Genomic DNA, 70942 nt, shown 5'->3' on the forward strand with positions numbered 1-70942 from the left:
TTAATCCTAATCCTGCTGGAACATTTGCATTGGATTCAGCAGTTGGTTGGATTCAATGCATGATTGGATTCTTCTATATGAATAGTGCCAGCCATGGATTGAAAGGTTTTCCACGGTTTATGACCAAGTCCATGACGACCACCCAAGGACAAAGACTACTGTGACGCTAATGTTTCTTTCTCGGACAACACATCTCTACGTCTAGTTACTCTTCTAGATCAGAACAAATAAAGACAATAAAAATAAAAATATTTTTAATTAATGAGATACAGAGAGAGATATAAATGTATATATAAAAAATATAGAGTAAATATATTTTTAAAGATAATATATATTATTATCATTATTATTGTTATTAAAATATCATCATAAACAACTTTTAATTTTAAAATTATATAGCAAAGATATGTAAAGATAAAAATAGTTATTATCATAATTTTAAAATCCAACTCAGAGGTCGATCGCGGCAAAGTTTAGGTCACTAATTAAGACCCGGGTCACGGGTCAAGTTGATCCAAATCAGTGTAAAAATAAAAGTGATTATTATCATAATTTTAAATTCTAATTTGAGAGTCAATCCAAGATAAGATCTAAGTCATGAGTGGGGTTGGCAGCTTACCGATGTCAATATAAAAAAAAAAGTTATTATCATAGTTTAAAATCTCAACACAAGTGTCGATCTAGGATAAGGCTCGGGTCACGTGTTAGGAGGGTCAACCTGAAGCTACATAAAATAAAAATAGTTATTATCATAATTTTAAAACTTAACTTAAGGCTCAACTTGGGGCAAGACCCGAATCACAGATTAAAAGGGTCAATGTAAAGATAAAATATTATTATTATTGTATTTCAAAACTTGACTCATGAGTCAACCAGAGCAAGGCCTAATCACAAATTGAGAGGGTCAACTTGGATTGATTTGAGTCATCGTATGAATAAAAATAATTATTATTTTAGTTTTAAAATTCAACTTGAAAGTTAACCTGAGACAATGTTTGGATCACAAGTTGAGAGGGTTAACTTGGTTGATTAAAAAGAAAATTATTTTTAAAAAGTCAACGGATTTTAACCTATCTATGTTTTATCTAGGTTTTTTATTGAGTTAGTTTGAGTCCATTTTTTTATTTATTTATTTTTTAATCTCAGACAAATTTAGACCTCGATTCAACCTATCAAGTTGGTTTTAGTTTTATGATTATTATAATATTATTAATTTAAATTTTTAATATAAAATAAAGTGAAAAAAAATCAAATTATTTGTGTTAAAACAAATAAGTTTAACAACAATACATGTTAAAGTTAGAATAAATCTTTTTATATTTTATTCTGTTTCATATATCATAATTAAACAGAATATAAAAACAATATGATTATTTGATACGTTATTATTAAATATAATTTTATTTCAGCTCTTTTTATCTTGTTTTTTCTTTATTTTTTTTCCTGGAACAGTAATGAAATACTTTCTACGTGTCATCAATGGGCCAGGCACGTCGCTTTCGAAGTGGTGGTAAGTACAGAGCTTGACACGTGTGTTACGGCTTCGTAATTCCCGGATAGATAAGACAAAGAAACGTTGGAAAAGAGAGTTACCTTTTGTGGGCCATCCTAGTACTTTCATCCAAACTTGGAAACCTGTTATTCGTCCACTTGTTAGATGTTAAGATCCGGAGGCTCCATTTGTCAGATTCGTCGACACGTGTCGTTCTGCCTGCTACCCTAATATTTTTTCAAACACTCGCCGTGTATAGCAGGATAAGAGCTTGTTCGAAAGATAGTTGTAATTGTGTTTTAAATAATTTTTTGTATTAAAATATATATTAATAATATATTTTTTATTTTTTTAAAAATTAATTTTTATATTAGTATATTAAAATGATTTAAAAAAATTAAAAATATATTAATTTAAAATTAATAAAAAAATTTAAATTTTTTTTAAAATATTTTTAAAACATTAAAAAAAAAAAAAAAACCATACTATAAAAAAGACAAAACCAAGACAATCACGGCGTATTAAGAATTCTTGTGACTAAAAATAAAATCACTTACTTTTTTATTTTTACTAATCGATGCATCATCATGCTCTTTTTTTCTTTTGATAACATTACCATGCACTTAAATCACAACTACTCGAAATGAATGTAAACACGTGTGATTGGTTTTCTAGTTTGAGAAATTGTTTATGGGATATTTGATTGGTTTTCAAGTTTGAGATATTGTTTATGAGATATGATCCCAATCTTTTTAGTTTGTAACTAGATTATTTACCGTATTATACCACGAGTTTCGTCATTTTTTCTATAATATAAAAGGAATGATTAGATATTGCTATTTTTTTTTTATGATTTTTTTTTTAATTGTATGAGGATTGACTTGTTATGATTGGTTGACTTTATAAATTGAAAAGCAAATCAAACAACTTATAAAATATAGTTTGATAAAAAATAATTCTAGATAATTTTTTTTAATATTAAGATAACAACATATTTGATTATTTTGGATCATCTAGGGTTAATATGTCAAATGCATTACCTAGGTTATGATATTATGATAATTATATGGAAAACAAATTATAAAATTTAACTTTCAATCAACCTAATATTGAATTATAAAATAAAAAAAAATCAATATAAAAGGAACATAAAAAAATGATTTGAGTTAACATATTAAACCTGCAACTCAGGTCATAATAACAAGATAACACCATAAAAAAAAATTAAAAACAAATTACAAGGCTTAATTTCCAATCAGTTCGATATTGAAGGACAAGACTAAAAAAAAAAACATAAAAAATGACTAAGTCGATCCACTAAACTCATGACTCGAGTAATGAAACCAGGATAATTTCTTAAAAAGAAAATATAAAAAATAACTTGATTTAACCCGAATATTTAACTTGTTAAATCCACGACTCTGGTTATGAGAGTGAGATAATAAATTATGAAACTTAATTTTCAATCAATTTTATCGGACCCAATATTGAACGTTGAAATTCATAAAAAATTTTAATCAAAAAAACAACACAAAAAAATGAGTCAAGTCAATGTAGTTTAACCCGTTAAGCATTATTTTCAGTTCATGGGGGTGAGATAACCTTATAAAAATTAAATTAAAATAAATTACGAATTCTAATTTTCAATCAAACACAATATTTAATGATAAAATTAAAAAAAAAAATCAGTTAAAAAAAGTTTTTAAAAATTAAGTCAACTAAATGAATTTGTCAAACCTGCAATTAGGGTGCATAAGACATGAACAACCCAATAAAAAACAAATTTAATGTTAGAAGGATATGAGACCGAGATAACCTCTTAGAAAAAAATAAAAAAATAATTTTGATTTTTTTAGGGTTAAAATATCAAAACTCGTAATCTTAATCAACAGACCACAATATCCTAAAGAAAATAAATCAAAACAGATAATGAAACTTAATTATCAATCAATTTAATATTAAATGACAGAATTAGAAAAAATTCAATTAAAAAAACATATAAAAAGTTACACAAGTTAACTTGAATTAACCCATTAAATACTAATATTTTTCGGATTATGAGACTATAATAATTTAATTAAAATAAAATAAAATAAATTATAAAAATTAATTTTCGGTTAATATTAAATGATGAGATTAAAAAAAAAGTAAAAAATAAAATAAAAATCATAGACAACCAGACTAAGCTACATTTTGACTTCACACTCAGATTTCATAAACTCCATCTTTATCAACAGTAAACGAGTTGCGAGAAAGAGAATTGAAAGGGCATGAATTGTGTCATGTATGATTATTGAAATATCTTCATTATTTAATAATATCAATGTATTTTTTAGAGAAAATATAACCAATATGTTTGACTACATATTAATTTTCATTTAAAATAAACATTTTTCATGCAAAAAAAAAAAACATTAAATAAAAACTGTTTTTTTTTTTTTTTTTTTAAAAAAAAAAATCTTACAGATGTGAACTTATGCTACTTGCATTCTTAAAAAAACGTTGATTTCTAAAATATTTTGTAAGAACACTAGTTTGATTATCTGTCCTATGCTTTCTCAACGCAAAAATTGGTGTTGGTAAACTTCTTTTACCATCATTTTTTTTTATTATTCAAATTGAAAAGTTTATACGTTTCTTTGCTAAAATAAATAATAAATTATTATTATTAATAAATGATAATAAATATAATAATTATAACAAAGATTAAGTTAGGAAAATAAGATAAATATGTTATTTATTAAAAAAATTTAATATTTGTTTCAGATTAAAATTGAGTCCAAAAGTTTTAATTAATTTGAATCAATAAATCTAAATTTTAACTTTTAAAATTAAGTATTAATTATGTATCAAAACTTATTAATATTGTGAGAATTTTATAAAACCAACCAAAATAAAATATCAAATTTAATCTTAAGTTGATTTAATGTTAAAGAATTAATTAAGAATAAAAAAAGTCTAAGTTATAAAAAATTGAAAAAGATATTACAGTAATTATTATAACCCATAATAGATTGTATCTTTTTACTCTATTGTATTTTTTTTTAATATTATTTTTATCTTGTATTATCTGGCATGTTTAAGATTTCAAATATTATATTACATTTATAAAATGAAGAGTAAAAGGATCTAATAAAAAATAAAAGTTCGAGATTTGTTAAATGGAAAGCAAAATCATACAATTAAAAAAAATTGAATGAAAAAAAACCAATAAAAAAGACTTGGATGAAAAAAAAATGCGCGAATAGTGTTTTGTGCTTCAAATTTTTTTAATTATATTGATAAAAATTTGAATCATATTTCGATTTTAGAAATTAAAAATTATTTTTCATAAATTAGACTTGGACAACTTATTTTTTTAAAAATAGGAGTGATAAATTAACTTATTACGTGATATTTATGATGAATTGCGGGGTATTTTGAACGGTCAAATGGTTTCACAAAGAAATTATACTATCCATACGGCGCTTGTGAAAAAAAGGGAAAGAATCAGAAAGATGGAGCGTCTGGGTGGACACGTGTGTAGAACGACTGCTAATAAGAAGAGGCAATTTCGAGCTGGCTAGCCTTTCATGCTTTTGCTTACACCAGAAAAACAGAAAACACTACACGTTTTGCCTTTTCTTTCTTCTAATTAGAAAAATAAAATCTCCGTTAAATCTCTCTGTCTCTCACTTTCTTTCTCTCTCTGCTTGTCAATGTCAAACGGAGATGACTGTTAACCGTAACGGAATGCAATGACAGAAGTTTGCCGAAGAATGTCCAACGAAAATGAAGACGATTCGGCGGCGAAATGCAGGGAGCGCCGAAGAAGGAGAATCGAGATGAGGCGTCTCGCCGCTATCTCAACCACTCGTGGTTCTCCTCAGCCGACTTACACAAAAGGTTCAAAAGAGAAGAGCCAGGCGACGGGGGATGGGAGCTCGAGTTCAACCGCTGAGGGAAAGCGGGTTGTTGAGACTGTGAGTGAAATTCAGACGGTGGAGCCGGTGTTTGGGAGCATGTCAGTGTCAGGGAGGTCACGTGAGATGGAAGATGCGATTTCTGTTCGTACTAGCTTTTGCCTGCCGGGGATTAACCGCCGAAGGCCGTTGCATTTGTTTGGTGTTTATGACGGTCATGGCGGTTATCACGTAATTACTGAAAACGCTATTCAATTCTATTCTGGGAAGGGTAATCTCGTCACTTAACAGTATCTATTTTTAAATTGTTTTCATTATTTTTTCTTTTTTCGCAGGTGGCAGCGTTATGCAGGGAAAAGATGCACGTGTTAATAGAGGAAGAATTGGAACGCGTGGAATCAACGTGCGGGAGTGGTGAGATTGGGGAATTTGGGGCGGAATGGGAGGAAATGTGGAGGGGAGTGATGAAGAGAAGCTACGAGAGAATGGACGAGGTAGCAATGAGCACGTGCGCATGTGGGAGTGAGGGTTTCCAATGTGAGTGCCACCCTACCCAGATGATACTTGGTGGCTCCACAGCGGTGGTGGCTGTGCTAACCCCGGAGCATATAATTGTTGCTAATTGCGGTGACTCACGCGCCGTGCTTTCACGAGGTGGAAGGGCCATTCCCCTTAGTGTTGATCATAAGGTTAGTTTTTTCAGTCGGAAAACATCACGGAAATCTCAATGTATGTATGAACTAATCCAGGCCGTCCATTACTGGTCATGATCACATGGTGACTGTTGACTGTTGGAAATTTGTCTTCATTGCAAATGGGGATTGCGTGTTTCTGATGATACGAAACACATGGATTCGCCAACTTGTCAAATGTTTACCTATTGTAGATACCAGGTGGCATCTTGTTGCGCAGGGTGGGGAGTAGGGACATTTCTTGGATGATGGTCTCTAGACCAGGTGTCTATATTTGCTTGTGGAAAAGTCGTGCAGTTGACATTTGGCGAGCATGAAGGAACTAGTTATGATGTTCCATTTTTGTTAAAAGAATCCTTTTGACTAGAACTTTAGAACTGTTTGCATGATTTTAGCAATATCATGGTTTGTAATTTTGTATTGTTTGGACCTACATGCAAGTATGAGACAGAATTCCAATGCTTGGCAAGGCAACTCGACGTTTGCAACATACTGTTCCTGAGTGCTTTTACCTCTTCTTCTGTTTTTTAATGCAGGGTTTAGCCCCTGTTTGGTAAGAACAAGATTGTCAATGAAATGAAAATAAGACTCCAATCTAATTTCATATGGGATTTATATCTTAATTTTATCTGAAGTAGAATTTATTTGCTATCCACCCCTATTTAGTTATTCCACTTAAAAATAAGATATTCTATTTTTTGTTAATTATAATCTTGTTATCGGAAAATTAAATCATATTAAACAAAAAATGAGAAGGAATTTCATTCCATCAATAATTCCACTGCCTAGTTTGTTTGCACATGTTATCCATTTTTCCAATAGATGGAAAAAATTCGTGTTACTTCCTGAGATGTAAAAACATTTTAAATCTCTCTCTCTCTCCCCCCTTTGGTTTAATTTGACTTGCTCTCTCTTTTATCTTTTTGGTACTCTTTAATTTGATTAATGAATAATTTTTTTTTTCTCAACATTTGTTGCAGCCGGATAGGCAAGATGAACTCGCAAGAATTGAAGCTGCTGGAGGTCGAGTGATCTACCTGGATGGAGCTCGAGTTGAAGGCATTCTCGCTATGTCTCGAGCAATAGGTAATTTATTCTAGGTTTAACTGTATCATTATCCTTGTTTTCCAGAGTCACGACATGTCATCCTCATGGAATGTATAAACCTCAAGAGCTGAATTGTTTTTATTATTTCCACACACTCGTATAAAAAACTCGTTATTGGGACAAATGTTAATTTTATCTCATGAAAATGAATGCAGAAAAAACATCTGTCACATTAGTAGATTAGTTTTCATTTTTACACAAAACTACTCCTAGTCCTATTGTTTGCAGAGTTGGATGTGCATCGATGTGGAATATGTCTCCCTTTATGATGTTAAATAGCCTTGTATTAATATTTTTTTTTTCAATTTCACCAATCAAATAAAGTTCAATTTCTAACTTATGCATTTTGAAAACTCGGTGCATTTCTCTGAGCAAATGAATGTTTTTTAGTGCTCTAATGTTGACTAGTTTTCCATTTATAAGTTTGCTCAGGTATAAGTACGCAATGTTCTGCTTTAACCATTGGAGGGTTTGATACCCTGAAGAGTAGAAAAGAAAGAAACATGATTGCATCTCTGTGGAGGTTTTGGAATTCGTAGTTTTTTTAAATTTGCTGACCTTATATTCTGTATGTTTACATTATTATATTTGCCAGCCTATGAATTTTTGCTGAATTCATTTGGCAAAATGGTTAGTCTATGCTTCTTATATCAATGTTTGTGGGCTCTAGGTTTCTTTTTCCTTTTTTTAGCTGAATGGGTTAATTACCCATAAGAGAGTGAAACTATGAAGTTAATTCATCCATTGGCTCTTATTGTGTCAAAAACATTTGTTTTGAAAAAACAAGCAAAAGTTTGTTGAGTTCTTGTTTTTTTTCTTAAATTGATTTCTGGATAGGTTCATTCATATAATTAACAAAGGAAGCACAGGGGACTTTCATTCTTTCAATAGTTGTTGTTGGACATCTACAATAAATTAATATCCATGAATGGCCGTGCACTTGTTCCATATTGGAGGCTTGAGTACCAATAGACAGATAGTGGTGTGTAACAATCTGAAAGGGAAAAAAATCTATAAACGTCCCATGGTGCAAAATATTGGTTCATCCACAAGAGTAAAAGAATGGACATGATTATGCTGCCTGAATAAAAGAATTATATTTACAAAAGAAAATATATTTACGATTGATCAATTATATTTGAAGTGGCAATGATCTAGCAAATTTGGCATATTCCTTTCAGATATGGATTGGTTGCCAATCTGAGGTTTAACTTAAGTATGTAATAATGTTGCAAGGTCTAGAACGGGAAACTGAATGGGATATAATTTTATGATTCCCTTCTCTCAACTGAAATGGATACCAATAAGCCACTATAAATGCTAGGCTATTCTGCTTTCTCTTTGATAAAATTTATCTTTTTTATAGAGAGAGAAGGAAATGTAAAATGACTAGGAAGAGGGCTTTGCTTTAGTATAGTTAGGTAGCATAAGCTAGTGCTCACTTAACCTGCAATCAATAGTCGAGGTGCTTCGTCGAAGCATATGAGAAAACTTAAGGGTGCTGATGGATGCACCAAAATTATTGGTTCATATTAGCAAATAATTTTGTTATCTACTGTGTTAGGCAGTGCATCTGATGGGTCACGCATGCCAATAATGTGCGATTCTATAGCTCCACTCTCACTGGTGAGCCTTTTCTATAGAAGGGGAGGTAAGAAGGAACAGAGGGAAACTTTGATCTTTTTCCTTCCATGGTTCGTAGTAGTAGTGTTGAAGGAGGAACTGAAGGTGGACCATTATGATTTCGGTCTTTTTCCTTCTTGATTCATTCTACATGCCTCTCCATGTTATTCGTGTTTTGGTCTATGATTCATTATGGTTGGCATATCTTTATGCATCAGATGCAGTTTGCTGTATTCAAGGATGTCAATGAAGAGCAATTAGGGATCTGGGAAAGTTTGGGAAGTATGATTATTTGAGGTCACACTACATCTGGCAATTACACTTTAATGTTCTTTTCCTTTTCTTTATTTTTGTTGGGGTGTTGGTAGTCATAGCATGCTGGTCATAAGATTTTTGGTGGCAGTCATAGCATGTTGTTCGGAAGATTGTATTTCCTCATGCTCTTGGAAAGGATGGATAATGGAAGGTACAAGGCATCCAAAATAAGAAAAGAAGTGACTGGCAAGCTATAGGCTGGGGGATATAATGCTAAAATGGAATTCCTTGTTGTCTTAACCCAAGAAATGACAAGGAGTTTGGAAACAGATATTTATATTTAGTAAAAAGTTGGACGATAAACATAAAACCGAATTTGTATATGAATATATTTAGTCTGGTGATCAGTGTAAAACTTGGTTTGGTTTTTTGTTAATGGGGTGAATTTAAGTTCGTTGTCCATATTAGGCATGAAGAAAGATACCGAACAACCTGAGTAACTATGTATATTCATGAATGTGAGGAAAAAGTAGCAAGCTAAAGGCACCAGTTAAGACTGAGGATTATGTGGTGAGTCTAGCGAAATCCAAATTAATACTCATTATTGTTTGGCTATTATGGAAGCAATAGAAAGAAAATGGCATCTCAACTTTAAATTGATTTAAGAGTTGGTTAAATGACCATAAAGATTGTCTGATACATACCTGGTAAAAAAAGTTCTCTTATGAGCTGAATACTCAACTAAAAGTTGGAAAATGTAATAGAGAAATCATAGGGTTTATATGAGTAATTAGGATAAGAAGGATTACCACAGCATATGTGGGTTGTCTTTCTGTTTCATTTCCTAATCTAGGAATGAGCGAGAAACAATGAGAGTTAGGTGATTATACATATATTTGTGTGATGTTTTTCTGTTTGGTGCCTCATCTCTGTAGTGATTCTGAAATTAGTTCCATAATTTTTACATAACACTAACTAGAGTACCATACTGAATCTAAGTTCATTGTAGTTTGTTGTATTTTACATGCTGTTGAGAGACCAACCCTTGGCTGTCATATCTATGGTATGTAAACAAATGCCACAATACCTATAAGGCAAAAGACCGCAAGTAGAAGAATGTACTACTGTTTCTATGTTCTTCAATTTGCAAATGTCAGCATACATAAAGCAGCTCAAAAATCTAGATAATATATATCCTGGTTACTTGTCATCTGAATGCTTGTGTATTGCATTGGATATTTGTATTTCCTTTACCTTTCCCTGTTAGATACTATGCTATAATTCATTCAGTTCATTTACTTTTTCCTTGTTGATGTTAGATTCTGTCGCTATGCGTGGCTCCACTGCATCCTTTATCATGTTCCGTATTACGTGTGATTTAGCAACTGCTGCTGACCTAATGATGATGGATATTGCTACTTAATGACATGCTATATATGTTGTTCTCACAGTTGGCAATCTGTTACTTCTACAATACACGTTAAAGTTTCAATGATAATCCCTCTTGCGTACTCAAACCTCTAATTATGAGACATTCAACATGAAAACGGGTTGTGTGTAAGTTTTCATTACGAATTTGGCTGTTTCTGTATCAATCAGGACAAACCATGGTGCTGCCAAGTTGAGTGCTAACGTCCGACGAGATGCACAGTTACAAAGAAGTTGGTAGTTTGACTTTGATTGTCCTGCTATGATTTCCACAAATTTACAGTAAGAAGTTTTCCCATGGGCATTGATGGCACAAAGAAGGATCTGATTTTGATTGTTGGTTCTTAAACATTAGAATGTGTGTTCTAACCTTTACGATAAAGTTGGGTATTATTTTGGTTGTCACCCTTCTAAAGGTTCTGGAATTCTCCATAATGCATCTCGGGCAAGAAAACATGGCTTGCCAAAAATCATAACCGATGCCTGCATGGCTTCCACATGGCAAGATTGAGATTAGATCTTGACGTCAACCAAAACACGCTTTTGGTTGCGAATGCACGTGCACCTACAATAGCACATCTGACTTCATTAGTGAAAACATAATAAGATTTCTGTTTAGGGAAGCTATAGATGGAAAATAAATCTTCTCATCTGTTTGGCAAAGCAGATGACAACTTGACATGATTACATGCTACGCTTAACATTCAGCATTGCACTCATTTATTTTTCTCAATATTCAACTGAAATAAAACCTGTTTTTTTTGGCCAGGAAAGAAAAGGAAAATCTTTTTCCAGTCCTTTGTTGGAAATTTGTTACAAAGTGATGTGTTTGTTGCTTTCCAGTAGCAGCATGCTAAACTTTTGTGTTCAAATATCTACGAAGCATTTATGTTCCATCACCTGACTGTTTGTATAATGCTTTTGCTTAGTTTTTTTAACTTGTTTAATAGCATTATAATTTTTATCTAGAGTTTTGATATGCTATGCTTTCTGTGGAAAATGCATGTTTGCTATTTGTGTTAATTGCCTGGCCATGGTTTTCCTTGATCCTTATTGGTTAGTTTGCAACTTGATCTGGTTGTGATGGTATTATATTTCTACCCAGTGTCGGACAGATGAACAATTACTTAGCTTTCTAAAACAAGAGTGCTTAAAATACTTGCTCAGTTGTTTTTCTTTTGTGATTTTTTTTCCCGCCAGGGGACGAGTATTTAAAGCCATTTGTGATACCAGAGCCTGAGATTACTTTTACAAAAAGAGAATCAGAAGATGACTGCTTGCTCCTTGCAAGTGATGGCTTATGGGATGTTTTGTCTGGTGACTTGGCTTGTAAGGTAGCTCGGCAGTGCCTCCGAGAAGAAAATCGTCCTGTCAATGCTGGCCCTCAGATCAAAGATGAAGGAGCTGGAGCTCTATATCCATCTCGAAGCATGTTGGCCGCTGCACTTCTTACTCGCCTTGCTTTAGGACGGAGAAGCTGCGATAACATCAGTGTTATTGTTGTTGATCTCAAAAGTAGCTGAGGTTCAGGTAGGGGGGTCATTAAATCTTGAACTGAACTCGGTGCATCTCCTAGAAATCAACAACATGCACAGATAGGGTTTTTTTTATTGTAGAATAACATCTTTATATAAAAGCAAAGCATTAGATAGACTCTGCTATCTTTGTTATGGTAAGGTTTCTTCGTGGAATGAGATCAACCGCTGCTTAAGACATTATTTTGCTGCTGTGTTCATCCACTGAGAGCGCCTAATGAAGCAGGGTGCTCTGAGGCCTTTACTCTTATGATTCAGTTTGTCAGGATGGCCCTAGGAGGGGATCCATCATCGTTTTAGCAGTGTTGTTCCAGTTTTGGTTGCATCAGTTTTACTCAAGCTGGCCAGCTAATTCGTAGCTCGCAAACTATCTTTATTAATTCCTAGTTGGTACCTAGCCAAGATGAGCTGAGGTACGTGACAGCTCGCAGCTGCACCAACAAATTAGGCAAAAAAATAAAAGTGAATTAACACCGCAGCACACTTTTACTTGTTGTGCTTTTGAATTTTGATAATTAATTAATGTAGCTGTTTCTAATCGCAACATTAATTAATTGTTAACCTCGACAATTAAATTCTTGACAAAGCTCTGGCATTTTCCATCCAGCTTTCTCTGTGAAGCTCAACATCTTTTGATTCTGTTCTTCTGCGGGGGCCTCAAGGCTGTCTTCTTCTCTCCTGGTATGAACTCACACATGACACCCATTTTTGCTGTTGCCATTTCCACCTGCATAACTACCATTTCTTGAGATTTACATGTCCTTTTGGAGGCTAGAGTCCTTCATCTTTTATTTATTTTGTTGGTGCTCCTTCCAACTAACGCCATTCAATGGAAAGTGGGACTTTAACAGTTAGTCGTATAATTATTGTTTTTGAAAATATTTTTTTTATTATATTTTAAAAAATTAATTTTGATATTAGAGTATTAAAATGATTTAAAATTATGAAAAAAATATTAATTTAATTTTTTTAAAAATATTTTAAAAATATAAAAAATAAACAGGACACATTGTTGACCTGAGAGAAAAGGAGGACATCTGTGATTAAATTCAGACATGCCACGCTTTCTAAGAAAAACATGTTAAGTAGCCGTGTTTTTAAAACACCACATTTATTAAATGTTATTTTTATAAAATGATAAGCTGGAAATCTGCTATTTCATATTTAAAAAATAATTAATTATATTACTCTATCAATATATATTTTTTTAAATCAGCAACTAAGTCCACCTACTTATTACAGAAATAAAACTCATGGCCCGACCTAACAGCTCGTTGTCTAAGAAATTCTGGAAATCCTCTTTGACCACAAATAAAACAAATTCCAAGCTCATGGGTGTGTGTACATCTAAAGTAGAATTTATTATACCATTTGTCTGTACACTTTCAGAGTTGGGAACTCTGTATACTACTTTTCTTTCTCTCCTGTGAACTACAGCTGTACGATGGACCAGATTTTTGCTTTACTGAAGAAACTAATTAAATTCCTGGCTTTGAAGATCACGTGAGCAGGAAAATGCTGGTTCTGCAGCTTGACTAAAGCAATGTGTTCTTTTAGGTATGACGATGATGATACTTTTTTCATCTGACTGACTAAAATGTGTGAGGTTAAGGGACTCAATAGCTACAAAATGAATGGTTGCATTTTGTAGAAACACATTGTAGTCCTTATTTTATGTTTATATGGAAGCAACTTTACTGATTTCACCTTTTAAATCTATTTATTTTTTTATTTTAAAAATATTTTAAAAAAAATTATTTTTTTTTATTTTTTTTTCTTCACTTTAAATTTTTTTTTTAATATTTTCATATTTTTTTAATATGTAATATCAAAAATAATTTTTAAAAATAAAAAAAAATTATTTTAATATATTTTTAAATGAAATACACTTAAAAAATAACTATTACTAAACTTTTAAATATCTCTATAAACATTGTTGTCGGTTGAGGGGCTAACTAGAGCATCAACTACTGTATCGTTTAATTATTTTGTTTTAAAAAAATTATTGATGTTGACTAAGTCATGCTTGACGGGATAAAAATACTTTAAATATCTCTAATAAAACAATAAAACCATATTAAGTTTTAGGTCATATATTTATTGGAACAACTAATCAGGTTAGATCCAGTTTAACAACTATAATATTGAACCTATATTGAGACTCTTTTATATATATATATATATATATATATATATATATATATATATTTTAAGTAAGTGAAGTTTTTTAGATGATTTAATTATGAATAGTGAAATTATTTTAAATGTTATGACTATTTATTTTTTAATAAGAAGGTGTTTGAAAATTTGAATAATTTATTTTCAAAGTGTTTTTTTTTTAGAAATATATCAAAATAATATTTTTTTTAATTTTTAAAATTATTTTTAATATCAATAAATTAGTAAATTAAAACAATTTAAAAATATTAATTAAAAAAAAAATCTTAAATTTTCATGAAACTTCATTTCAAATAGAATTCCTAACAGCTCCTCAATGATGTGAAGAATCAAAATTGTTTTTCTTTTGGAGTTGCCCACGGGGAGAAGGAACACAAGGCGGTTTAGCACGTGAGCACTGAGCAGAGTATTTTGCAACGTACAATCCCACCGGTCTCCACGTGATTTACAACTTTAATTCGATTGATTCGTCAACCTCTTCTTTTTGTCCTTTTTCTTTTTTGGGTTAAGTATATAATTGCCACTATAGATTTACTAATGTTCCATTCTATACTTATTGTTTACGATTTTTCAATTTTACTCCTATTATTTCCAAAAAAGTTCAATATCATCCGTAAGTTTTAAGGGAATCGTGCTTTCATCCCCTTTTCTTGCTTTTTTTTTTTTACATGTTATTCTTTTTGAATTCTCATACAGATGAAAATAATCAAAATCCTAAGAGATTATAAAATAAAATATATATATATAAAAAAAAACAAAAATTGGGATCATTACTAGATTTTATATATTAGCTGGTAAATAGCTGGGGTAACATTCAAACTTTTGGAAAGTATAGGGTGACATTAAGAAAGTTTAAGCTATAGGACCAAAGTGAATTTGTTTTGAATTTACAAGGATAAAAGTATAGCTATTTTTCCTTCTTTTCTTTTTTATCTTTCCATGGGTAGACTTGCTTGTGCTTGGAGAAGTAACATTTTATTAATTATTTTTTTAGATAATTTTAAAGAAAATAGAGATATATAGGAGAAAAAAATAATTAAATAGAGATATTTTTATCATTTTTAAAGAGCTATAGATATTATTTTTAATCTTCTCCTTTTGTTTATTTGTTTCTTCAAAGATAAACTCAGAAAATAATTAATAAAATATTCAAACATACGTGTAGTCTTTTTCTTGTAGTCTCCAATCTCTCGAAACAATTTAAATCAATGGCTACTATTAATTTAAGAGTCATTTGCTTTTCTTTGAATTGAAATTTATTCTCTATCACTTTTTCTCTGATTCCAAAATGGATTATGACCCATGGCTGCCCTCCTTTTTCCTGGTATCATTGCAATTGGCCAATTCTTTTTCAGGTTCAGTGTTTTTTTTTTTTTTTCCTTCTTCTTCATGTAAAGTAAGAATAACTTCAATTTTTACACTTGAGGGTCTAGCTCAGTGGTCAACTGCAAGGCTTGCCTTGTGACTATTCCGAGTTCGATCTTCAAGAGTACCAGTCTATCACCCCCGCGGTGCCTTACCTGCCTATTGGGCTTGCAGGATGTTCAGTAAGCCCAGAGATTAGTCGTGGTGCGCGTAAACTGGCCCGGACACCCCGGGTTAAAAAAAAAGAAGAATAACTTCAATTTTGAAAAAGCAAACTCAAAATTAGTCAACACAATTCAGTATCCATCTTTTCCTCTTCAAATTTGCAGGCCATTTTTATACTGTAATCACCTGAATTAAACGAATTTAAAATAATGTTCAACTTCAATATTATACTGCCTGCCTTTAAGAATCTGACCCTTAAATATTAATGTTGACATTTATCAATATATATATTTATTGAAGATCAGAGGCATGACCTAACCCTATAGATCGTGGAGAAAAATAATATTGTCTACCTTTGGAAAAATCATATAGATTGAAGCAATAATAATAAAAAATTTAATAGTTAAAGATTTCAAGATGAGAAAGTCGGGTTCCAATATTTTAAACAGAGTTGTGAGCCAGCTTAGATACCTGGAGTGAAAAACAATAACTCCAATAAAATATTAAACAGTGGTTTCATGATTTTATTTTATAATAAAATTAGATTAATTAATTTTTTAGAGGTATAGTTTAATTAGTTAGACTCTAAATTTACTTCCCAGAAATTACCAGTTCAAGTATTATAAATCTTAAGGTCATAAAAGACTTAATCAAGAGACATGTAAGTTGTTCAATCTCAACTATTAAAAAAAAGAAAGAATTCATTTAAAAACTAGCTCTTAATTAGGAGGCTCCTGCCCATGCTTTTTCTTGCTGAGTTCTAACTTAAGATCGTCTCTATCAGGGGACAAAAGATGCTGTAAGCGAGAAAAGAAAATGTCAAACCTAGCAGAAGAAACAAATAGGGTTTGTTTCTTGGTATCCTACTTTAGTGTGGGGCAGTGCCGTGTGAGAGAAGCCTACCTGCTCCACTTTCATGCCCTTTAATTTATCAAATGGATGACCTAAACCTGGCTTTTTGCTCCAAAATTACCTCTGATTTGTTAGATTTCATCCTCCCTTGGTGATCGGTATTGCGATGGTTTTTGTAGTTGGGCTTGAAAAGAAAAAACAGCAGGTTTGAATAAAAACTATAAATTGTAGTTTTGTTTTTTAAAATTCATGTTTTTATTATAACTTAAGATGAAAAAACAATGAAAATCAAACAATTCTTAAAGTTTTTGTAAACGCAAGAGCATCATATATCCTATCATTATTCTCCCCGTTCAGCTTGGTGAGAGATGATGGTTACAATATTCTTGTTATTTTTTTTTTGATTTATGTAGGTGTCCGGGCCAACTTGCACGCACCACAATTAATCTCACGGATCACTGAACATCCTACAAATCCAGTAAGCATGTAAAGCACTGCGAGAGTGACAGGCGTGCACGATGAGGTTTGAACTCAGAATACAGAAAAAGGAAACAAATTCCTTCAACCGCTGGGTCAAGATCTCAAGTACTACAATATTCTTGTTATTGATTGACTTGTTAATTGCTTAAATCATGCCTCAGTCAGACGACTTTTGCATAGGTTGATGCATGTTACGATGGATTGCACTAGAACTAACTTTGACATAATCACACTAGATAGGACTCAGTCTTGCTTCTTGCTTAAATCACAAGTCCTTTTCTTTTATTTTCAATCCTTAGTTGTTGGGTATCGAGATTGACAAGTTACCTACTTAATCAATCTAGATTTTAAAACATAAAAATAAATTTTAAATAAAAAAATTAAAATTTAAAAAAAAAACACGGTGCAAACACTCAAGAAAATATTCATTGCATTATATTATGTATGCCTTTCGTTTGTAGACAAAACTATACAAAATTTGACATTAGTTTCCTTTATGTTTCACGTGAAGCCATCGTTTAAACTTTAGGTTTGGATTTTAATAGAAATTAAATCTATATTTTTATTTGATAAAAACAATCATTTATGTTAAAATTAAAAAATTTATAGAAGTTTACTAAACTTCTTGTAGTCTCATATGATATATATAGTTTCACATGAGATTTAAATCTTATTGACTAAAAAAAAACTTACTTTCCATAATAATAATATCTTGTTAAAATCAACCTTGTATACCAAAATTTTAAAATTCAATATTGAAAAAGACATGAATTACAAGTTTAATATTTTGATTTTTTTAAAAAATCAATGATTATTTTTATCAAGTTTTATTCATGTTGATCGAATCAAGTGAACCAAGATTTTTAACCAGACTATTTTTTTTTTTTAAATTTAGATAGATTTAAGCACCGAATCAACTTGTTTAATCAATTCAGTGTCAAGTTGATATACGGGTCCATCCGAGTTTTATTGCGCTTTCATATACTATTATGATGAACAAAATTATCCATTTCCATATGTATACAGCTAGAACCACACATCAAATATTTTTTCTTATTCGATACAGCCGGGATTAATTTTTTTTTTAATGAGATTAAAAACATATTTTTTATATCAACATGATACATTTATTTTTATTGATTAAAAACAAATTTTCCTTAAAATTAACACGCATTAAATACTAATACAAGTGAAATAAATAATTCATGTATCACCATGTAGCAAAACCTAGTTTTTTTTTTTAAGGTTTGGAGTTTGGACAGCCTCGACCCAATTTTCTTACAGTAAAATTTGAACTCCCTCTCTAAAGTAGAGTGTTTGAGCATCCAAACTCCAAAGTGAACAAAGAAGATAAAAAGTAGAGAAAATCTAAGGAAACAGAAAAAACAAACAGAAAACAAAAGACAAAAAAGAAATGGAAAAAAAGAAAAGAAGTCCACATCACCTTCGATTGACAAAACCTTTCCTCTTTTCCATTACCAAATCCTTCTTTCTAGTCGTTTTCTAACCACCACCGCCACCACCATGCCATCGCGCCCAATCCCTCCTTTACTCCCACCCCAACCTCCCCCTCTCCTCCCCCCCCACCACCACCCTTCCCGCCTCATAGCTCCCCTCGCCGCAGCCACCGCAGCCGCCTTCTCTGTCCTCGTCCTCTTCGTCATCTGCTTTCGCAAAATCACTCGTAAACGCACTGTCCCTACCGACTTCTCCAAACCCCCGCACCGATTCTCCTACACCACTCTCCGCCGCGCCACGAATAACTTCTCCCCTTCTCTTCGCTTAGGCCAAGGTGGGTTTGGCTCAGTTTATCATGGAACTCTTCCTAATGACTTCCACGTTGCTGTTAAAGTTATGGACTTGGGGTCTCTCCAAGGGGAAAGAGAGTTCCAAAACGAGTTGCTTTTTGCTTCAAAGCTTGATTCTTCTTATATTGTTGCAGCTATTGGTTTTTCCTATGATAGGAAGCATCGTAGTTTGTTGTTAGTGTATGATCTTATGCAAAATGGGAACTTGCAGGATGCTTTACTTCATAGGAAATGCGTTGAGTTGGTTGATTGGAATAAAAGATTTAGCATTGCTGTTGATATTGCTAAAGGGATTGAGTATCTTCATGGTTTGGACCCACCTGTTATTCATGGAGATATTAAGCCTAGTAATATCTTACTTGATCAGTGTTTTGATGCAAAGGTTGCTGATTTTGGATTAGCTTGGTTGAAGATAGATCAGAGTAATCAGAATGATCAGAAGCAGTGTGAGGTTAAGGGGGAAGAGAGTGATAAAATAAATGGTGGGTTGGAGTTGAAAAGGGCTGAATTAGAGAGTAATAACGGGGGTGAAGATTATGGATCTGTTGTGGAGGATACTGAGAGTGTGACTACTGGGTTTGATGAGTTTCATTTTGGGGTGGATCAGTCGCCGGTTTGTATGACTTCACCAGAGACTTTGGAGGCTGTGAGTGCTTCTCCGGAGGCTGGTGGTGTGGGGGTTTTTCCGGAGGGGAATTTGGATGGGGGTAGTATTGAGGGTGGGAAAGAATTGGTTAATGGGGAGAAAGGGAGTGGGAAAGGGACAAAGAGTGTGTCTCGAAAGGATTGGTGGTGGAAGCAAGAAAATGATGGCGCGACCGCGGAGAACAGGGGAGTGAAGGATTATGTGATGGAATGGATTGGAACGGAGATAAAGAAGGAGAGACCAAATAGTGGCTGGATTGGAGCTTCATCGTCATCAAATAGTCAGCCTGTTGGGAAAATAGATAAGAAGAAGAATCGAAAGAGATTGGATTGGTGGGTTTCATTAGATGATGATAACGATGAGAAGGTTTCGAAGAAGGAGAAGAGAAGGCTGCCGAGGGAATGGTGGAAGGAGGAGTATTGTGAAGAGTTAGAAAAAAAGAACAAGAAGAAGAAAAAGAAGAGGAGAGAAATGGGGATGACTAGTGATGGCAATAATGAAACAGAAGATTGGTGGCCAAGAGATGTGGAAATGTACGGTGAGAGAAAGAAGAAGAGGAGTAAGAGTAGAGGTAGCAGGGGCAGTATTGAATGGTTTAGCGGTGAGCTATTTAGAGGTAACCGGAATAGCCATGATTCTTTGAGCGGAGAGATACCAAAGAGTAGTGGAATCAGTAGTACACCAAGCATGAGAGGAACTGTTTGTTATGTTGCCCCTGAGTATGGTGGTGGGGGGAATTTATCAGAGAAGTCTGATGTGTATAGCTTTGGAGTTTTATTGTTAGTTCTTATTGCTGGGAGGCGTCCACTCCAGGTTACTACCTCACCAATGTCTGAATTTCAGCGTGCGAATCTAATGCATTGGGCTCGTAATCTTGCCCGTGCTGGAAAACTTCTTGATTTGGTTGATAAGTCTGTAGAGTCTTTGGATCGGGACCAAGCTACATTATGCATCACTGTTGCTCTTATTTGTTTGCAAAAGTCTCCTGCTCAACGTCCCTCAATGAAGGAGGTTGTGGGGATGCTCACTGGAGAGTCACAGCCGCCTCAATTACCAACTGAATTTTCTCCTTCACCTCCCACACGGGTCCCTTTCAAGCCCAAACCACATAAGAAGGTTCGGTAAGCTTTAATGTCCAAAATTGATCTCCACGAGCAGCAGTATATTGCTTATAGATGATACCATTATAGGTGTAAAGCAAAATGTCATCTTTAAATGAAATGAATTGAACTTTGTTTTACTTGCTCCTGTGTATGCTGGTATGGCCTACCAATCCATTGCTAGTATCATAATGTTCTCTAGTCATTATAGATTTGCAACAGCAAGATAAGGACCCCACTTAATTTTTTCTTCAACGATGAGTTTCAGAAATGCCATTAGTACTTGATTAGGCTTTTTGAATACGGGCCATGTTTTCTCTAACAAGGCTTTCTTAGTAACTTTCACCAGGTTCTTCGGATTCGTATAAGCAACTTACTTATCTTTTTTGGTGAATTTAGCACCAGTAGTTGTCCCCTCTTGTCTGCCACTTTTTATAAGTTGGCCAAGCAATTATAGCCAAAGGTTTTCGTATAATTTGTAGTTTCAGCTACTATCTATACCAATATGCATTGTGTATTTTTGGTAAGGATGCCAATGCACTGTTTGTTCCAGATGTGGAGTCCCTTGCCACTGAACTTAGTCAATTCCAAAGAAAAAAGGAAGAAGAAAAAGGAAACCTAATACACTTGTGTACCAAACCTCTAAGATGTGAGAACTTAGGAGCTCTGCTTGCTGGTGTTTAATTTGATGATTTATGGCTCCTTATCATGATATGAGAACATTCAATCATCATTAGGCGTGGATTATTTTATTCTTGCTGGTAATTTGCTTGTTTTCCCCAAATGATCAAGGCAGGCTTGAATTATCAGTCATAGTAGTTGATATGTTTGCTTTATTGGTAATTGGTGAACAATTGCATTTCAATATGCCTTGCCCCAAAAGATGCAGATTTTAACAGCAAAGTATACGGGAGAAACGTGAGAGATTACCAGATAGGTAAATCCAAATTGCTACAGGTATATATCATGGGTGGAAAAACTTGTACGGTCATCGAAGCATTTCTCCGTCAGCTATCAGAAGTTGAATTTGTTTATATAGTCTCCACTGCCCTTCTGAATGGCGTTTGGCAGTTTTGACTTTTGAGAGATGGTTCCAGGCTTTTTCATATTTGATATTGAGTGACAGGTAAGGAAGATGTTGCTCACATCGAAACCCAATATGCGAACATGAATCTGATCCTCTGTGAAGCCCCTGTAAGATTTGAGGCCACAAAATGGTCAATTGCAGATGTGATAAAGGCTTCTTTTCTAGCATGGAGAGTTGGGACAGCGATGAGCTTCTCAAACAATGCACAATTACACTGCATGATTTCACTTTTTAGATCACAAGCAAGGAATGCATATACATTCTTAGGGGCATGACAATTCGGCGAGGTTGTAGAAAGATTGTGACCGATCCGGTTTACCAATCAGAACTCTTTTGAACTTCATGTTTTCATGTGATATAAATTGTCCGGCAGAGAGCTCAGGTTAAAGGATGCTGGTGCTGACATTCCTGACTGTCGCATCCACGAAGCAGGGAAGTGCTGTTTTTTTTTTGGAAATTTTATTCAGTTCACATCCAAGCACAATAGATACACATTGCCTTTAACATTGCTAATGTTTGGAAGATGAATCTTTAACGAACTCAGATCACCAACTACACTAAACGTTCTCTGTTTGATCGTTGGAAGAGTGTAGGAAGTCGCCTCCTGCATAAATCTGGAGAAAACATTCCAAGTGCGCGGACGGGCTGCCTTGATTGCAGCCACAACTTGGGATGCCAATCCATGAGACACAAAAAGCCCATCTTGACAAGTGTGCTGTCTGACAGCCAGTTGCCTTAAAAGTAGTTATTTTGCTGATCTGGTATAGTTACATGTAGGGATGTCCGATTCAACATTATTTTTTATGAAATCATCGCAACAATTTAATCAATCGGTTATTAACTCTTACCATACCCGAAAAGAAACGAGGGTGTCATTTACTCTTACCCGATGCAACAATTTTTCTTATATAAAATAAAAAACAAAAATCCGACCGCACTGTTGCCATCTATGATTGCGGTAAATATTTATTTTATGATTTTGTTTGTTTTCCATGCGTACAAGTTTCCTGGATTCCATTGAAAAGGGAAAGTAAAGAAGAAAAAGAACCCTTTTTTATCATCCACATTAATGTGTGTTGGGCCCAAAAAGAATAATCAGAGTCAACAAATCAAGAACCCATGATACAAACTAAAGCTTCAATCTTACTTGATCAAAATCATCACAAAAGCTCTTGTCGTAAGTTATCCATTAAAATGATTTGGTGTCTAGCAACTAAAGAGTTTTTTAACATTATTATCATTATTATTATTAACTTATAATAACTTATAATATAATCCTCTGCTTCCTTATCTTTAATCTCATTTGTTTGTCCCAAGCAGTCAAGCACCAAAGATTTAAGGATACCAGAAACAGATTTTGTTTCCCATTAAAAAGATTTTGGACACCTAAGCAACTTATAAAAAAACCAGGTAGGAGAATAAAATCCATTGCAATAAAGTTGTCGGGATTGTTTCCAGCTTCCCAACAAAATATTTATAGTATTTGTCATTCTGGTTCAAATGTATTTTTATGAATTTTTATTATTTTTTAATTTTAAATTTTTTTTTGTGTTTTTATATTATTTTGATTCCTAATCTTTATGAACTACATGTTGATGCATATAATCGATCATGAACACCATGGCAGCTTTATCAAGACCCCAAATTATTGTACTGGGGTTTGGTACAACTGTACAAGTCATGAAGATCGACATTGCAATTTGACCCACCTACCTACATCATACATGGTCCTTAATCTAGTGCACAATGACCCAATAAATAATTGTGTTATTAGCTAATCATCTTGCTTTATTGTTTCTTTATTTGGATTTTGTGTTTATCTTTATCTTCTTGATGTGCTTTAGTTTTTTTTAAAATTAATTGGTAGTGAATAAGCTTCACGGCAATAAAATCAGAACGAAGAAAATTTAATAAAAAGTTAATTAACATTAGTAAGATCTGATAGAGAATATTTGTCTAAAACAATTGGGAATAAGTTGAAAATGACTATACAAATTAGACGGAAGTTGTTTTGTTTCCCGTTATTTTGATAGGATAAACATTTGTTTCCCGTTACTGACAAAATACCAAGTTTTATATATATATATATATATATATATATATATATATATATATATATATATTCTTAAATCATGTATAACGCAGGTTATTAACTAAGGAGCAAATTGTGGGATCCTTTGAGCGAAAGGATGGGGATCCCAATGTTTGATGATCCCTCGACTTCATCATCTTAGGACTTTACACACCACTTTTTCACAATAATTCACATTAATAATTGTCATTACAGGAGATACAATATATTCTAACATTTTTTTGTATCATATAATAATGAATTCAAACGCACATGTAACAACTCCTTGTCCATAGGGAAGGAGGGGAAATTGAAAAAAAAAAAAAAAAATCTTTTTCCAGCTCACAACTACTTGTGATAAGATCAAAAAAGGGTCATTGTAGCTCCACTTTTCTATTGCCTTTTTCCCACCTTCTGTATGGGTACATGCACTGCAGAGATTTGCAATTTTAGTGCTGGTATTATTCAGTGCTAGTTACTCGAGGAACATCATTGCAACCATTATTGCAAAACTTCTAGGGATATTGTAATGGTTTTAGCTTCAATTCTTGTTGGCCTGTTCTTCCCATGATGTCAATCATGATTAGACTATGTTGCGGGAATTTATTTTTGATGAATCTAATAACTCTATTTAGATAATTTGTTTTTGATCGAAAGATAGATTTAATCTTAATGTATTGTGAAAAAATTATAAATAGATATTTTGTATTTATAATTATTCTTTTTAACACATAATTTGTCTTCTATCAATTGATTTTACTTTTTTTTAATTTTATTACTAAAGATTAGGTTGTTGCAAACTATAATAATCATTAATCATAATAGTCCTTAATAATTTAAATAAAATTTGAAAACTCTTTTCTACTCACCCCTGCAAGGCTCGACTAGGCCTTACCCCTCTCCCTTCCTTCTTCTTAAATCTTCTCCTCTCCTGCTCACTCATCCGGTCTCGATTAGGCCTTACCCTTATCCTTTCCTTCTTTCTTCTCCCTTCCTCCTCCTCACTCTCGGTCTTAGTTAGGCAAGCCTACAATTAGGTTGGGCTTAACCCTTCTCCCCTTTTTCTTTGCCAGGAAATTTTTTTATTTTGGTCAACATGAATATTTATACACTTATCTTTAGTTTCATAAGAACTTCTCTCAAAAAAAAAAAGTTGTATATTTTAGATCATTTTCTAATGTATGATCACGAATCTAACTAGAAAACCATTATTAATAATGCTAATTTATATATATATAAAATTCTCAAACCATGTACCAATGACTCCATTTATGCAATCAATGATTGGAATTTTTTTTTTTAATGAAAAATGATTTAGTTAATAATTATCAATACTTTGAAAATCTAGTTTTTGTTGTTCAATGACATACCCATATTTTCAATCTTTCATGAATTTTTACTTAGCATGACTTCATTAGACAGTGAAGTTCATATTCATTAAGCAATTCAAAGGTTATTGCTTTTTCTTTAAAAATATTTTTCATGGGATCATAACTTTTGATTAGCGTGATAATGAGCTCTTCGCACTTGTGAAGAGGTTTTATGTATGATTAGAAAAAATCCTTTGTTTTGAAGTGAACCTATGTCACATGCCCTTGGTTTTAGGGTGAAATGGAAGTCTACAGCTTAAAAGAAGTAACAAAATGTCTTCGTTTTCTATACATCATAGAGTCTTAAATAAGTGTTGTGAATACTTTTATCTTAGTATTAAATGCATAAGATAGTTGGCAAATCACATTGTTCATGGATGGAGACAAGCGTGTTTCATTTCCTACCAATAACTTCTAGTCAACCAATTTATTACTCTAATCAGACGGAAACTAGGTCTCAAAATCAATACAACCATGCTAAAATGGACGGCAAAGATAATCATTCCATGGAGAAATCATTGGAGAACATAACCTAGTTTAGGTCACAAGTGTGAATGCAAATGAGTGGATTTACTTTTGTACAAAGATACAGTTCCACATGGAAGAAAAGCTTTAACAATGCAAGAGTGAGGTCACAATCATCTCTCTTCTTATTGTGGATTTCTTTTTTCAAGGGATCTTTGGCAAATCAGGGCCATAGAAGATAACATACCCTGACAAACGTATCTTCTTCTTTAACCTCCATTGCTACCTTACATAAAGAAAGCTTCAAGCCTGAATAAAAACTTTGCTCAATGTTCCCTTTACACCAAGGTGGTGAGCTGTGCTTCAAGATTTCCTCCAGTCCACACCAACAAGACAATATCCCACAAGATCTGATTCTTGCTCATCAATATGCTGAAATCCATGGCAGTGATATAACCAACAGTATGGAGAAAGGTCGGCGGCGAAATATAATTTCCATGGACAATAATGAGGTTGCTAGAGATAATAATAACAATAGTAAGAAGAAGATGATGCATAGAGATATTGAAAGACAAAGGAGGCAAGAAATGACAACCCTTTATGCATCCCTTCGAGCTTTACTTCCTCTTGAATTTATTAAGGTGAGAAACCTTCAATTTCCTTCTATTCCTTTCTTTGAGAAGTCCTTGCTCTTTTTTAAAAAAAAAAATTCTTGGGGTTCAATAATTAGGCCACTAGGGTTTAATTGTTTGGGATTTCAGGGAAAGCGTTCGATTTCAGATCACATGAACGAGGCAGTGAATTACATAGATTACCTCCAAAAGAAGATCAAAGAAACCAGTGCCAAAAGAGATGAGTTGAAGAAACTATCCAATTTCAGTTCTGTTGCCTCACCAAGTGGATGTTCTAACAAATATACTTCAAGTTCAGTAGCTCTCCAGCCATATCCAGGTGGTATTGAGATTACGTTTGATAGTGATTTAATGGGGAGAGATTTTCCCCTATCAAGAGTATTGCAAGTGTTGCTTGAAGAAGGAATTTCTGTTATCAACTGTGTTTCCACCAAAGTCAATGAAAGATTATTCCACTCTGTCCAAACTGAGGTACAATCCATTGTTATCAATAACTACAACGTTAGGGTTTTATGTTTATGTTCTTGAGTTTTTTTCTAATTCCAAGAACAACTTAGCTTCAGTTATAATGTTTTCTTTGCCACAGGTCAATGATCCTACATCCTTAAATTTATCCGAGCTGTGGCAGAAATTAACCCTACTAGTTTCTTCTACAGGTGATCTATCCAAGTAAAATGTCTTCCTTCTTGGATTGATATCTTGCACTGCAACACTATTCTAAACACTGTTCTCAGATTGGTTTTGTTTTTGAGAACCTTTGATGAAAATGAAGTATTTTGTTAATAATTTCTCTTAAAGGCTATTTGGGTGGCACTCTATGCATGCTTATTTATGTGTTCAATTCAATGGGTGACCATGCTGTTCTTGATCTTTCTCCCATGCAGTACACTGCAAATTTAACATGCATTTGCAGTGAAAGCCTTTTCTATTGCATAAGTTGATGTTTTATTAGGCAAGAAACTTGAAGGATTTCACTTACATATCATTTAAATTTAAAAGTTGATGTTTTAGATTGTGTTAAAGAATCATTTAAATTTAGAAGTTTAAGAAGTTTGGTGAGATATTAAAAATAATTTTATAATACTTTTTAACATATTTCTTCAAGTAAAAATCCTTTGAGTTTAAAATTTGTATATGTTTATGTTATATTGTACTTAATTTTAATTAAATAGAATGAAAATGATGAAATTCAAACTCGTGAATCATGACTATTTGATTAGCAAAACTTTGTAACATGTTAAAGAATCATTTCAGTTTTAAAATTAAAATTATTAAATGAGGCCTTAAAAATAATTTTATAATACTACAATATGTGATTTGTTTTTGGAATCATTACATGTTGATTCCTTTCTTAATTAAATTTGAAGATAGCATTTGTGTCTCTCTTTTTTTTCTTCCTTTTGTGTTCTACGATATGGCCATTTACTCTTTATTACAACAATAATTAAGAGTCTTGCAAGTCCATTTGCACTTATAAATCAAAAGTCTATTCAAGCAAATTTCCAAAGGCTGAAATTGCCTCAATATTCTTGTTTCCAAGAATTCAAACTCCATTGAACTCAACATACATGGCCATGGTTTATATAATTGTTCCCTAAATTTCCCTTAACTTTTCTTGTTTGATCCATATATATAAACTCTGCTTGTTATATATTAATTAGTCAACTATAGTGCTTGTAACTTAACTTTAGTAGCTCTACTTTTGTTATTCTCTCCGTTTCTGCCTCATTAAATTGTTCTTTAACTTGAATTTTTTTTCTTTTGTTGTTGTATGTACTTTGCTTGCATAACAGATATAGCATGCAAGGCTTAACTGCAGCCTTGAAATAGGCATGGTATCTCTATAATTGTAATAACAGTTGTGGTTTAGTTGTAAAGCATAATGACAAATTTGGTGTGCACGCCACCAACCGGCAGCCATCTGAGGTTATGGACAGCGGTTTATATGCTGCATTGACGCCCTTCCGGCCATGTCTCTGAGTTCTTAAATACCCACTTAAAGGGATCTATATCTGTTAGGATGTCAGCTCAAAAAGATCTACACCTGTTAATATATATATATGTGTGTGTGTGTGTGTGTGTGTGTGTGTGTGTCTCCACGTTCTGAATGCAAACCCCAACCCCATTTTGCATTATTGACAAGCATCATTATTAATCCATACACAGGTGTCTTTATGCTCTACATATATGGGGGATAGGTAAATCAAATGGCTTCTGTACATCTTTTAGTAACTGTTTTATATCTGCATGAACCAATATATATCTTGTGATATTATAGTAAGTGCTACTTTATACGGTATGTATTATAGTAATTTTCTTTATCATGTGTGTAGGTTAATTGTGTGTTATAATCTCTACTACGCTGTCCTATATATATAAATAGAAAAAAATTGGTTAATTAATGTGTTTAGTCTCTTATTATTTTCAATTTGATATCAGAGCCATAAAAGACATTAAATCCCCCCCCCCCAATGGATACTCACGTTACTGTCGCCGCTGTTGTTGCAAGCAAAACACTGCCTCCTCCTCCTCCTCCTCATGCAATGTAGATATCACTTTCCTCCTTTGCTCTAAACGATGCATCTTCTCTCTTTATTACTGCCCTTAATATTGCTGGTTCGGACTCCTCCTATAACAATTGTTCCTCTCTCCAACACTCCGCATGTTATCTCCTTAGAAATTCTTAAGAACACCCTTTATTTTTATTGGTGAATGCAGATAAAACTATATCTGATTGGATAAGGTGTTTTCAATTTGTTGATGGTTCTTTGTCGTGTCCCTCTTCCCGCCTGACTGTTACTGAGGGCTCTTTTCTTCAAGTTAATCCATTTTTTCTTCGTTGGAGTGGAACCTCAAGGTGTTAAAAGCCCCATTAGTTTGAGGTGAAACTGTAGTCCCTTAACTATCATGGTGATTAATTTCATGTGCGGTGTTGTGTTTATATATGGGGAGCCCGTGGCACCTTAGGTCTCGTGTTCGACTTTTATCCTTGAATGTCGATTACCTAACCCAATTATTAATAGGATAACTTCATTTCATTTTTTTTTTAATGTTTTCTTCTTGAGTTAATCTATGAACACTAACAATTCCTCCTAAAATTTCTAACACATAATTGATATAACATTTTATTTTTCCTGTTTGATCAAGCATTTATTTTGGTGATTACGTATCACCACTTATTATAAATTGTCGCATCTGTTTATAAACATTTTTACTAGGATTGTTTTTATATAGTAGTCGAGATTTTATTAAAAGAGAACCAGATTACCAATAAGTTTATGGCAATCTAGTTGGTAGGGGAAAAGAATTCTGAAAAAAAAAAGATAGCAAAATAAAAAGCAGGAAAACAAGAGCAAAACTATACACAAGCCAATATTAATTAGACTAGAGTAGAATGTCGGGACCTCTTACCAGATCATTCCACTTATGTTTTCTAGGATTTATTTTGATTCTGCATGAAAACAAATTCTCATCATGTGCCAAGGATTGGGGGGAATTGTCTTGATGTATTTCTAGGATCATAAACAGATTATACGCTTCAGATTAGCTTCTTAGTTATAAATTGTTGCGTGCCTTGATGAAAGTTGAAACAGATCCAAATATGTTTCTATATTTGTAAGCTGAAAATGTTTCCTGTGATCTGAAATTAATGACTTTTTGTAGGCAGTCCATGCTTTCTCTTCTCTTCGCCCCCCCCCCCCCCCTCTCTTTTCTGATGACTTTTCGCTTTTGACATTTACAGAAAATACGACATGTTTTCTCTGTAAACTCAAGTGAAGAAAAAATGAAACATGTATAGACAAGGTGCATGTGTTTTTGAAAAAAAAATGTATTTTCTTGTTCAATCTTATCAAAAACCGATCGTATCATGTCTCAAAAAGGCGTGGCTAGGTGGATTTCCTTTTGTCTTAATTGGATGTGGTTGTCCTTCCAATAATATTTACAGTGCTTCCGGATTTCATCGAAGGCAATATTAGAGAAAGGTCCATACAGACAATGTTTACAACTTCGGATTATAACCACTCAGGCACAATGAAAAGAAAGTATATGTTAGTTCTCATCACATCAAGCAAACCAACCATCGATCGACTGATGTGTAGGAAGTTCCATAATAGTGTTAGCTGGTCTGGTTTTTTCTACTGCTAGAAGAGAACGAGGGCTAACAGAGCAGATGCCTCCAAAGAAGTTAATCGTGTCTGTGTGTGAGTGTTAGTGAAATCTGTAATCTTACTGCTTCATTTGATGGGATCAAAGATATGAGTTTAGACTCGGAATGTGTAAGCTGGCTTGAAAGACTGGTGAGTCTCTGTAGAAATTTCATTAGTTTCCAAATTCTTAATATAATCACCATCTACAAATTATATATATATATTATCAGACAACCATCTCATTCTGAATTATTAAATTGCTTTACTCTGTAAATTGTTTCTTATATGAAATATATTTGGAAAGTTTCTGGGACAACTCTAATTATTAAAGATGTTTACTTCGACTCTTTTTTTTTTTTTTTTTTCTATCAATACCTGAGTGAATTTATTAGATTTCTCCAAATATATTAGATGGATGGATGTATTTTTAAAATTAGTTTTAAAAATAAAATTAATCAGGTTTATAATAATAAATTTTACATATTGCATACCGTCTCTCAACATGTCAGGAGGAGTGGATAAATTTTTTTATTAGACAAATTTATAAAATTTTATACCCATATTTAAGATCTCCCATCCTGACATCCTATCAACTCCCCTTGCCTCCCAGCTTGTATAGCCTTTATCTCTTTGGCCAACTATAAAGGAACCATTTTCCCTTCACACCAAAAGGACAAGCTGTTCTTCCAGATTCCATCCAGTCCCCACCAACGAAATCTACTCCCTCTTAAATATATCAAGGTAAGTAATTACTTGTCTTTCATGTTGCTTTCAAACCTGCTTATTGGACTCAATTCTGTGAAGATTAATGCGGTTTACTTTGTTCACACATATATAACTTCAGGGTTTTTCCTCTGAGGATTTAAGGGAAAACGCTCAATATCATATCACATGCAAGAAGCAGTGAATCGTATAAAAAACCTAGAAAAGAAGATTGGAGGACTTGGTATCAAGAGAGATGAGCTTAAGAACCTGTCCAATTTGAGATTTGTTTGTTCAAATCGCAGAAGCTTAATAACTGTGCACCACATCCATGTTTGATTGGTGTTGAGGCTGTTATCAGTAATGGCTTCGAGGAACAATTTCTTTTCCTGCTTTCAAGAATGATGCAAATGCTACTTAAAGCACTCAGTGTTATTAGCTGTGTTTCGGCCAAAGTAAACCAAAGTGTGCTGATAGTGAATGAAGTAATTAGCTATCTTAAGAAGGACAAGCTCCAAGGTTATTTATTTAAACTTGACTTCCATAAGGCCTTCGACTCAGTATATTGACGAAGTTATGCATTGTATGGGCTTCAGAAACAAATAGAGGGGGGGATTGGATTAGGCAGTGTATCTCCACAGCCAGAGTATCGGTTCTAGTAAATGGTTCTGCCACAACTCAGTTTCCAATGGAGAAAGGTTTGAGACAAGGTGACCCTTTATCTCCTTTTCTGTTCAACATTACAGTAGAGGGCCTTAGTAATTTGATTTGGATTTAGTGGAAGGTATCCATCTAGGGTCCGATAATTTGAGAATCTCCCGTCTTCAGTTCGCTGACGACACAATTATTTTCAGCTCTAAGAGTCTTTCTTCTATTTAGAACATTAAATGGGTGCTGCAATACTATTTAATGGGTACGATAATGCGTTCACTGTCAAATATCTGCCAGGGATTCTAGCATCAGTGTATCAACCGACCAATAACCTTTTCTTTTCATTACATATGGAAGGGCCTTGTTCCTCCAAAGGTGGTGGTTTTTTGCTGGTTGGCTTTGCTTGAAAAACAACTCTAAAGGATCTTTAGCAAGAAAAGGAATTATTGACACAAGTGATGCCATCTGCCCTATCTGTTCCATTGAAGTGGAACATGTTAATCATCTCCTTCTACATTGCAGGAAGCACTGGTGTCAATAATTGAGGCCTGCTCCGTTAGCTTGCCTTGCTTATTTCAGGATTGGGAATTCATGGTACAAGGTGTTTTCCAAAGAAAAGTGCGGTTGATGCTCTGTTCCTCCATATCATGGACCCTATGGCTCATACGAAACGATGCAGTTTTCAACAACACGCAGCTGGGCTGTGAGACTCTGTTCTTTGTAGTTCTGTCTAGATGCTTGTGACCTCTACTCAATCAATTACCGGACTTAAGTTACTAACAAGCTTTTCTTGAAATTCTTTTGGCTTTTTGCTTATATATATATATATAATTGTTGCTGCCATTTTGGTTGTTTGGTGCTTAAAAAAAATATAAAAAAAGGCTACATAATATCTCAACTTCTCCATGGGATATTAAATACAGAATGCTGATGGGATGATAAAGCTTCATTACACCAATAGCTCCTAAAAGCAGTTTGAATAAAACAAAAGTAAAGAAACGAGCTCCTAAAAACATTACATGAACTCGCATCATATCTCCTAATTTGTGCAGAGTATGCGTTCATTATTGCTGTAAGATTAAGTTCCGAAGGTACCCAGTGGTGATTGAATGAGAAAGTGACCATTTTTTATTTATTAGAAATTAAAAGGTGTGGGAACTAATTCCTCAGTGCAGTTGTCCGAGATTACAAGCATCCAGACCTCGTCACTGTTTGAATAGAATAATAAGAGCACTGCATTTGAGAGGGGAGCAAAGATACTTAACAGCTAGGCTAATCTTGATCTTTATAGATAGCCTTGTCCAAAGCCATGGACCAGCCATAAAATATAATATTCATACAAGTCCCAAGATCTCCATTTTGATGCGGTTGGTATAGTGAAAATGTATACCCAAATCTCACAAACCAACTGTAGCAAAAGCAAATACATGTTTTTTTTTTTTCATTTATCTAGTCATTGTGATGTGTGCTATTAGGATCTTTATACGACCTTTCTTTTAGAAGCCAACATTCATGGAAAAAACTTAGAAAAATCATAGCAAACCAGCCTCAAAAAACACATACCATGATGTTTTCTACATATGAACTCGAATAAAGAGAAAATATTTTTTTTTTATACCATATCAAAAAGTTATCTCAATCTAATAGTTTAAATTGTTAGATAAGATCCTAATATATAATTTATATTATTTTTAACATAACTCTTTAATAAAAAATTCTTTAGAAATAAAATTTATATAGGCTCATCCTATCATGTGATATTAATTAGAAGAGAGAAAGAGGATGGTGAGATTTGAATATGTAATTATTTCATTATTGAAATTTTAATATTATATCAAATAATTATTTTAATTTAATAATTTAAGCTATTGAATGGAGCCTGATATATAATTATTATTCTCTAAACAAGTCTAGGGTGAGCTTCTATAAAAGTTCTTTGACTGGAATTTATCATGTGTATGAGAAATAAAACTTTTAATAACATGATTGTTTTTGAAGTATTTTGTTCTCCCTCGTAATCTTGAATCATTGAATTATGAAATCTTACTCTGCCCTTCTTGTGGCAAGCCCTTGCTCTGTTTCCTACCAGGGGCCAGCTTTCTCCTCTCTGTTTTCCGATTACTTCCAAGAGGGAGTCTGTTTTAACAATTAGTTGGTGTGGCTCGAGTTTCATTTTATCAAAATTTAGAAGTTTAAGATTATTTTTATTTAATTATAAACAGTATTTTCATATCAGCCTGCACATTAACAGTCAAATTTTTAATAAATTCCATTCCATGCTCACTTTAAAAAAATACTAACCATCATCTGTGGTCATAATGCTATCCTTCGACATAGTATGAGAAATTTGGTTGGCGAGGAACAAGTTGGTTTTCCAGGAAGAGTCTTCTAATTGGGATCCGGCATCGTTTGAGTTAGTTTTCCAATGTTTTGCTTTATGGTTGAATTAAATTAAAAAAAAAAAATTACACAAAAGCTTGGTTTTGTTCAGACTTGTTTAGAGTTTCAGAAGGCATTCTATTGTGTCTCGAGTATATCTTTTGTTCTAGCTTGCCTCTATTCTTGGCATTAGCATCTTTCAATAATACTCCTCAATTATTATATAAAAAGAAAAAAAGAAGTCCAAGGGCCTATGATTAAATGCCAAACTAAATTTAGAATAACATGTTTTGAAGCATATCGATTTAGAAGATTAATCTAAGGGATATAATATATATAGTGCAAACTAAATTTCAAAACAGAATATTTAGAATTGAATGTCAGATTATCGACAACAAAATTTTGGTTAAAACCATAAGAAATAAATAAATAAAAGCTCCTATTTTTTATTTTTATTTTAACTCAAGCCTGTCATATGGATAAGAAAATTTATAAATGCTTGGGCCCTCCAAGCATAAAAAAGTATTTTACACAAATAGTTCATAAATATATTTTTTAACAAATATTTATGAACTATGTTAAGTAGACAACTTAAAGAAGTACTTTTCACTAAAAACTGCCTCATTTACATGCTAGAATAATTATTGTCTTTCATGAGATTGCTAAATCTGATTAATTATCATCATATATGATGTGTGTCGAACACTAAAAATAGGAAAAAGAAAACATTGCTTGCATCTATTCTGAAAGAAAAATCAAAGAAATTATAATAAAAGCTAAATAGTATTGGAAAATCATTGTGAATTAAAAGACATTTCACTATGGATTATAATAGCAGTTTCACTTTTAATTTCTCATTTTTTTTGTGAGCAGATAAATGTTTATTTGGCTTTCTACCACAAGGATATCCATGATTTTTCAATTTTCAAGTACAAGCAAATAATGTTTTTAGCCTAAAAACTGATATATATATATATATATATAGCTTTGTATTTGGGGATATTTTGATTTTTTTTCATGGGTATTTTGTGTAATTAAGAGGACCATGGAGGCGTTTTAGTATTTTTCACGTTATATTTTTTATTTTTTAGTTAAAAAGCTGTTGGAGCATGTTCCACACGCCCCAACGAATGGGCGGCGCTTGCGCCATTAAGGAGGCGCGTGAAACACTACCTAATGGCCAAATCTGACCAGCTGTCATGTCACTAGATGCGTAGTCGTGCCCTCTTCCATATTGAGAGGCGCATGTATACATATATGGTTGGATTGCTGCCGGTGATTGATTGTTTGTGTTTTTTTTTCTCTCATGACAACTAAAGTGCACAATTATTCTCTCTTTATTTGTTGTTTGCTTGGGTCTAATATAAGTTGCAGACCTAAACACCTTGGGTCTGGCAACCAAGTTTGATGGAAGAACCATGCGCACAGGTCTGGCATAGGTTACTAGACCTAGGCGTCTTAGGTCTAGCAACCCTATTCTATCGTATTAATATCATATTTTTAAAATGTTAGCTTAGTTCTTATGATTTTAATAAATTGGTTATTAAAATTCAATGTGCATGCTAATTCATATCTTATTTTGAATTTTTTTGGTATGGAAATACAATATGAACTTTTTTATATTTTTTAGAGACTTGGCCATAATGCATAAAATATAGAGATTTTTTTTTGTTTTAATATTAAATTTATATATTTACAGTATAAAAACATAAAGATGCATCTTTACAGTATGTTAGACCCAAGCAACTTGGATCTTATCTTTTAAAAAAACCTCATTTGCAACATAAATCCACATAAAAGGATTCAGACAAACATGATAAAAAGTTTAAAAACTACATAAATTCAATAATGAAACTAAACACATATAGTCTAGTATTGTTAAAAAAATATAAAATAATATTTTTATCGGAGAAAAATAATAAATGATCACCCATTAAATAAATATTTTTTTACAATGAGCTTGAGTAAAAAATATAAAAAATTTCAATTTCATAAAAAAAAAAAAAAAGGAGAGAAGATAGAATTTTTATTAAAGAAATAAAAAATTTATAAACATAAAAAATGAACTATTTCAATAAAAAAATATGATTTGCATTTTAAAATTTAAAACGTTAGATTAAATTTTTGTGTTGATTTGTTGTTTATAAATAATTTCTGAATTTGGATTTAAGGATAGTTTAAATATTTTTTTATAAAAAAATATAAAAAAATTAATTAAAATTTTTGTTTAGGACACTTCAATGACAATTTAAATATTTTTTTATAAAAAATAAAAAAAATATTTAAAAAAAAATTAATTAAAATTTTCATTTATGATTCTTTAATGATAGTTTAAATATTTTTTTTATAAAAAATATAAAAAAGTTATAAAAAAATTTAATTAGACATGATCGTCAGACTCAAGATGTTGGGGCTTGTCATAGCTGTCAGATCCAAGAGATCATGATTGTTAAATCTAAGACTCTTAGATCTAACATGGCCACTAGATTTAAATTGCTTGGATCATGCATGACTATCACTACATAATTACCAGATTAAAGTAGCGAACTAAATACAAGTAAATCAATACTATATATAACACATGCATTGCACCGACCATGATCGAGTCTTAGCACCAAAACAAAAGAAATAATCGAGTTCAATGTTTATATTTGTGTTTGGATTCTAATATAACACTCCATTACCTTTCAATAGGCAATCACTGACCAGCCTCGAGTCAATTTCAATCCAACTCACCAAATTGTTTAAAGTCTTGCAAAATTGTGCCGGTACATTCTAGGACTCGTGTCTAAAATCAAAATAATTTGTCATCTTCCATACATAAAGGGAGATCATGTCCACACGAACATAAAGTTGAATAATCATTATTTTCTTTCAAAATTTCCTGGGTCTTTTTTTTAGATAATAGCCAAGATTTTATTAAGATTTTGGCTAAAAAAGAATAGCCTAGGAGACAACAGAAATAAAAAGGAGAAAGAAAAGAAAAGGAATCTGAAACACGAGGGAGAAGGCAATAACCAGACAATTGCCTAGGTCTTTTACTTTTTCCTTTCATTTTTCACTGCAATCGTCATTTATCTTTGCTTGCATAAGCCAAAATGTGAGACCGACATGATGGTCCACCAAAATGTGAATGCTATGGGGTTGCCATTTCTCCAGTGCCAAAGTGAGAGCGCCCCCACAAACCAAGCTTTTGGCCACGTTTTATCTCCATGTAGACCGTAATTAGGATGTTTTTCAGAGGGAAATCTTGTTATATTAGACAATTGATCGAGGACCATTTCTGTCAACAGCCGTATCCATTTCTTTAGTCCATTATTGCTGCAAGATATAGCTTAAAATCCTTGATTAGTTAGTCTTTAATTATCCAATGTTTCCATTCCAACAAGGTGGTGATGAATTTTGGTCCCAAATCTCCTCTAATCCCTACCAAGAAGATATTGATCAAGATCAGCATCTGATCTTGGGCCAAGATTCCCTTCATGGAATCAGTAACCTAACCTACTCATCAGTGGAAGAATTCCCGCAGGCACGTACAATATTAGCAACTTCAAATGCTGATGATGATAGTGGAAATATTAGATGTGATGAGAAGAAGGTTGCTCGAAAGGAAATCGAACGGCAAAGGAGGCAACAAATGTCCACTCTTCATGCCTCACTTCGAAACCTCCTCCCTCTTGATTCAATCAAGGTCATGCAACTGTTTTGCTTTACTTAATTTCTTCCTTCATTATGTAGCATTTAACTTTACTAGCTAGGTTTTCATAATTATGGCAGGAAAAGAATATATAAAAGATTAAAAAAAAAAACAAATATTTGTGATAAATGACTACCCTAATTACCATATTTAAACATAGTCTCAATGGCTACATATTCTTTTTCTTGAGTTTGGTGTTGTTGATCTACACTTGGTCATGCTTTAAGGGTTTTACTTGATATTGGGAAATCTTGCAGGGAAAGCGCTCAATTTCTGATCACATGAGTGAGGCTGTGAAATATATTAAGCATCTAAAGAGTAACATCCAAGATTTAAGTGTCAAGAGAGATAAGCTCAAGAACTTGTCCAGCTCAAGTACTTTTGAGCAAGGAACTGAGATTTCAGACCATAATTTGCTGGACAGTGTTACGGTCCGCCATTATTTGGATGGATTGGAGATTGTTTTAACCAGAGGCCCTGGAGAGGAAGGGATTCTTCTATCAAGAGTGCTAGAAGCAGTGCTTGAAGAGGGATTTGATGTTGTTGGATGTACTTCAACCCATAAAGGTCAAAGGCACTATACCACTATCCAATGTCAGGTATTGCAATTTACAAAGTTCATTTCTTTCCAAGTTTTGTAATTGAATGATGTTTGCTTTAACTTTACTACTACATCCAACAACATTTGGTCCTCCATTGGTGAGTTTCCCTTGCAGGCTAGCAATCTGAATTGCATTGATGCAGATAGGCTGAAAAGGAAGCTAATTGATGTGATCTCATTGTCAAGATATGAGTGATTGACAACATAACATTCTGCATGCCTTGAGATGGCTCGTGTCTTCTCTCTCTTTATTTTTTTCCCTTAATTTTGGCCTCGTATATGAACCCTAGATTTAAATTAGTTGTGCTTATATATGCTAGCTTGCTGCAAATATATGGTCAAACTTTGCAGGTTAACTTCTTTTGATAGGAATTGTGTAACTTTCGTATCAATTTCTTGAACTCTTTGCAAACTATGTCAGTGGAAGGTTTCGGGTTCAATTGGTAAGACCACTAACATAAAGCATCAAAGGCTGATCTTGATGGCAAGCGAACACTCATAAGTGACTGAGCATGAACATAAAGGGCCACAAGTTTATTCTTGAGATATATAACTTTAGATTTGGATCTTCTCACGTTCCTGAAACATGACGGATCATGCTATAAAATCTGCATCTTTGAATATTCAAATCCATAGTGAAGTTTTGAGATCATACATGGATAATTAATAGTTATTAAAATATGTGAAGTCGTTTGAATTGAAGATAAATCAATTTTCAATGGTTGAGATTTTATTAGGAGCACGATCGATCCATTATGTTCTCAATTAGAACATGAGAGGATCTAATGTAAATGTGCAACACTCAATTTGAAAATCATGATAAAGCACACCATTTACATATGATTTGAAATGAAATTATCTTCCTACTTGGTATTGAATAAAATTGCATGTACATTAATGTAGCTATACATAGTTCGCATATGGGAAATGGTTGCATTTGTAGTTTCATGCATGCATGTGTGCACAGCTTTCATTTCTATATACCTTCACTTGTTTTGGTAGAGAGAGAGAGAGAGAGAGAGAGATGTAAGGCGTTTTACTATTATCTAGGAATCACAATATGTTAATATTTACTGGTATAACATAATTGCTAGAAAGTAATATAAACTTCTTTAACTTCACTCAAAAAATTAAGTTTTTGAACCATGTGTTAGAAAATAATATAAATCATATATTAGAACCTTACCTAATAGTTTAAACTATTGAATTGAGATAGTTCTTTGATATGGTATCAAAACTTTAATGACCAAGTGGTCATGAGTTCAAATTTCATCATTTTTATTTATTTGATAAAAAATAAACACAAGTTAATATAAGTTTATGCAAGTTTCAAGTCCAAAAGGTTTTCACTTAAGAGAACCAGTGTGTTAGAGAATAATATAAATTATATCTCGGGACCTCACCTAACAGCTTAAACTATTATGTTGACATGATTTTTTAACAAATTGAGATATTTTTTTGAAAATATTTAATTTACTTAGTTACTTCTCCCATGTATAAGTTCAAAACTTGTTAACTTGTGTTCTTATACAGTTATGACAAATTATAATAAGCATCATGTAACATCTAGTAGTTGACCTTGCTATGGAATGATAGCAAATCCGAACTTACTAAACTTAACTAGATCTCCCATAAAGCATTGTCTCCATAAGTTTTTAAGAGTTTGTTCTTATGAATGATATGCCTTCATATATAGGAGAAGGATTACGTTTATTGTTACAACTTACAACCATACAGACTAATCAAAGCCCTTGAATTATCCTCTTTAAGGATCAGGTTTATTTTTCAGTCTCTGTAGGAATTAAGGAGTCGAATGAGGCTGAACTGCATATTGTAATCAAAGCCCTTGAATTATCCTCTTCAAGAAATGGATTTTTTGGAAGAAATTCATTATTAAGTCTGATTTTGCCTCTGTTGTTAATATCATGACTTATTCATTTCCACCTCTCGTTATGCTGTTCTTTTGGGTTCTGTGTCTTGTTTTCATGTTTTAAGAGAAGCAAATCATATGGTTGACAATCTTGCCAAGCAAGAGGTTAATAGAGTAAATGAGTTTCTTGCTTGGCTCCGATGTTCTTCTTTTTTACTCTGCTTCTTCCAGATAGATATATCTTTGGCTGTTGTGATATTGAGGGTGTCTATGAAGATTAAACATGTTTTGTTAATGCTTCTGTGGGTGGTTTGAGTTATTGCAGAAGATGGGGATCTGGACTTACAAATAATGTTCCAGAAACGATAGATTTAGTTATTTGTGATGGCTTTATTTTAGGATATGGAGCTTTTTTGCCTTAACTTGTAGCAGAATGATCTTCAAGTTTTTTTTCAACTTGATTACAACTATAATATCGAAAACTTTGAAAGCAATTTACTTGAATTCATGAGTCATTTCAGAGGTGTGATTGATCAAACCATAGCAGTTGATTTTCATGGAAAGTTATAGAAGTGTTTCTACAATAGTCAAGGCGTGTTTCAGAGATTTTGATCATGTTTAGCATTTCAATTGTTTCCCTTTTCTGTAGAACAATAACGTAGTAAGAAAGAAAAAAAGTCAATCAAATAATGTCCTATATAACCGACTTTCCTTTAAACATTGTTGTTCTTGTTTTACATTGTTGTCCTTTTAAAGAATCGAAGTAATTCTTATAGAATATACTAAAAGAGTGGCTTAATTGCTGTGGATTTGCACTATAACTTATTATTATTTTTCTAATAATTCATTTTGGTTTTTAAAATTTTATTTTGTGCAATTTGATCCTAATTGAAGATCAATTGCTTATTATTTCTTAATCATTGGTGAAATTAAAAGGTGGACATGAATGAAAACAACATCAAACATGGACAGCGTGCTAAAATTGCATAACAAATACAATTAGGTTTTTGATTCTTCAAAATAATGCAATTTATACAATTTAGATCCCTTTAAATTAAAAAAAAAAAACAATTTTAATATATAACTTCATTTATATTATTTTTCAATTTTTGGTTAGATAGAGGAGAGAGGTTACTTTAAGTTACTGTTCACTCTATTTTCGGCTATAAAAATAGATTTTCTTGGTGCCACGAGTTTCATGAAATGAAAGGAGTTTCATGGTAGTTGTTTGGAGCTAGCTTCAATATTGAATAAAAAGTCAAATCTAAATCTAAGTTGACAAAGTCAAAGCTAACCTGGTTTTTTTTTTTTATCATTTTATAGGTATTTGAAGTTTATGAAATGATTTATGGGTGTTATAAAAGAGTTAATGTAATGTTTAGTCTATTTGTAGATGATTTAAAAAAAAATTACATGACATTCTATATTAATCAAGCTTTGAAAACATTTCAGTTAATTAAATCATCTTAAATTCATTTCATATCCCCACTTGCTTTCATATAATTATATTTGGAAGGAGACAGCGAGTGATGTGTAAAAATATGCTCATATTTTTTACATTCGTTTCCAAAGAGACAAGATGTATATATTCCATTAATTTCATAGTCCAAAGTAATAATAACCCTTCTTGTAAGGAGAAGGTCTTCAAACCAAATGAAATTAGAATATATCCTTGTGATGTGATTGATTTGATTCCCATTATATATGATTAGAGATCAAATTAGAATAAAAATTCAATAATTTGCTTATAAGGAATTTCTCAAAAAGTCAAAGGAAGAGCTAGCAAACAACAAAATGCTTCTACGAATAAAAATTAAAGGTAGATTCAAAGATTCTTTTTTTAAAAAGTAATATAAAATATTGAGAATGAGCTATTCATTATAAAATTTAAAATTCAATATGAAAGAGGATTATAATTATTTTTGTACAATCCAATCAATCAAAATGTGTATACATGCATATATGTAAATTGTATGTTATAGAATATAATATTTTTTTTTTATTATTAAAGTACGTGTCTGAGTCAGTTTGTATGTATCTCGATTAATCTCACATGTCCTGAAAGTTAACGATTATATAAGTCTCGAATGACCCTGAGTTTGTAAAACTCAGACTAGTAATTTTTAGAAAATAAATATAAAACATGACTAGTTAAACTATATCTCTTTAAAAAAAAAAAAAAAAAAAACAATTTTTATACCTTCTTGTTGACGTTTGCAAGTATGATGGGCTCGAGGCCTTGAGATCGGTTTAAGGATTAACATGCAAAGCCTACTAATCATTGATTAATTAGTGGCCTAACTGAGAAATAGTGAACATAATAGGCCAATTCACTTTGCTTTTTTCTTTTTCTTTTCTTTTTTTTTTGGATACAAATGTTGACGGAAAATCAAAATCGAAGACCGAAAAAAACAAAGTATCTAACAACAGCTGAGAAATTCAAAAATAATTTTAGAGCATCTGTAGTTCAAATTGCCTTGATTAGGGGCGGAACCAGGGAGGCAAGCAGGACCCGGTTTCTACAAAACATTTCAAAAAAAATTTATGTAATATTTAAATATAGAATAGTATGATATTTTTATTTTAAATAAATAATTTTTTTAATAATATATTTTATTATATTAATTTTAACCTTCCTTATTAAATATTATCAGCTTTGCCCCTGGCCTTGATACCCAGAATCAAAATGTACATGAATTGTTTTCTTCTTCTTTTGGGTCTAAAAAGTCGAAAACATTGGAGCAACAAGTTTACAATCTCATTTTTTTAATATGTATAATATGTAGAAGTCAGGCCGAAGTTGGTTGATTCCTTCGCATATCCCAGTATTAATATATATAATTATATTTAAGTGGTGTTTGAAAACTTGGTGATTATTTTTTAAAGTATTTTTTATTTTAAAAAATACTAAAATATTAATAAAAAAAATAAAAAAACCATGATTAAACTCGCTTTCAATCACCTTTTATTCTAGTATGAAAGAGTGGAAACAGGCTGATAATAATTAATTGGCTTTTATGATTAATGACCTTTTCAATTAATGATTTCGTAACCCTTTTATTCAAACAAATATTTTCAATTCCTATGGAGGTTAAGGTATCTAATAGACTGCATTAAAACACTAAAAAAAGGAGGTTAAGCAAAATTCATCCCATATGATATCATCATGTCTCTTTCAATAGAGCAAAATAATATTGTCACTGATAGACTAATTGTATTTTACATTATTTAAACAAAATGATTAATTCTTAAGTAATTAATTAGTAAATCTACATTTCCATTGGGAGAAAAGGAGGTTGATACTTTATAGAAACTAACAAGCACTGGAACACAAGGCTGCATTTTGTCTTCACCACCAGGCTCCTTCCCTGGTGTTTTGAACTCTACAATATTTCTGCTTCTACTTGCTTGACGTACTCACCTTTTCTTTTCTTTCAATACTTTGCTCCTTTTCACTGCTTATACATCTTCTTGGCCATGTCTTATCTTGCGAAAAAAATGATTTTGAAATGTTTTTCTTGTGTTGCCCAAAAAGAAGAACCAAATATCAGGTACGTTAGACATGGTTTTTCATGTACTTTCACAATTTAAGGTTGTGCAGATTAAATGATTTGCACCAAGTTTTCCTCTTTTTTCTTAGTGCACAGAATAATAGAAGGGAATATCCATGGGAAATCTACACCCTCAAGGAGATTCTTCATGCCACAAACAACTTTCATAATGATAATAAGATTGGAGAAGGTGGATTCGGAACCGTTTACTGGGGTCAGACAAGTTCTGGCAATGAGGCAATATATATAATCATGACCACCTTTTTTTTCCTTTAATTTTTAATACATAGTTTCTTTGAGGCATAACAGACCATATAATCTATTATCTTGGATTGTTAATTATGCGTTTCAATTTGCTTGTGCAGATAGCAGTTAAGCGATTGAAGGCAATGAGCGCAAAGGCAGAGATGGAATTCGCGGTGGAAGTTGAGATACTTGGGAGGGTGAGGCATAAGAACTTGTTAGGTTTGAGGGGATTTTATGCAGGTGGAGATGAAAGGTTGATAGTCTATGATTACATGCCTAATCATAGCTTGATCGCCCATCTACATGGCCAACTCGCCGTCGACTGCTTACTTGATTGGCACCGGAGAATGAACATTATTATAGGATCAGCTGAGGGAGTAGCGTAAGTAAATTAATCATCAATTTTTGTCGAGAAATTAATTTGTTTATAAATTTGTTTTGTCACTTGTTTGAAAATTAGGTACTTGCACCATGAGGCCAATCCTCATATAATACACAGGGACATAAAGGCAAGTAATGTTCTTTTAGATACAGAATTTCAAGCAAAAGTAGCAGATTTTGGTTTCGCAAAGTTGATCCCGGAAGGGGTTACTCACATGACCACTAGGGTGAAGGGAACCCTAGGATACTTGGCTCCCGAATATGCGATGTGGGGGAAAGTTTCAGAGGGTTGTGATGTTTACAGCTTCGGAATCTTACTCTTAGAGATCATCAGTGCGAAAAAACCATTAGAGAAGCTCCCTGGAGGGGTGAGGCGTGACATTGTTCAATGGGTCACCCCATATTTCCAAAAGGGTGCTTTTGAACATATTGCTGACCCTAGGTTGAAGGGAAGATATGATCGAGCACAGCTTGAGACAGCAATCATGATCGCGATGCGATGCACCGATAAGAACCCGGAGAAGAGACCTAACATGATGGAGGTGGTGGAATGGCTGAATGGTGGCCTAGGGAGGACAAAAGGGGTGTCGGATGTGGAAGACATGGTTGATGAAGATGAAGAATTCAAGGAGAGAAGGACATGGCAGCATCGGAAATGACGTGAATTAATGTTAATTTTATATGGGAATTTTAAGTATTCCTAGCTCTATTCTTGTGTTTGTTATTTTTCAATTAATGTAAATAAAAGGGTTGAATCACAATGTGAGACCATCCAATTCTTTAGGGGTTTTTTTCCTGTTTTGTTTGCAACCTGTTTTTAATACATGTTTCGATAGTTATCATCATATGATTGCTTATGTTGTAAGAAACATGTATTAAAAAAATTGTGTAGAAAGAAAACAATTGAATTTGTTGATTTAGGATTCTCATTTAAAATACACTTGCTCTTTGTATATCTTGATTGCTCCATTGCTTCTTCTTTTTCTGCAAATATTGGTGTTCCTTTCACCCACAATAATGTTGGCTTCTTATCCATCATCGTTCCATCTTCACTTTCAGCTATATCTCCCATTAAAATTTATCTACAATCAACTCTTGTAGTTACATTTGCATGTAAGGGAACTAGCTTTCCATTTACATTTGCAAGGGCACAGGCTAATCAGTGGTTCACCTAAGCAATCCTTGCTCTGTTTTTCAAGCCTGCAAAGCTATTTGCTCATGCCCAGTTGAACTGTTTTTCTTTTAAACATATTATAATTTATATTTTGGAAGACTCATGCTTTTTGTTTAGATTTATAGAACTTTGCTTTGTTCTAAACCTCCTCCCCTAACTCTGTTAAATCCACTTTTTGTTGTGTAGGAAAAAACTCCCATGCACCTCTTTAGCATATAACCAAAATGCTTTTTGTGTATGCTTTGTTCTTTAGTCATGTTTTAGTTAAAAAAAAAAAAAAAAAAAAAAAAAGAATGAGAGAATACATAGAAATAAATAAAAAAATTTTGAGAAAAGACAATATAAAAAGAATTTTTAAAAAATATAAAAAAAAAATTAATCTCTCAAAACGGGATATTTTTCTAGTCGTATTTGTTAAATTTATTTATTAAAACCAAATTAGATCTTACATGTATTTTGTTTGAAGAGCATGAATTACAAGTTAACCCATTAAATTAGGTTAAATTTAATAACACTTGTTATTATTACTTAAAAACAAATATTCAATATATTTTTTGAAGTTTCTGTGAAACTCATCACTTGATAATGGACTCCATTTATTCAAGTTTCAAGGGCTGAGAGTTTTTCGATAAATCTATTTTGATATTGCCTTAAATATAGTATTTTACTTTCTAAAATTATACATTACCATTTTATTATTTATTTATTTATTTTCTGCTCCAGATGTAGTGTGTACATTCTGCGATTTTGGACGGCAAAGGGGAACGTGAAAAGAATCCCTAATTAGATGTAATGCCACCATGTCCAATTGTCCATAATGAGGATGGGCCTTCTCTAGGCTTCAGCTAAAATAATTGGTGTTTGCCATTTCAGGCAAGCCCATAAACCCACTAAAACGACCCATTTGATTTTTGTAATTTAAAGGGAACAGAAAACAGAAAGACAGATAGATGGAAGGCCCGTCAATAATGAGGATGGGCCTTCTCTAGGCTTCAACTATCGTTTTCTTTTTTCTTAAGCCCAAGAAAACAGATAGACAATATAAAAACAGATGTATATATATATATATTTTATCAATTTAGGGGAAAAAAACTTGATTAAAGGATATGTAGGAGAGAATTGAATATAATACAAGAATATAATAAATATAATTAGAAATGTAGAAATATATTGAAGACTTGCTTGGCACCGTTTGTTTTTATATTTAAAATTTTGTTTAGCTTGAAAAAATCATTAAATTGATTTATTTTATTTTATATATATTATGTGGAGGTCATTGTCAAGAATAAATAAACAAAATGACAAACTATATATGTTAACCGGCCGTGTAGAACTCATTTTTGTAACGCCCCATCACAATAGAAACAAACTTTCAAGAAATTAAAGAAATACACATCCGTGTTTCATTCTTGATATTCAATTACTTTTTTTTAGTTGTTTGACTCAGAAAATTATATATAAATGTTAAAGATTTCATATAAAATCATTAATAATTGTACTAATTTTATCTAATTATTTAATCTTTTGAGTTGAGTTAATTGATCAAAAAAGGTGTCATGTATATCGTTAATATATAAATATATCAACAACTTTTATTTAACACTTTAAATATTTAAATTGAGTAATTATTTGTTAGTCATTAATATTAATCAGACCATAAAAACACATCAAGCATAAAACTAATCTTTTGATTAGAGCTATTTGTTTATCGAATAAGATACGTGCTATTCCTTAATTATAATATTAATCCTACACGTACCATATTCTCTAAATTTACTAAAAGCAAGAATATTAAATATTATAAATTAATATGATTAGGGATAAACCAGAAATTAATGGCATATTATAAATGATAAGTTTGTAATTACCACATAATTTTAATTTCTTCAAGAGTAAGTCATTCTTCTAGTTGCATGAGAGGATAAGAGATACGAGGAGTGCGTGAATACATAGGTTCATTTCATTTCATTTCGTCGTTTACCCTCAACCAAGATCTCCACACATTTCATTATCAAACTAAAAATCCAAAAGAAACGACAAGAAAATATAGAAGAAAAAAGATTTTGTGTTTGTGAATGATTAATCATAATTTTTATTTTTTGTGCTCGACATCCTGGCACGTAATTATGGAAGGGGATCTCAAGTAAAGTATCATTTAATTACTATCTCAAAAGATCTGAAACCAGGTCTCCCAACTCAATCTGATCATGCTTTCTTGTCATCATCCGCCCCTAATGGCTCTAAATTAGCCAACTCGAACAGGCCAAAAGGTGAGCTAATCCTCCAAGTAATGCTGGCTATTAAATATTATCGTTGGATTATCCTTCATTCCTCACTGCTAATTATATATTAATTTAACCTAGAAATATTCTTTTATAATCAAGCAGCAAGCACGAAAAATTAAACGGGGGTGTAGCCCTAGGCATGTAGATGGAGGTGCTGTGATTGATAGAGATAGATATCATAAAGAAAACACTTTTAAGCATCGATTGGCTAAATTAAAAGGGTGTGATTATTGTTTTTTCTATCAAATAATTAGTGGGGAAACCGGTTGAACTGTTGCTTTGTTGTTTTTGCTATTGTTTTTGAGCGAGCATTGTTGTAAGTATTATCTTTCTCATCGCTTGCTTCTTCTTGTTCAGCTTGACAATGACACGATTTATAATGCAAACACTATGGAGGTTTGTCCTCACCGTATTCAAATAAATTAAAAAAGAGAGTAGGGTTTGCATGGAAACATTGGATAGAGACTCCTCATGTGCATAAATTTATTGGTCCCGACTAGTGACAAGTATAAATCTATCGAGTCTCTATGAAGATTGATTTTATTAGGGTTTTGATTAGTTATTGAGGGAACATGCATGCCCAGGTGTATGGACAGGATCCAGCTACAATTGGAATCAAGGGATCAAGTCTCATCTCTTTCTCGTCGAATCGTGTGCCCTACTTGTTTTTGGTAAATCCCATGTTGCTAATTAATGGCTTTACTTGAATTGGATTTGGCTAATACGATGGCTCTGGATGCATTAATCAATCCTATGTTCTTTCCATGGATAAAGTTTATTTTTGGGTTGTTGAGTCCAATAGTATGTGCTCATTTTAAATTTATTTTTTCACATATCATTTTCAAGATGTTTCTTAGATCATGTATAAGAAGTCGTTTTCTTTAAATTTATTGTGTCAATTCAATCGTTAATAATAGCTTGAAGGGATTTTTACAAAAATAATAATAATAAGAAGAAATTGAACCGAAAAAATCAAGGATCATCAAAATCATACAACAATTACATTAATTGTGATTATATAGTGATCTATCCTTGAATCATGAAGGATATTTGTGATCGATCCACATGTAATATATTGTGGTGTTGAGCTTTTATTTAACGTTCGATCTCTGAATTCATAAACGGGGAGGACAACCATGAGAGAATTATGTAAATTAAAGTTGTGATAAGGCGAAAGGTGTCGACCAAGGAATCAATGGCTGGCAACAAGAGCAGAACATGAATTATAAGGGTGATTGCTAGCTAGACACGAGAATAGTACAGATCAAGAAGGGGTAGAGCAGGTGGGAGTATCCGTGAAGAAATCCTAAGAAATGTCGTTTAATGAGAGGAGAATATAATTTGCTGGGACAAGAAAAATAAAAGAAAATAATAATTATCTTGTAAGAAATAAATAAAAATGGTTTGGAAATTAGAGGGAGCGATGCCAAGACAAGCAACAAAGGTTTCCACGTGATGCGGGCCTTTTGGAAGGGAGTACGGGAAGGGGACTGTCATTGTCCTTACTTGTGGCGGCTGTGGAGGTGCACCCCCATCCCTAGAGAAATTCAAAATTAAAAAAATATATCTATATCTATATCTATATCTATATATATATTTTATTAAAAAAAACCAAATCAATCTAAAAATTTAAATTATTATATAAAATTTTAAAATATAATTTATATTATTCTCTAACACATCCCCTCAATAAAAAACCTTTTGAATTTGAAATTTATACAGACTCGCACTACCTTATGCTTAATTTTTATTAAATAAAAATAAATTGTAACCGTTTGATCATTAAAACTCTAATATAATGTTAAAAAATCATCATAACTCAATTGCTTAAGTTAGTAAATAAATTTCTAAAATATAATTTATATTATTCTCTAATATATATATATATGACCTGAGCGATGCCGCGAGTCATTTTTTTTTGCATAAAAAATATCAAAAAAACTCAGATTTAAAAGTCTTGGGTTTGACTGCAATGTCTGACTTAAGAGTAATATTTATAATATTAATAATAACATTAAACTTGCATAACCCAAGTTTAAGTGAGCCTGGTTACAACACCGGACCCAAGAATATTGGATGTGGGTCTGGCTATAAGATCGTGTCATAAAAGTGTGATAATTAAATAGATTAATTAAAAAAAAACAAAGAAAAAAACTAACAGGAAGAAAAAAAAAACTAATAAAGAAAAAGATAAAAAAAAAATCAGAATTAATTGAGTTAACCCTTCAAACTAGGTTAACCCGTAGAACCTGGAATTCGCGTCATAAAAGTTTGATAACTAAATAGAAAAAAAAATTGACGGGTTTACCCAGAATTAACTAGGTTAGCTCATCAAACCAAGTTAACCCGTCAAGCCCAGGATAAGTATCAAGAAAGTTTGATAATTAAATAGAAAAAAATTTAACATTAACAAACTAAACTAAACGAAAAAAATTAATTAAAAAGAAAAAAAATTCGGGTTAACTCATCAAACCAAGTTAACCCATCAGACCCGGGATACGTATCATGAAAATCTGATAATTAAATAAAAAAATTTAACATTAACAAACTAAATTAAACAAAAAAAATTATTAAAAAAACAAAAAAAAAATAGTTCTATAATATAATATAATAATAATATAATATATTAATAAGTGAAAGGTGTGGAAAGCTACAGTGTTTTTTCAACGTCTTTTAGAATATTATTTAATATATATATATATATATATATATATATATATATATTTGTTTGCATGTGAAATGATATTAAGTTTTTTATTGCAGCAATTTTAAGAATATAGTCTAACGGATTAAAAAAAAAAATTGCAAGTGATTATTATTATCTAACTATACAGAAAGACTTTTTTTACCCATTTTCTCAGTACCTGGATTGTGCTATTGACAGGCTCGAAAACCTATGCATGGATAGAATTATTAGTAACATGATAAACTTGTCCTTTTAACCATGTAATAGTACTATGGGAACACCAGTCGAGGACTGTTTTGTTATTTTATGTTTATCATATTTGGTGTGCTGGTAGCATTTCATGCACAAATTCTTTTTAATTTGCTACTTCCAAGCTGCGCTCGGTTTTTTTTTTTTTTTTTTGTGGTTTCATTAAAGGTGACTAGCAGCAACCCTCTAATTCACATAATCCACCAACATATAAATTCTCACTTTTTTATTTTAAAATATAAAATAATATTTAATAATTATCTCACAATAGAATAAACAAAAATAATAGAAACAGAGAAGATATATTTCTCTGTTGTTTTAAAAATATAAAAATTTACTTTGCAATTATTTTAAATATGGATTTAATTAGCAAAGATAGTTTTGTCTTTGTATATTTGTGATTTTTATGTAAGACACCAATAAATAAAAAAACATAAATTCCATCCTAATTCTCTTACATTTGATCAAGCCTTCCAGTGAGAAAATAAAACAAGAGGAGAAGGAAAGAAAGTATGATCTAGATGAAATCTTAACTTCATTTTTCAATTTAATTCTCAAGATATCTCCATTTCCTGCCCTGCCCTGGAACACCTCAGTTAGGCTGTGTGATTCTGACCCCAGTTGAAGAAATAAAACTAATTAACTGAATTAACCACGATTAAATAATTGAGTGAGCTCATAATTACACAAACACAAACATAGGTATGCTTCATTTTTCTTAAAAATGGCCGTGTCTTAAAATATTAGCCAGAAAGAATGTTGCAGCATTTAAAGACAGAAACCACGACAAATGTTTGCAGGTATTCCCTTTCAATTCTATAATGCAAAACCTTCCAAATTTCCAGACACGAAAGAAGACAGTAATAGTAAGAACAAAATATAAAATATAAAATAAAAATATAAAACATATCTTGGCACAAATTAATACATTACAAGAAATTGCTCTGTCAATCCTCTGTATGGATCCGAGCAACCTATTCCTCTGAATCATTCAACTGGTGGGCCATTTCTTGATTTGGATTTACTAGGCTTGATATTTTATTTTATTTTAATGGAGTTTTGGATTTATTAAGAGGTCCTAAACCCTAGCATCACGTAGGGCCAGGAAAATTGAGATAAAGAATCACCATTGGTTGATGTTTTCCATGACGTATATTATTTAAGGGCATTAAATCTTTTTTTTTTTTTTTATTTTTGTGTGAGAACTTGATGAATAGTTGAATTATTTAGTTCTATAATTATTTAGCACATGAAGGGTACCTTAAGGTCCCTCCCACAATCATATGTACTAACAACATTCAATTAAATTGAGTGAAAAGAGAAGATTATAAAAAATAAGAGTTGAGCTAAAATAAAGGGATCTCAAATTTGTCTGCAAACTATCCACCAATCCTAATACAGGTCCCCAAACTAAAAGCTTCTTCATTTGAATCCAAAAAAATTAATAGATATTCCTCAATTATGCCCCCCAGGCATCCGTGTCTATTTATATTTGCAATAAAAATCGCATATCTATGCCATGAAATGTCACTGTTTTCAATGTTTCCTGTTTAAAAAGAGATAGTGATGGCTTCATATGGAGGATCCGGTTGAGAATTGCGCGATACCTTTGGGATCCAGTTGATGAAGGCTCTTGTATAGGGACTACATTGACAATCAGTTGATAGTTGGGGGACTAGTTTAGCTAAATTCTATTTGGCCTTTCCTCGTACAATTTAATCACATTTATTTGATCAGATGCAGAGGAGAAATGATAAATACTTTCACATGGAATTTAATAAGTATTTCCATTAATCCATTGGTTTATATTTATAATTTCAAAAGGATTGAAAGTTTTTTCAAAGAAAAAATTAAATTAAATTAGAATTTGTTCGGTTTGGTTTATCTTCTTCTTGACACTAGCAAGCATATCTGAATTTCTTTGTGGTCCTGATTATTTGGTACTGGAACTCGTCATTTTGTCCTATTTACTCAGTCTTTGCATCCACAAGCTACATGAAAAGGCCTTTTCGGTTCTTACAGAGGAGGTAATTTTTCATGCATGCTGGAAAATAATTTTGCTCATTCAATGATCTTGATTCTTTGAGAATTATGAACCAAATATGTAAATAAGTTCTTTTACAAGAACCCAATTCATTAAATTAAAACAATTTTGATTTGTTGATGTGATAGATCCCAATTAATTCATGTTTTGTAAGGATGAATTCAACTAGCACCAGAGGGAGGGGGATGGTGTTTTTTTTTTTTTTTTGGTGTTCATTGATGATATTGGATTATTTGATAATCAAAGCAATTTATAATGAAAAGAGGGATGTAATTAATGCTACTACTGGTAATTTTTCTAGATTATCAAGGAAAATACAAAAAATAAGCTAATCCAACTCTTTATTGGTCTATGATTGCACTTTTTTTTTTTATTCATGACCAATAAAGAAGCTAGCTAGTAATTAATTACCAGATCTATGGACATAAATAAGAAATGGCCTCTTAATTACTTTTGCGATCACTTCATGCACGGATGATGATCTCCAAGTCTTAACAAAATTCCCATCTCTTTCCAGCTTCATTTCTTTCCCTTTCGTGTCCTCTCCTCTCCCATCAACATCGCTTTCATTATTTTTTTCCAAGAAAAAGACCAATAGCATGCCCCCAAGTGCATTTGTGGGATACATCACTTGACCCACTTGTTCAGCTAAGACTTCGTTGATGAAGCCAGTTTGTGAACACCTCAAGTGTCTTCATGTCAGCTCGGTAATGCTTTTGTGTGAATTCGAGCAACATAGGCCATGTGAAATCTGGATATATTCTCGGATTGCATGTGTCCACTAATTCATGTGGTGGAGTTACCATCTTGTCATTCTTTGGACACAGAAAGAAAGCGAGAGATTTTCTTGGTGTTTGGCTGTTCACCACTGCTCGGTGCAAACAGCTCCTGTATATACCATTCGATAGAGCCTGAAAAAACAACAAAACCCACTAAATATCAGTACCTTTTGTAATCATTAATGCAAATTCGGTGATAATTTAAAGGAATTGTCAATTATCATCCACGTACGTGTAGGGCAATTCTATTTATTTATCTTAATGAAAAGGACAGAACCGCCTTCACTTGCGCGAATATCTTACCATGAAGGTGTCACCAATGTTAACAACAAAAGCGTCAAAATTGGGGTTAATCGAACGCCATTCGTTGTCCACAAACACTTGAAGACCACCCACTTGGTCCTGATGGAGGATGGTTAAGGAAGTTGGATCACAATGAGGACCGGTGCCTAAAGTAAGGTCAGGTTTTTGGCATGGAGGGTAGTAGTTGAGCCTCATTATTGAATCATTCTCATTAAAGAACTCCCTGAAATGTTCTCTGCTCACACCGAGGCTCATTCCTAATAGCTCCATGATCCCTAGTGACAAAGTGCTCATGGCCTCACAGTAGTCCTGATACACCGTCCTGGTGAAAACAGAAGACGAGAAATCTTAGTGTCGAAGAGAACATTAACCAATCTCAATAGACAACATTGAACAAAACCAAATTGAACGGGGAAAAAAAATTGTAACATACCCGAATTCAGCAAAATCTTCCCCCATTCTGTTGTGAAAGTATTCCTCGATGTGTTTTGATGAACTCTCCTCAGCTTTGTAGCGAAAAGAAAGCGTTTCTTTCCATGGAAGTTTAGAGGAAAACCTGCCAGTAAAGCTGCTAGCATATCCACAGGACTCGCCAATCTTTCTCTGGGCCTTTTGTTTCTCAGAAAGTGGCAATTTGAAGAAGGTGTCAACGTAATTATGAGCATGGGCAATGAGTGTTTTATCAACTCCATGATTAACAACTAGAAAGAAACCATGTTTTTTACATGCTTCACCAACAAGTCTTGAAGCTTCCACTGCAGCAACAGGGTTACCAGAGAGGAAATCACCCAAGTCTACAAGCGGGACTTGGAGTTCAGGTGCATTAGTATTAGGCTTTTCATGGTCAGGCCAAATGAACTGCTGGGGTATGTTTGTCTGGTGTCGAAGAACTTGTGCATCAAAGACAAAAGACTTGCCATCATCTTTGCATTGATCCTGATCTTTTGGGTGGTGGTGAGGGGTGGTTATGGATGGCATGGTTTTGATGCAATCTATTGCCATTGCATTACAAATTCTGTGGCAGGTGGCAGGGCACGGTCTGCGTGTGGGTGTGGGTGTGTATATATATGTATGTATGTATGTGATTGTGTGAGGTTTGAGAGGCAGGGAGGGAGAGTTGGTACTTAGCTCCTAGTTAAGATAAAAGAAAGAAGTGTACTGATGATGATAAAAGAAAAGCCAGGACCGCTCTCGTTGTGGAAATCGGCGAGCCCGAATGTTGGAATCTTGTAGCTAGCTATCTTTCCCTCTCTCTTATATGCTCTGTGGATTTTATTTTTGCAAGGAAGGGCTTGAGAAGAGGAGGGGGTTTGCAGCGCAGGGGGTTGCTTAATGAGAAAATTAGGTGATAGACCAATTTGTTGGAGTTCTGTCCTTTTTATAGCTGCCAGGAAAGCTCTTCCCGATGGAGTTTTTTGTTTGGATGCTCTAAGCTAGTGTCAGCAGGGCACTTTACTTTGTCTTGTATCAAGAGTGTGCTTAGACCTGTATTAAACCCATAACTTCCTGTTCTGTTTTTAAAATGCCCAAGCCCCCACCTGACATAGGTCCTCTGTACTCTACTCTGCTTTCTTTTTTGGGAGCAACACTAGGTTTACAAAAAAATAATCAAGGAAGAAGAAATCTGTTTTGAGGGGCCTAATTACCCTGTGAAAAACAGATTTCTCCACTAATTAATCTCTCTCTCTACTCATTTCTCTTCCTCTTTTCCCTTCCCTCTTCTACCATTCTCTTTTGTGACCCCATATCCCAGCATAGCTTCATGCTGGATATACATATCCATGTCCGACCTGTATTTCTCAATTTCTCTTATATGTCTCCGTATACTTCGAATGACTAAATAGCATTCCTATCTGTGCTAGCTCACGAGCGTGTTCATCCATGTTTTTTTTTGTTTTTTCATTTCAAGCTACAGTTCAAAATCAGAAGTATCATTTCGGTTGCTTTTTATTCGAGCAGCAGTTTGAAACGTACAAAAAAAACGTAAACAAACAGCTCCAAACATCCAAAGTCAAGCACACATGTTCTAGGGCAACGCAGGGGGTTGAAGCAACCCAAACCAGACCTCTCACGTTACATAATTAATAGAACAGAGAGTTTACTTAGCAGCATTGACGAGTTATCACAGAGAGCTAGCGAGAAAAGATGTAACATAGAACATGGAACCTAAGAGAGTACTCGCGTTTTGACAGCCAAGTACTTCGTAACGAGTAGTTTTTTTTAGCGAGGATGGCTAAGCAGAATCATTGCAAATACAACATAGGCATACAAGGAAAGAGACAAAGTAAAGAAACATTAATTGCTGTTCCTGTTTGAATCAGGAAGATCTTCCAGTTATAAGGTGACACAAACTAAAAAGTGAATGAAGTGGTTCTCCTGTCATGGAAATAGCAAACTATAATGACTTGTAACAGGGACTCGGGCATGAGTAGCCTTGTAGCCAGCAACTACTAAGTTTGGTGGTAAGCAATAAAGGGTAAGTAATTAACCGGTGGCTAATTTCGATGTGCTTAATTTAATTTAAATTAAAAGGGGGGAGATTTTATGTTGTTTGCACAAGTGTTTGAGCATTCCCTTCTCTAATTTTTTCTTGAAAATGAGGCCAATAAATGCTTATGCTTGTCAGGATGTTAATATTTAAAATGCAGCAGAACCCCTGCCCAACTTCTTTCAAGTTCCCAAGAGGCATGCATGCTGTGATTTTTATTGTATTTTTTCCCTTTCACTTCTTTGAAAACAAGCGGAGGGACCGACCGAGGTGGTGACATTATTAATCAGAGGCCAGCCACGCCAAATCTGGTGTTACTCGGGCAGGGACATTTTATTCTTTCTTCTAACTTTTCAGGGACATTTTTTTGTTACTTTGTAGTTTGCTCATTTTATGGAGTATATTGAGCTTGAAAAGGCTAAAAAAAAAAAAAAAAAAACAGAGTTAAAGTGAAAGGAAAACAAATTTGGGGTTTGGGACTGGTTTTGTTGATTGTGGTTAAGTAAATTTTCTTTTACGTTATCATGATCACTTCTTAACTTTGCTGGATTAAATCTAAAGAGATTGACTTTGCTGTTAAGGAAATCTGTTTTTTATTTTTTATTTTTTATTTACTAGGTTCAGAACTTGGGATCATTATTTAGAAAATTTCATTAAACTATATTAATCAGCAATATATAGGTGATGCCGAGCAAAATGGGGAGACAATTATTCTATCAAAAACAACAACTCCAGCGGTTGCCACTTGAGAAGGTCCACTGGGTAATTCAAGCCATGGGAGTAAACCTAAAATAGTAGTCTTTGGAGATTCTCCCTTGCCTAACTTGGTCATTAGAAAGGAAAACAAAATCCATGCTCTCATTTCTTAGGTTTCTCCGAAGTTCCGAGTTGGATTCTCAAAAAAAAAAAAAAAAAAACCCACAAAATAAATCAACGAATATTATGAATAAAGTGTTTGTTTTAGTATTTCGAGCTGTTTTTCAAAAGATTTTTCACTGTAATTTTTAATATTTTTTATATAATAGCATGAGAAATTGAAATAAAAAGGCCGAAAGTTGCTCAGTACTTTTGCAAAATAGTTTGAAGTGGGTGGGTTATCGGTGGCAACTAAGGTGAAGTGATTGAAGCAACTAGTAGGATAGTGCCATGGTGGGTTTGACATAACAATGCCATGTACATGAAGGGAGCCTATGATCTCCCTCTCTACTAAAGCAAGCCCCAATTAAATTTGACTTAACACCTTGAATGGATTCTCTGGCCATAAATAGAAAGAGAGTGTCATTTTTAAGGACAACATGCTTCAATCTCCCTTAATATTCCACCAACATTTGGTTGCTTTTTGCCAATTTGTAGCATCACTTGATGGCATCCCTCCCTCTTGGTTTTGCTTCAAGATCTTGAAGCAAAAACGAAATGTTAATTAGTTTTAATGGAAAATGGCCCTCGAAATATTAATTCCCACTTCAAACTTCAGCTACTTGGTCTTAATCACCGTTTAGAATTGTGAGAGAAGAAATTATAATAAAATAAAATAAAAATCTTATTTTCCCCTAACATCTGGATTCTCTGAACTAAAGTTGGAATTGAAGAAGTCCTATATACATCGTACTAGTTGCCGGAGGAAGCAACAATATGCCATACAATAGAAAGGACAAAAAGTGAATCAAGTTGTAAGAGATTGTGTTTTTTGCTTTCCTATTTCTCACCACACAAAAAAATGTGGCCACCACAGATTATATGTAATTCCAGGAAAAAAAAAATTATTATTATGGCTCTCGACGGAGTGTATGATGAATTTCCTTGCAAGGGTACTATCTTCAGGTTTCACTTTCGCAATTCCTACTTGCTGATGACACGATGATTTCTTTCTGATAAATTTCATCAAGGCAGATGTTACATTAATGGAATACAATTCAAGGGTTTTTGGATAAAATATTTTTTTTAAAAAAAAAACCTATCTCTAGTATTCCATCTCTACGCTCTGGTTCCTTGCCATGTCAATTTTCTGTTCTTGATTATTGAGATGTATGGGATTTATATATGAAGAGTAGATATTATCTCTTCTTCTTCTTCTTTTCAAAACAAATTGAAATGAATGAAGGTTATCTGCACGTAATTGTTTGTTTAAGATGTGTTTGATTAATGTTCTTGGATAAAAAAAAGGATAAACACAAAGAATAAAAATTTATTTAACTTAAGAAACAGTGATCATGTAAACATAAAATAAATATATTTTTATTATTGTTTTAAAGTAAATTTTTATTATTTTAAAATAAAAAAATACAAGAGAATATGTCCCTTTTATTTTTATTTTTAGTATTTATCTCAAATCTAATTTCTATTATTTTATTTAGAATATTTGGTAATCATTTTTTTTTAAATAACGGTGAAACACTTAAATCATATGTCAAAGAAATTAGGCCATGACCGGAAAACATTAGGCAACGGCCCATAATGGGTTTAATTATCTAATGTTTAACTTTTGTTACCCATTTTGTGTGACTGCCTCAAACTACTAGGAAAATCATGGAAGAAAAATGCAAGAGATAATACGAGAGAAGCATTTTAAAGCCAACGTCTCTCGTTTAAACAAAAACATTTTAGAAACTAGAAATTAAATGCCACATTTTTTATTGATTAACTCAGTCCATTTTATTCCTGGACCCGATTTTATATTTATATGTGTGTGTATGAACGCACGCTCGAATGCTTTTTATCATATTATCATGTTTCTGCACTTATTATATGGTATGCGAGTCAAAACTTCCACGATCAACATGGGTTTTATTACAAAGTAATCCACCAACCTCCTAGCATCAATTTCATTGAAGAAGAAGAAGAAGAGGGGGGGGGTACCTTTAATGGCATCAAAGTACGTGCTAAATACATTGTGCTAAAAAATGTCTAATTCAAGTGAAATCCATGATCTAATCAACGCTAATTTGCTGTACTATAATTAAGGAAAAAGATTGAGTAATGGGATTCAAACGTTGTTAAAAAACTATGTTGGTTTAGAGTATGTATTTTATTCATGTTAAAAAAGGAGAAAATAAAAAAAGAAAGAGAGAAGAAGAAGGGGGGGACACGATTTGAGATAGTCTCTTCAGAGAGAAAGAGAATGGAGGAGTGTGTGTGGAGCAATAAGGCATAGTCACATCTACTGTTTAAACTTAAAAAATAATGGTGTTCTTTCGGTTGACTTATAGTTGCATGTAAAGCACTAAGCAAATCTCCATTATTGACATATCTAAGTAAGTGGGGAAGAATTTAAGATCCTAGATGATGTTTTAATAGTATCACTACCACCTAATAGTCTAATGTGGGTCAACTAAATAACCAATAAAGTTAGAGATTTGAAGTGCATGTTTGCAATGCTGTAGTTTTTGCGGTTATAATTTAGCCTGTTAGTTTTTGCGTTTCAAAATAGTTTTTTAAAAAGATTGAATTTTTATTTTATTTTTTTATTTGCTTCAAAATAATATGTTTTGGTGTTTTTATATAGTTTTGATATACTGATATAAAAAATATTTTTTAAAAAAATAAAAAATATTATTTTAATGCATTTTCAAGCGAAAAATACTTTGAAAAAACAACTACTAACGCACTCGCATTCTCAAACAAGACATAAAGAAGTAGGTTTAAGAAAAAAAAAACTAACCGATGTTTTAAAAGAAAATTTTAAATGGAACCATACAAAATTATGATGTATATTAATTAATCAAACACTTTTAAATTTATAATTGGAGCAAAATTTAGATCGTACAACACCGCACCACAAAAACAAACAAATCCAAAATGTGAAATAGATTAAGAGCATTTCAATTAATTCCTTGAATATATTTTGTTTCAAACAAAATTGGTATGAAAGATAAGTGTGTTTGTGTACAAGAAAAAACAAATAAACTACTAATTTAAATATTAGCATCTTAATATGATGTGAGAATCATATCTTTATTTCTATGAATCAAACATGCTTCTAAGTTTTAAATTATTTTTTTCAAAGTAATTATTTATATGTGTTGCTTTTAAGTCTCTCCACTAGCACTAGGTTCAAACATTTTAGATTAGATATTTTAAGACAATACTATTAAGATCCAACTATATGAATTATATATAGGTCTTGAGATGTAATTAATCAAACATTAAATCATGGAGAGAGCGATTTGATTCAATAAAATTCATAAAGTCAAACTTGTATGCATATGGATGAATGTAAAATAGTTGTTCCCTAAAGTCAAATACAAATAAGGAAATGGAGAATTACAGGGAAATGGATTGCCTAAGATGTACGAAAAGATGCATGATATTGGATAGTGGAGGAGTGCTTGATTGTCTTGACTGAATTATGACTAAGGAATTTACTATTTAAGGTGTAACCAGGTAGGTCCATTTCCAGCCCTAAAACGTATACATGTAGTTCTCCAATATAAACAGTAAAAAAAAAAAAAAAAAGTAGCCATCAATTGGGACAAACCATGAAAAAGGGATGCATTACAGCAAAGTATACATCAAGAATTATTGCCTCTTCCTTGTAGTATATGATGCTGAAACCAATGATAGTCATAAAGAGGGTATGATGTAGAGGTATATGAATGATAGTAGAAACTTGTAAGGAATACGTACAAACTATTTTCAAACCTAAAATCATGGCATTCTTCACAAAATCTCCATTAATCACTTATAATATGTATTTAGTATTACGATACCTTTTACTGTTATGATTTTAAAAAGTATATTTAAAATTATAGTTTTTTCTCATTAATGTTTTAGGAAAGAGTTTTCAATAAGATTCATAAGATAAAAATATCTCTATTAATCAAATATTTATTCAAATATATAGTTTCGTCCGACCACACAAAACAAAGCCGTAGGAACTACGTCTCATTGATAATAACCCATGGGGAGGACTCATAATCACTCTTCAAATCAAAGGAAAACAAAGGTTTTATAGAAAAGCATCCACCTCTTCATGGTTTAGTCAAACTTTAAGAGCATATACATGGTTTCATCCCTGCGTTTGACATGACGATTGAAAGTGTTTTTTTTTTTTTTTTTAGTTATTTCTATGTAGATGTTTCCTGAGGTATTTCGGAACGGTTTTGACATGTTGAAGCTGAAATTGTCGATCGAAATCCCCTGGCAAGAATATTTTCAACTGCAATATGTAGTAGTGCTGGCAGCAGAGCATAGTTATGAAGACAATACCTAGAGATAAATGTGGATGTCATTTTCTCAACATTGGTTTATGCTAACATTTTGATGATCAAGAAACTCTCTACAAGTTGAGAACTTTCCACAAACCTGAAGTTGTTCACTACAGTACAGAGGACAGTAGGTGGAAAAGAAAGGGGGGACATCAAGGTCCATCACTAGAAGCAACTAACATGATGGTGGAGTTGTCACAATGTCATGCAGATAAAAGGTGGGGCAAATTGAGCTTGTTCTCTTCAAGAGCAAATCCCATGAAACTGATAGACCCAACAAGGTTGGATCTATTACAACAACTATAGCTTAAGTGTGTGTATCAGTTAGGACAAACACAGTTCTATCCTCTAAGATCATGCACTACAAGTTTCGCTTACTTTTCTCCTGTCTGTACAATTATTTGTTGGTGGGTCTGGTGGAGGACTTAAATCACATTAGAAATGGGGAGCAGAGACAATCCAGATTGATTTTGGTTTTGGATTTTTGAAGAAAAAGGCGGGCTCCATTCAATGATAGTAAAAGTATGTTCTCTTTGCCAAAGGAAACACTATTGAACCTGGTCCAGCTTAGCATTGAATTTAATGTGTCCATTTAAGGGGAAACTAGAGAGCAAATAACAAAAAACTAGGCTTATAATTTTGGGATTTACAAGCGCAAAACCTCCTTCGATTAAAATGCAAAACGGCAGAAAATTCGCATTATTGGATGCTTATCAGGAAACATCATAGAAACAGAGGATTTTAGGGTTAACTTTCTGATGCCCCAGCTTGCAGTAAAAGGGGATGTAGAAAGAAAAGCCTACATCACAAGTGTTCTCTGATACTGAAAAAGCACTCTAGGGTCCCTTTTTGAAGTGTTTTTCTCTGTAGAAGAGAATGCAGTTAGACAATGTCACATCCTAACTAAGGGTATAAAAGTTTCCGAGAGGGAAGTGGCTGATGCTACATTTGAACTTTAAAAGGACAAAAATAGTGTCCCAGCATGTTCTCTCATACTGAGTGCTTTCTGTGCCATTATGTCAATTGGGGCTGCGGGAGAGTGTTACCTTGCATTTCAAAGAAGACTGTGGAAGTATTAGAGACATTTATTTTCCCATTATATCTTATATTGTGGTCATGCTTGTTTTAGTTGTACACTCAGCTCCCACAAAAGGTGGTCGGGACCTGGCACTGGATGTTTCATCATGATCTGATCAGCTAAAAGCACACCAATAGGATCAACCTTGACAACAAAAGGAGCTGCTTTGCTTGTCATAAACACACCACCAGATCATGTCTTTTGAAGGGATAGCCATGACCATGCAACAAGCTCTATCATAGATCTAAATGCATGAAGAATGGTCACTAAATGATACATAATACTAACAGATCTTCTTAGTTGGTAGTTGTTGGGCCAAAATGTTGTATGGACATAGCAATATTGAAGGAGAATTGCGTATCAGATATGGGTAAATTGGTTTACAAATTCAAGGCAATATCTGCAAGTGACTTGTAATTGTCTTATCATGGATGTACCATTGCATTTTGTTGTCATGGAACAGTGGATGAAACTAAATGAAATGACGAAATTCGTACCAACATACTCACTCTCAAATGCTCTCTCTGTTTCAGTCTGCTACTTTCCATTTGTTCTCTTTTCCTGTTATTTATTTTCCTATTTCCATCCTAAAATGGTCCAAAATTCCAATAATATTTCTAGACGATTTACTTAAACTTAAGCGATCAAATATGAAAAATCTGGTAGACAGCTCCAAACCATGCTTCAATTGGAGGGCGGGATCTTTGTATAGTTGAGATAGAGCAGAGAACACGATGACGTTAATTTGGAGGATTTAACATCCAGTAAAGAACGGCGGGAGCAACAGGAAACTCGTATGGAGCTTGAGTAGGTGTCTTCTAATGGGGTCAGATTAGAAGGTTACCTTAACCACGTTCAACATGAGGTTTCAGTTAACGTCTAGCCGATATTTATGTCTTGTCATTTTTACTGTTATCCATCCACAATGACTTCATATCAACACGGGGGAGATGAAGATTAACAAGGGCATGTAGTGAATGCAAGAGATTTTATTTGCATAGATATGTTTTAACTTACTTTACATGGAAAGATTTATTGAACCATAATACCATGCTAGCTAAAGTACAACCAAAACTGAGCAGAAAGAATCTGTATGGCAAGTAAAGCCAGAAAAGAAAGGAAAGCCCAACCTGCCTTTAAGCATAACTTGGCATACCACTTGATTTGTGAGACTCACAATTGCTGTTAACGTCATGTGATGACTGTTGGCTTGTCCCTTCCTGTGAAGTCTTTCAACTTTGATACAGACAATGCCAGGTCTAAAACAAACCAAACATATCAAGAATACATATGCAAGTAAAACCTAAGAAATAGCATTTTATTCGAAGAAAAAAACAATATGACTGACCTATTAGTGGTTTTAGGGCTACTTGGGCATCCATCTCATGTTTAGAGACATCTGGTTCATACTGTTCGATGTAGATTCTGACAGTTGCACCTGCTGATCCAGTTCCCTGCAGATGTGGATATTCCAGTTATAAGAAAAACAGGAGCCCATGTAGCTTCAAATTCTGTTCGATGTGGATATTCCAGTTATAAGAAAAAATAATCAACTGAACATACAGATAAACGGAATATAATCCTTGATCCATCGGTGAAAACAAGCCGGACACCTTGCTTTGATACCACACTTCCATCCACCTATAAGATCGCATGAAGATAAGTTAAACATGGCAGTGATATTAAACTACAGATGCTTGGTGAAATTATACTAGTCAAATATGATAAACATGCAGTGTTTAACTTACAGGATCAGTGTACATAAAGTCGTCAGCAAACTGAAGGGTGTAATTTCCTATAAAGCAGATTGTAAAAACAATGCTTAGACATTGTCAAATAGAAGAATGTGATTATGAAGACGAGATCAGATGCAAACTTACCATACTTATCACCTGGTTTGCTTTTAGAGACTATATCTCTAAGATTCTGGATCATTTTGTTGGCACCTTCAGATTCACATTCCTGAAAAATAATTTACACAAATTAAAGAATTGTACCCAGTGCCCACCTCCACCGAGACAAGGGAAGTTTAGCCCATAGCTAAATCCAAAGCATCAACTATATTATCATCTACAAAAAACAATTCTGATGTTTACTTCATAGTCATATCTAGAAAAGAAATTTCTTCCAAAGGTTGCCCAATGCTCTTTCACAACATCAGCAACAGATACTAACTTCTCCCCTGGTTGCTTGTCTTTGTTTCTGTAAGCAATAATTGACAGCCAAGCTAAAACAGCCCTGCAATTGGATAGATTTGTTATTCTATATGGGATTTGGCAGCCTTTCATAACAGAAGTGAGATGTGTTAAACCGAGCCAAAAAATTCCTAAAAAGGGAGACTCTTGGAAACCAAACATTTGCATTGAAAATGTGAACATGATTCAGTGCAATAGAACTTTATGGAACAGATGCGACACTGAATCAGGTTCACCAAACATTCACAAAATACTTGGGTCATAAAATCAATCTGATGAGGTTTTGCAATAATCACAACAATAGACAGCAAATCCAAACAATATACTTGTGTTGGAAAAATTGAAACATGCAATGAGACAAATATTGTGTTTTGATTATGTCAATACATATCAATTTCAAGTAAGACATTCCTATGACAAAGATAATGTTAAACGACTATTAAAATTCTAATTCAGCTCTAAAGTTGCGAACCACTTGAATTAGATTGTAGTTCCATCAGCAAAACAGCCAATCTATTCCTTCCATCAGACCCTCAACTCTTTCACAAGGAATAAGGAAGGACAATTATATGGCAGACCTTCTACCCCTACCAATTGGACCACTACATGGCTATTTTTTGTTATCACTAATAGGCAGGTAAGAGCCTTAATTCTGGTACATGTGGGAGGTTCATTGGATGCATCTCAGATAGTTACCATATGCCATCCTTCTCACGAATGTGATCAGAACCAGTTCCGAAACTTTCTTCACCACAAATTGACAGTTTTCCAGCATCCATAAGATTCCCAAAAAATTTCCAACCAGTAGGGACCTTAACACAAGAAAAAAGATAGTCAGAAGACAAGCATCTCTGTCAACCCAAACCCTATTCTACCTTCTATCTTTTCCCCCTTTAATGAAACTAAGAATTTTGTCAAAGATTTTCCTAACCTCAAAAAATGGAAGATTCAATTTTTCAGCCACACGGTCTAGAGCACCACTTGTCGGCATGGAACGAGCTAAACCCTGAAGATTGGAAAGAAGACATTTATTTTTCGTTTCTTTAGACATCAAGAGGTTGAGGAAAATCTGCAGAATTTTCTACCTTAGGGCCACTCATAAAGTATGGAATGGCTTCCTGTGCATTGGCAGCAATGATAGCAACCGAATCTGAAGGAGTGACAAAAAACCCTCTACCTAGGATCATGTTTCTGTCCCCATCTCCTGATAATGGTAAGAGAAGTTAATTGTAAAAAAGAGATGCTAATGACATCATGATTAATCATCATACGAAGCTAAAAGTAGAACCAAATGATTCAATAAGAAACACCAATTACTCATTCAACTGATACAAGCAATGCACTACATAGTGTTTTAGAAAGACATCTGGCAGCCTAAATTTTCATTTCACCTTTTTCAATCTATCTGCCCCCTGCTCTTGTCAAACACTCTTACAAAGTTCATGCCCTGGAATTATTGATCATGGTATTCCTATTCATTCTAAGGATTTAAAGTGCTTTAACATAAATCTTCTTTTGCTCTAGCATATAGCAGCAAAATAAGCAAACCAAATATTGGTTGGTCGTATCAACCTAGCTTATTTTAATCAAAATCCATCCTACAGTGAACTAAAGTGCAGATCAAACCTTGATTTAAATTCAACTATCCTTATCAAGGTTGGCCTTCGCAGGTTTTATGTTTCCCAAGCTTGGCAGAAATGCTATATGAGATGGTTTGCCACCCAAATCACTTCATTCAAGATTTGCACCAGCCCTTCCAAAACTATACGAAATTTCTTCCTTCCTATTTGACTGGTTTTTCCAGGGATACAGCAGTGAAAACTGCTGAAACAACAACAAATTTGAGACTCAAAACGATCTTGTTGTGAATGGTATCATTGTGTTAAACAATGTAACTTGAGGGTTGATTTCAAATTGGCTCATCTATATCAGTGAAAAAGTGTGAAAACAACAAATGCACACAATATACATAATCCAGATCTGAACATATGTTGCAGATTGATTAAATAGAGTGACTTCACTATTGGTAACAACATTTACTGACAAAGTGTTCCTGATATGTAAGCATAACAGACCAAGCTTAGAGTAATTCAGTTGGACTAATTAATTAAAATGACACTTGTGGCTCTGTAATTGGGTGTTTCTCCAAAATGATCCAAATTCAATTTCAGTTTATGCTATTCGCTATTCATCTTTGAATTAAAAACTTAGTTATATCTTCCATTAATGTTTGAGACTAAATTCAATTTATAGATCTTGATAGTTCAAATACTCATTATTTACATGGTCAGTACTTCTAGCCTGATAAAAGGGTAAAGTTTATTTGTCGGTAAAACCACCAAGCTCGTCATTCCATATCTTGTCAATCAATAAAAACTATGGCCACAAATATCTTGTCAATCAATAAAAACTATGGCCACAACCTAAAGTCCATTGCAATTGAAACTTTATTTAGTCCATGCCATAAAGTGGAACGCCAAACTTTCAGTGCAAAATTCAGCTCCAAACCTAAAGGGAATCACTCAATGCAGCCTAACCTGCCAATGAATCCATGCATACATTCAAGGAATTAATACCACATCAAACACTTGAAAAATGAGGGGAGATATGTTTCTTCAAAAGTCATGTGACATACCATCACTTGCAGCTCCAAAATCTGGTCCATTCTCACCATACATGATGTTGACCAAATCCTTGGCATATCTGTTTGAGTAAAAGATACAGTTGAATTGCTATCAAATAATTGCAATTCACTATATGATCTAGAAGTTATTAGCCATCTTACGTAAGATTAGGATCTGGATGGCCATGACCAAAATCCTCCAGAGGTACCCCATTTGAAATTGAATCCTACATGCCGAACTAACATCTGTTACAGGAATTATACTATAGTTGAAAACGATTTTCAAAATGTGTCATCCAGAAAATACCAGACTGGCCCCAAGCTTGTCCACAAAGATGGGTTTTGCGTAAGCACCAGTAACAGCATGCATGGCATCGAATATAAACCTGAAACACAAAACAATTGGACATGCTTTTGTACATGAAAAATAAATGATGTAAAGTATATATGATTAAGATGGAAAACACAATATTCAAGCTATGAACTTTTCATATTAGGAGGAAAAGAAAAATGATATCTGTGAAAACAGCCACAGAGATAGTGGTCTGGGGATCAGGCTTTTACATAGATGACTGCAAACAGTTCAGGGGAATCTTTGTTGAGCCAAGTTGAGATAAGATATGGATTTCAATGCAGATTAATCCATCCATAGGTCAACACTTGGAGGAATATCAATAGCATAAGATAGCCAAAGGGAATAGAGAATCTTCTCCATTTATCATATGCATGAACAAACATGTACAAAACTATTAATTTCACTTGGCAGAGAACCAATGTACCTGAAATCTGACCGTGAAAGGAGACTTTTGATGAGCTCAAGATCAAATACATTCTGCAAAATAATCCATACAATTACTGACACAACCCAAACGAATGGTCACCCAAATGTGCACAATTTGTTTCTAACCTCCATTAGCTCCAAATAATCCGAAACTGGGTCTACTACTTCAACACTGAAGTTTCCATATTCTGTGACTCCGAGGCTAGAAAGGTCGACATCAGGAATGTCCGCCATCTTAATCTCAGATATCTGCAAAGCATTTACAAAATTTCAGATTCATGCAGGAACTACCAAATTATAGAAGCTAAACAATCAAGCAAGGAATTCTCCAAAAAAAAAAATCAAGCAAGCCATTCAAATAATTGTGGAGGTTAGATGATGTCAAGTTGCAACCCAAAATCTTCACTTACAGAGATTATAAGTATATTGCATTTTTTAGCAAACAAGAAAAGATGGATATTAACCCACATAAGAAGTGAATAATAGATGAATAAGAAAAATATGTAAAAATGCTTATAAAGTAACTAGCCTACACCAGCCAACCTACTGCCTTGCTTGTGCTTTCAGTTTTATGTAGCTTAACTGACCTAGAGAAGAAATCACAAAAGCTTCACAAAGGTTGAGCCTTGGTACAGGTTTATAGCTTTAAAAATTTGGATTTTTTACTCACGCGAAGAAAAAACCACTCACAAGTGGTAGCGCTCAGAATTGCCAATGTCAGTGTCTACTTTAGGAAGAAAATAAATATTTTATCTATAGCATTTACTCTTCACACAGAATCATATAGTACAGCAGAGAACATTCTTAACAATTGCATAAGAAACTAGTTTACAAGGGTACAAATATGCAAAGATTACAGTCTAACTCTTCAAAGAGGACATGAAAACTAGAAGAACATGACCATGCTGAAGAAAGAAGAATGACAGAACAAAAAGAATTGCAAGTAAACAAACAAAAACTTTTTTTCATACATAAACAGCCAGATACTTACAGAAAGGGTGTTTCCATATATCTTGTCAGTGATGGATTCAGGTGCAGGTTGCCCACTGTTGTAATTAAACTGGTAAATGCAAAGAAAAAATAAAAGAATTCACATCAACTGGCTTACTTGAAGGTAACTCAACAGTGTCGGTTGATTCAACTACCCACTAATTTGTGATGGGAAAAAATATCTTTTAACCAGGTACTAAATTGCAAACCAGAACATTTCAGGATGGTTTAAATCATCAACAGGTATGATAAATGCAAAAAGAAAAAGAACTGGCAACTGCCAGTAGTATGATAGCAAACTGCAGTATGCATATCAGGCTTATCAGCCCATCATGCTTCATGTTTTTATACAGCTTATAAAAAGGGTAGGACCCGGGTTTAGAGTTGACTATTGAGATGAAACTGTAGTTAAACAGGAGTTTGAGGTGAGCGTTAACAATTCACCTTGATACCCCAATCATATTCAGGCCCTCCAGGATTATGACTTGCACTCATTATAAATCCACCGTTGGCCTGCAGAAATATTTGTTTGGTTAAGCAGGAAAGGGGGCAGTTTATTAAAGATTTGAAATTAGTTGCTGAATCTTGCTCGAAGTATAGATGAGAAGTATGTCCTTGCCTTCCTCTTTCGGATCACAGCAGAAACAGCTGGCGTGGACATAATACCTTCCCTGGAATGGTGGAACATTAGCACCATAAAACAGACCCAAATTGCATAAAAATGATTTTGGCATTCAAGATTCCAAAAGGTATCACACATAAATAACTTAAGATGGAAAAATATGCAATTCTTTAAAGTTTTCCAAAATGATTCTCAAGCACGTCTGATAAAAGAGAGACTTCTGAGGAGAAAATGAAGTTAGCAAACTTAAAAATTAATTTTATAGATGTCCAAACCTTACTTTTGACAATTAAAACTGCCCAAATGACTGCCAACGTTTCTCAATTAAACTTCCTGGGTTTTTGGAGTTAAATTAACTTAAAAAACCAATTTCTAATCAACTCAATGTTTGGTTCTATCAGTCAAAAGCAGCTATCACAGTTCACAAGAAATGGCCTCAAACAATTAGTCTTAGCATTCAGCACTCATCTATTACATCGATCTTCCTTTGCACATTAGCATTTCCTCCATATGACAACCAAAGGATCAATCACTGTACTTACTTGCCGACAAGGATTTTGCCAACACCATTCCCTGCAGCAATTTTGATGATTATCTGCATTTTAAATCCAAACAACTCCAATAATGAGAGAAGGAATCACATAATTAAACACGTAAAAGGTTGATTAAGTAACAGCAATCACCTGTGAAGCTTCTCGATTGAAGTAACGACCGTCCCCTCCCAAGACCAGCACTCCATTCTTGTAATCCTCTGGTGGCAATGAATTAAACAATGCCTACACATACAAAAAACTCAAGCTTTACCAAAAACCCTTATCAAATGCCCCCTGAACCATAACATAACACAGAACTCATGGCCACAAAACATGAAAAGGAAACAATCAAACCTGAATCCAATTTGCAAGGTAGTTTTCCTCAGTGAAAACCTTAACCTATAAGAACACAAATTTGAAACCAGAATA

General features: G+C 33.1%; 7 protein-coding genes across 10 annotated transcripts in view; 5 read left to right on the forward strand and 2 right to left on the reverse strand.

The window, feature by feature from the left end:
- Nucleotides 1-5054: 5054 nt before the first annotated feature.
- On the forward strand, nt 5055-12214 carry LOC118056377 (probable protein phosphatase 2C 75). Of its 2 annotated transcripts, none has more exons than XM_035068562.2 (4): nt 5055-5625; nt 5730-6083; nt 7067-7172; nt 7617-10663. In XM_035068562.2, the coding sequence occupies exons 1-4, from the start codon at nt 5230-5232 to the stop codon at nt 7730-7732; spliced, it is 972 nt and encodes a 323-aa protein (XP_034924453.1). In that variant the 5' UTR covers nt 5055-5229; the 3' UTR covers nt 7733-10663. The 2 variants fall into 2 exon arrangements, with proteins under 2 accessions (XP_034924453.1, XP_034924452.1); XM_035068561.2 differs by lacking the exon at nt 7617-10663 and adding an exon at nt 11700-12214 and having other exon boundaries at nt 5056-5625.
- A 6197-nt stretch (nt 12215-18411) lies between these two features.
- Nucleotides 18412-20768, forward strand: LOC118056378 (receptor-like serine/threonine-protein kinase At4g25390). Its single transcript, XM_035068563.2, has one exon. It carries the CDS (start codon nt 18599-18601, stop codon nt 20651-20653), a length of 2055 nt encoding a protein of 684 aa, XP_034924454.1. The 5' UTR covers nt 18412-18598; the 3' UTR covers nt 20654-20768.
- A 5000-nt stretch (nt 20769-25768) lies between these two features.
- On the forward strand, nt 25769-28333 carry LOC118056379 (transcription factor bHLH118). 2 transcript variants are annotated; one of them, XM_035068564.2, is made up of 4 exons: nt 25769-26262; nt 26383-26724; nt 26840-26922; nt 28047-28333. In XM_035068564.2, the coding sequence occupies exons 1-4, from the start codon at nt 25951-25953 to the stop codon at nt 28081-28083; spliced, it is 774 nt and encodes a 257-aa protein (XP_034924455.1). In that variant the 5' UTR covers nt 25769-25950; the 3' UTR covers nt 28084-28333. The 2 variants fall into 2 exon arrangements, with proteins under 2 accessions (XP_034924455.1, XP_034924456.1); XM_035068565.2 differs by lacking the exon at nt 28047-28333 and having other exon boundaries at nt 25770-26262; nt 26840-27043.
- A 9066-nt stretch (nt 28334-37399) lies between these two features.
- On the forward strand, nt 37400-39576 carry LOC118056380 (transcription factor bHLH118). The gene is made up of 3 exons (XM_035068566.2): nt 37400-37824; nt 38088-38429; nt 38547-39576. Exons 1-3 carry the CDS (start codon nt 37504-37506, stop codon nt 38625-38627), a joined length of 744 nt encoding a protein of 247 aa, XP_034924457.1. The 5' UTR covers nt 37400-37503; the 3' UTR covers nt 38628-39576.
- Nucleotides 39577-43598: 4022 nt separating this feature from the next.
- Nucleotides 43599-45257, forward strand: LOC118056381 (PTI1-like tyrosine-protein kinase At3g15890). The gene is made up of 3 exons (XM_035068567.2): nt 43599-43852; nt 43942-44480; nt 44559-45257. The coding sequence occupies exons 2-3, from the start codon at nt 44194-44196 to the stop codon at nt 45136-45138; spliced, it is 867 nt and encodes a 288-aa protein (XP_034924458.1). The 5' UTR covers nt 43599-43852; nt 43942-44193; the 3' UTR covers nt 45139-45257.
- Nucleotides 45258-53187: 7930 nt separating this feature from the next.
- Nucleotides 53188-55344, reverse strand: LOC118056383 (gibberellin 20 oxidase 1). Its single transcript, XM_035068568.2, has 3 exons — nt 54433-55344; nt 54000-54321; nt 53188-53828 (listed from the first exon to the last, which is right to left on the reverse strand). Exons 1-3 carry the CDS (start codon nt 54999-55001, stop codon nt 53562-53564), a joined length of 1158 nt encoding a protein of 385 aa, XP_034924459.1. The 5' UTR covers nt 55002-55344; the 3' UTR covers nt 53188-53561.
- An 8396-nt stretch (nt 55345-63740) lies between these two features.
- The window catches only part of LOC118056384 (phosphoglucomutase, chloroplastic), a 7985-nt gene continuing 783 nt past the window's right edge, over nt 63741-70942 (reverse strand). Inside the window, exons 3-22 of one of the 2 annotated variants that reach the window (XM_035068569.2) lie at nt 70868-70912; nt 70664-70756; nt 70523-70575; nt 69978-70029; nt 69803-69871; nt 69360-69428; nt 68495-68617; nt 68367-68419; nt 67895-67973; nt 67750-67814; nt 67600-67667; nt 66050-66168; nt 65896-65970; nt 65661-65776; nt 64866-65007; nt 64650-64731; nt 64518-64564; nt 64333-64410; nt 64118-64223; nt 63741-64028 (exon numbers count right to left, since the gene is read on the reverse strand). In XM_035068569.2, the coding sequence (XP_034924460.1) occupies nt 63961-64028; nt 64118-64223; nt 64333-64410; nt 64518-64564; nt 64650-64731; nt 64866-65007; nt 65661-65776; nt 65896-65970; nt 66050-66168; nt 67600-67667; nt 67750-67814; nt 67895-67973; nt 68367-68419; nt 68495-68617; nt 69360-69428; nt 69803-69871; nt 69978-70029; nt 70523-70575; nt 70664-70756; nt 70868-70912 (1602 nt within the window). In that variant the 3' untranslated portion in view covers nt 63741-63960. The remainder of the gene's footprint in view (nt 64029-64117; nt 64224-64332; nt 64411-64517; nt 64565-64649; nt 64732-64865; nt 65008-65660; nt 65777-65895; nt 65971-66049; nt 66169-67599; nt 67668-67749; nt 67815-67894; nt 67974-68366; nt 68420-68494; nt 68618-69359; nt 69429-69802; nt 69872-69977; nt 70030-70522; nt 70576-70663; nt 70757-70867; nt 70913-70942) is intronic. The other variant, XM_035068570.2, reaches the window with a different exon arrangement.

Source organism: Populus alba, chromosome 15, assembly GCF_005239225.2.
Source record: "Populus alba chromosome 15, ASM523922v2, whole genome shotgun sequence".
Taxonomy (NCBI): domain Eukaryota; kingdom Viridiplantae; phylum Streptophyta; class Magnoliopsida; order Malpighiales; family Salicaceae; genus Populus; species Populus alba.

Excerpts from the sequence above, each read along its gene's own strand:
- LOC118056377 (XM_035068561.2), top strand. The coding sequence starts at position 5,230 with ATGACAGAAGTTTGCCGAAGAATGTCCAACGAAAATGAAGACGATTCG. Across the intron at positions 6,084-7,066 it reads CCCTTAGTGTTGATCATAAG|CCGGATAGGCAAGATGAACT; the intron begins GTTAGTTTTTTC and ends CATTTGTTGCAG. Across the intron at positions 7,173-11,699 it reads CGCTATGTCTCGAGCAATAG|GGGACGAGTATTTAAAGCCA; the intron begins GTAATTTATTCT and ends TTTTCCCGCCAG.
- LOC118056379 (XM_035068564.2), top strand. The coding sequence starts at position 25,951 with ATGTTCCCTTTACACCAAGGTGGTGAGCTGTGCTTCAAGATTTCCTCC. Across the intron at positions 26,263-26,382 it reads TTCCTCTTGAATTTATTAAG|GGAAAGCGTTCGATTTCAGA; the intron begins GTGAGAAACCTT and ends TTGGGATTTCAG. Across the intron at positions 26,725-26,839 it reads TCCACTCTGTCCAAACTGAG|GTCAATGATCCTACATCCTT; the intron begins GTACAATCCATT and ends TCTTTGCCACAG.
- LOC118056378 (XM_035068563.2), top strand. The coding sequence starts at position 18,599 with ATGCCATCGCGCCCAATCCCTCCTTTACTCCCACCCCAACCTCCCCCT.
- LOC118056381 (XM_035068567.2), top strand. The coding sequence starts at position 44,194 with ATGCGTTTCAATTTGCTTGTGCAGATAGCAGTTAAGCGATTGAAGGCA. Across the intron at positions 44,481-44,558 it reads GGATCAGCTGAGGGAGTAGC|GTACTTGCACCATGAGGCCA; the intron begins GTAAGTAAATTA and ends TTTGAAAATTAG.
- LOC118056383 (XM_035068568.2), bottom strand. The coding sequence starts at position 55,001 with ATGGCAATAGATTGCATCAAAACCATGCCATCCATAACCACCCCTCAC. Across the intron at positions 54,322-54,432 it reads GAAGATTTTGCTGAATTCGG|GACGGTGTATCAGGACTACT; the intron begins GTATGTTACAAT and ends TGTTTTCACCAG. Across the intron at positions 53,829-53,999 it reads ACATTGGTGACACCTTCATG|GCTCTATCGAATGGTATATA; the intron begins GTAAGATATTCG and ends TTGTTTTTTCAG.
- LOC118056380 (XM_035068566.2), top strand. The coding sequence starts at position 37,504 with ATGTTTCCATTCCAACAAGGTGGTGATGAATTTTGGTCCCAAATCTCC. Across the intron at positions 37,825-38,087 it reads TCCCTCTTGATTCAATCAAG|GGAAAGCGCTCAATTTCTGA; the intron begins GTCATGCAACTG and ends GAAATCTTGCAG. Across the intron at positions 38,430-38,546 it reads ATACCACTATCCAATGTCAG|GCTAGCAATCTGAATTGCAT; the intron begins GTATTGCAATTT and ends TTTCCCTTGCAG.